Below are 72089 nucleotides of genomic sequence, written 5' to 3'. Positions count from 1 at the left end.
GCTAAGCTGGTGATTTCCTGCCTCCTCACCCCAAGTATATTGGGACTTTCTTGTCCTCTACTCCTTTTGCTTCCTCTTGTTCAACACTGAAAGTGAAGCCCAAGATAGGGGTAGTAAAAAGTCAGCCATGCCCCTTCTTTACCATTACAGACTTCCAGCCTAAAGCAGAGAAGCTGGAGAATAAGCAAAGCTTTAACCCTGAAGTTTAGCATTCAATTTTAGATGACTAGAATGAGACTCTCCTTATAACTAGAAATCTCCAGGGTACTTTTTATTTCTAATTATCCAAAAGCAAAAGTAATGTAATATGCATGAGATTTGATTCATAGAGAAAAAAAATTAATCCTCACATCAGGTCTGAGGAGACAATGCTTTATGTTTGCACACTAGCTGTCCTTGCTGGTTACACAAGCTTGGCTAATGCTTCTGCACTTAGTTAGGAGGTGGAAAGAAATTAGTTTGAACTACCTGGCTAGGACTCCACCATACACCAATTAAGTGCCTTGTTATTTGCCCAAAATCCCTCTCTGCCTTTGATACCCTCCCCACAGTGCAGCAGAATTACCCAGGAATCACCTCAGCTCTCATAGTGGTTTTCTCTGGGAATTTTGAGCTACAAAGTTTTTCTTTAATCATATAATATATAAAGATTAAATCAAGAAGTCAGAGTAATCACATGATACTGTCCAATAGAACTTTCTGGAATGATGAGAATGTTCTATATTCTATGTTTGTGCTTCTCAATTCAGTAGCTACATGTGGCTGGTGAGCACTTGAAGTGTGTCTGGTATAACTGAGAGACTGAATTTTAAATTATATTTAATTTTAATTAATTGAAATTTCAATGGCCACATGTATGCCAGTGCAAAACACTGTATTATCTTGAGATGTAAATAGTCAAAAACAAACCATAAGAGACTTTTTTTAAAAGACTTTTTATTTATTTATTTGACACAGAGAGAGAGAGAGAGAGTGAGAGAGAGCACAAGCAGGGGGAGCGGCAGGCAGAGGGAGAGGGAGAAGCAGGCTCCCCGCTGAGCAGGGAGCCCAATGTGGGGCTCGATGCCAGGACGCTGGGATCATGACCTGAGCCGAAGGCAGTCGCTTAACTGACTGAGCCACCCCAGTGCCCCGAGAGACTCTTAACAATAGAGAACAAACTGAGAGTTGATAGATGGAGGTGGGTGGGGAATGGGCTAGATGGGGGTGGGTGGGCTCTTGTTATCGTGAGCACTGGGTGTTGTATGTAAGTGATGAACCACTGAATTCTATTCCAGAAACCAATATCGCATTGTATGTAACTAAAATTTAAATTAAAAAACCTAGTAGTCTTCAATTATTAACTAAAACCATGTGCCATAACACATACTCAAATAATTAGACATATAGTACAAATTCATAAAATCAGCAATATGATTCCATGCTTTTTTCTCCTTGCCTTCTATATATTTATATATTACTTCTTTTTGGTTGTATTCATCTTATTCTCATATCTTTCTGTAAATACATCATTTTAAAAGTGCACAATTTAAACTGACAAGATGCAGACATTAACTTTGAATTCAAGGTCCACAACTAAGACATTTTCTGTGCATCTATAGTCATTTGGGTGACACTGTCAGTAAAAAGAAAAAAAATAACTAATTGCATTCATAAAAAGCAGTTGTTTCCCCTTAACAAATCATGGACTTTTGTTATATTTGCTGTTAATAAATAGTGTTAGGAGGGCACTGCAGGACATAAGAGCTGGATTTTGGAATTGGGTAGAAAAATGAACATTTGAATTCCAAATCCATAACTTCTGATGTATTGATCTCGGGAAAGTGTGTCTCAATATTTTCCCCTGTAGAATGGGAATAATGATACCAAAATAGAATTTTTCTGAGGATTTTATAAGATAACAAAAAGGGAGTATATTCTTATCAACTAATGTTAATTCCATTCTTTTTATACAGAGTGCTTTGAGGCATAAATGTGTCTTAAAAAGAGACTTGGGGTGCCTGGGTGGCTCAGTCGGTTGAGGGCCCCAACTCTTGATTTCAGCTCAGGTCATGATCTCAGGGTTGTGAGATTGAGTCCGGAGTTGGGCTCCGCGCTGAGCTCAAAGTCGGCTTGAGATGGTCTCTCTCCCTCTGCCCCTCCCTCCCTCTCGTGCTCTCTCTAATATAAATAAATAAAATCTTTTTTTTTTTTTAAAAGAGAGAATACTTCAGAAACCATCATATAAACTGGATTACAAATACCACAAAAAGAAGTTATGATAAGGATCCTAGGTTAGCAGAAAATTACATGAAGATTATAGGCTGAACTAGGGGGTAAGGACTGAGTAGGTGGATAGGTGGAGGATCCTGAAACAGTAACAAGAGTATAAGGAAGGAGGTAAGGAAGAGACACACATATAAAAATGCTATTGCAGGGGCACCTGGGTGGCTCAGTCGGTTGAGCGACTGAATCTTGATCTCAGCCCAGGTCTTGATCTCAGGGTCCTCAGTTCAGGCCCTTCACTGGGCTCCACGCTGGGCATGGATCCTACTTTAAAAAAAAAAAAAAAAGAGTGTTATTTAATAATCATGCCCTTCCAAAACTGGGCAGACTTTTATTATTTTTCTTATCATTAGCAGATAATATCTTCATAGTTATTATGTATTATGTCTTCCCCCCACCTGCCTCCCAAAAGCAATAATGTGGTTTCTTTTCAGAGAGCATCTCCATGGTGATTTTATAACAGCCAAGGATGGGCTGCGAGGTAAACTGGAAGGAGAGCTGTGCCACACCTCTCAGAGACTCCACATTCACCCACTGAATCTGATTAGCATGTGGATCCTGAGAAAAAAGAAAGTGTATTTTGTCGCATGCTGGATTTTTTTTTTTTTTTTTTTTACTTCTCAGAAAATGTCAACAAGGAGCTTCCCAATTATTAACATTCTAACCTAGTGATTCAAAACATGAGGATGCCCTCTGATTCCCCAGAGAGAATTGATTACTTATTCTCTGGGTTCACGTGGCTACATACTGTAGCTCTTAGTAGATTTTAAAGTTGCCAGTTTTTACAAGTCTATTTTCTGTGTAGCCTCTGTGAGTTTAGCCAGCTTCTGTGTAACTGAGCTTAGCAGACAGATTGATGTGGGAGCCCAAGTACAATCCTTAGCTCTAACACGTTGGATTCTAAAACACAGGAAATGAAATAATGGCAGGTATCCTGACAGCAGCTTAATTCTCTTGGAAGTCATGATTCATTTCCTTTTGATCATTTTCATTGATCTTTCATTGATCATTTCATCTCCCATTGATTCTCAATGGGAGAATACTATCCACAAGAGGATAGTATTGTGGATAGTATTCTCTTGTGGATAGTATTGTCCCATTGATAAAACATTGTTTTAGACTACCCTTGCCATATTCTTGCTATTTAATCCCTTAACTGCGGATCTGTTTCTCTAAAATAATTCCTCTGGATTTCTGGGAGGTGGGGGTCACTTTCCTGAATAGGTAAAACACTTCTCACTTTTCCTACCCTGACATAAGTAATGAGTAATTTCTGAAGAGGCCCTGGAACCCTTCCCCAATTCTTTTATCCCTCTACTCTAAACACAAAGGGCGACTTTATGACTAACTGTAACCCAAATGTCTTTACTTAATTTTTTTTAAGAAGTACATGGAGAAGAACATAAATAGCCAAAATCAAAGTGACATTAAAAAAGTATAAATAAAATACATTCCTGTATCCTTGATATCTGGAAGAAGATATCTTGGCGTACAGTAGGCTCTTAATATTAAATAATGAATAAATTATGTAATGAGTAAATATTGTATGATGAGTGAATTAAATGATAAGTAAATGAAAACATTATGGATGCTTCCTATTTTCGTTATCAAGAGAGGTATTATCTTAGGTCAACTTCCCCAGAATCAGATTCTGAGACACAAAGAAATGAACCAGGGAGTTATTAAGAAAGTGGCCCCAAGAGAAACCAAAAAGAGAATGGGGGAAAGCAAGACAGGGAAGGAAAGAAGCCAGTCAAGGGGGGAAATTGATTTGGGGCAATGACTTAACCTCAGCCTGGGCTGGCAGGAAGCTGCAGAGCTAAGTTACACTTCAGTTCCTCCAACGTTTAAGAAAGGAAGCTAAGTTTCGATACTCTAACACCAGGCAGTGGCTAGTGATGGGCAATCCCCAAAGTAGTAGTAAACCCCCAGGACTTGCCAAGAAGCCCAAGGACAGGCTTCTTAAATAAAAGTTCATAGGTGCAAGCCGTTAGAAGCAAAGCACAATGAAACTGGGAGTGGGACTAGTAAAAGGGATCCAGGACATGTGGGTAGGGAACTGGCCGTGCGCGCCACAGGTGGGTCTCACGGGACAGGTGAACCTGAAGAGACTTCTTAGAGAATAGAGATGATAGGAGGATATTGCAAACAAAGGAACAATGTTAGTGAAGGCCTGGGGGTGGAGAATCAAGAGAACTTTGGGAACAGTAATAACCCAGCGCTGCTGAAACATACAACAAACAGGAAGTCACGGTGGACACAGTTTGGAAAGGAGGCTTTGTGCATCCTTACCTGTACTTCTTTCAATGCTATTAGTAGGATGCATTTTGCCCTTTCCCGTCCGTACAGGGGGCCACTTTCTCTTTTACCTTGCCGTTGGAAGTGTGGGACAGCCCCTTCTTTAATTCTCCCAAACACAACTGGAATCTTAGTTGTTTGAAGACTTTGTGTATTAGTTAACTACTTCCTCCTTCATCTCTCCGAATTCACTCCTGTATATTCCCATTGACATATTTCTTTATTACCTGAAAATTTCATCATGTTATTGTCTTTCAGTTGTACTTTTTCCATTAGACTTTGTCCATGCCACTGTAGAGCAGTTACTATGGTGCATTATACATATTTTCCTTTGGGGTCCCTGATCAGTTTCCTGCTTATGAATTTTGCATTGCTTATTCACCTTTGTATTGCTACCCTATATCAGTTTACCCAGCATATAATAAGAGTTCAGTACATTTGTTGATTACATTGATTTTTTTCCAGCCATATTAAAATATGAAGACTCTACCAGATATTTACTATGACATTATTCACTGTGGATTTGAAGGACAGATTTCTGTGGAATTATGAATCAATGTTTCTTATAATGTCAAATAGTTTAGGTGATATTGAAATTTTATTACAAAAGTTTAATGTTACACAACATGTATTCACTAAAGAAAATTAAGACAAAACTCCTAAGACAAAAACAAATTCCTTATAAGTCAATTACAGAAACAATATCCAAATGTGGTTCGTGGTTTGGGTGCTTACATCTGTGTGTATATTTTCCCTGTAGACTCACCTTAATAATACTGCATTTTTCCCTTCTTTTAACACATTTCACCTCTTTTAACACAGAGTAAACTAGGTGTTTTTGAATTGTGTCAACACCCTGTGAAATATTTGAGACAGCTATGTAATATTAGATCACAACAGGTTAATTTTATTACCTTTTTTTTTTTAATAAGGGGGCACCCTTCTTGTAAGAGATACGTTCTTAAAAATCTCAGTGTAAAACTTATTCAATTCAGGACTTATCTTGTTAAAAGATGACATGTGTTTTTTTCAATAGCCAAACTGTGGAAAGAGCCAAGATGTTCGACAGATGAATGGATAAAGAAGATGTGGTACATACAATGGAATATTATGCAGCCATCAAAAGGAATGAAATCTTGCCATTTGCAATGACATGGATAGAACTGGAGAGTGTTATGCTGAGCGAAATAAGTCAATCAGAGAAAGACATGTATCATATGACCTCACTGATCTGAGGAACTCTTAATCTCAGGAAACAAACTGAAGGTTGCTAGAGTGGTGGGGGGTGGGAGGGATGGGGTGGCTGGGTGATAGACATTGGGGAGGGTATGTGCTATGGTGAGCACTGTGAATTGTGTAAGACTGTTGAATCACAGATCTGTATCTCTGAAACAAATAATACATTATATGTTTAAAAAAAAAAAGAAGAAGAAGAAGAAAATAGCAGGAGGGAAAGAATGAAGGGGGCGGAAATCGGAGGGGGAGATGAACCATGAGAGACGATGGACTCTGAAAAACAAACTGAGGGTTCTAGACGGGAGGGCGGTGGGAGGATGGGTTCGCCTGGTGATGGGTATTAAAGAGGGCACGTTCTGCGTGGAGCACTGGGTGTTATACACAAACAATGAATCATGGAAAACTACATCAAAAACTAATGATGTAATATATGGTGATTAACATAACATAATAAAAAAACTAGAAAAAATAAAAATAAAAAGTTAAAGTAAATTAAAATAAAAGAATCTTTAAAAAAAATGACATGTGTTTTTTGTGGACTACTTAAAGTCTAGTCCCCATGAGGCCATAGCAAAAATAACTTATAGTACACTCAGTTTCCTGGATTTTTTATTTTATTTTATTTTATTATTTTATTTGTTTTATTTTATTTATTTTAATTTTATTATTTTTGCCAGCTTTAAAACTATGAAAACTGAAAAAAACCCCACATTTTTTTCAGTTAAAAAATATGAGGTGGTTTACACCTGGGTGGCTCAGTTGGTTAAGCATCGGATTCTTGATTTTTTTGGTTAGGTCATGATCTCAGGGTTGTGAGATTGAGCCCCGCATTGGGCTCTGCACTGAGTGTGGAGCCTGCTTGGGATTCTCTCCCAAAAGGAAACCTCTGGCCCTCCCCACTGTGCTCTCTCTCTGTCTCTCTCTCTTGAAAATAAATAAATAAATCTTAAAAAAAATATGAGGAGTTATTTTCATTTACTAAAATTATGAACATAGAGTGAGATTTAAATACATATATATTCATCTCAACACTTCCAAAGCATATAGTTTAAATTCATATGCTTCACAGAAATTTCTAGTGAAATAACAATTAGATAACACAAAATCGCCAAAATAAGACAAAACTTTCGCATAGAATGACAATAATTATCAGTATAAACATAATACTCTTTTCTAGGCAGTGGAGGTACTATCATTTACTCTGGGTTTGGTGGGGTAGGGGCAAATAACCCCCCCTTCCTAATTTTATGACATTTAGAGGTTTGTTTTTGGAGCTAAAACATCTTTCAAATTTTTGATGGCATTTTTTTTTCTCCACTTAGGTGCCCAGTGTCTTTATAGATTTACCTGTATGTATTTTCAAGAAAAAAGGAGAACTTATTGAGTTTAAATAAAGAAAATGGCTTGTTGTCTTAATTGTGTGTTCTAGGAGGGATAAACACTTGAAACAAATGCAGCGAAACTCCTGAAATAGAATTGTGGGACTCCAGGGCTAGTAGTGGGTGGTGATCGCTTTAGGGGAGGGACTTGCAACCTGATATTATACAAGGTAAAATAGACTTTAAATTTCTTTATTTTTTAAAATTTAGTGTTTATTATTTTTGAAAAATCTTATTTATTTGAGAGAGAAAGAGAGCATGAAAGAGACAGAGAGCATGAGCACCACTGGGGGGAAGGGGGAAAGTAAGGAGGGAATGTGGGGGAGGAAGGGGGAAGGGCAGAGGGAGAGGGAGAAGCAGGCTTCCCGCGGAGCAGGGAGCCCAATGTGGGACTCAATCCCAGGACCCTGGGATCATGACCTGAGCTGAAGGCAGACACTTAACCAACTGAACCACCCAGGCGTCCCATAGACCCTAAATTTCTTAAGGTCTGCCCTATTGTCACTGCCCTGTAAAAAGAGCAGGCAAATAAATCGGCTAACGTGTCCTTATTTCTGATCTCTGAGTTACATTTCATCGTTTGCTTTTTCTTTGCTCTTGGCAAATTTGGGCAGAAGTGATGACAACACTCTAGAAGGGCCAAACAAGTATCCAGCTTTTCATCAAGGCAGATACTTCTGGTTAAACCCTCAAATAATTCATTAATGACAAGTGTAGAGTATTTCTATGAATGATAAATGCCAAATGTGAAACTGGAAAACATAAAGTTAAAAAATGTATCTGGATAATGTATGGGTCTTCTCTTAAGAATTTTAATGGCTAGGGACACCTGGATGGCCCAGTCGGTTAAGCGTCTGCCTTCAGCTCAGGTCATGATCTCAGGGTCCTGGGATCGAGTCCCCAGTTTGGCTCCTTGCTCAGAAGGGAGTCTGCTTCTCCCTCTGCCTGCCGCTCCGCCTGCTTCTGCATGCGCGCTCTCTCTCTCTGACAAATAAATAAATAAAATCTTAAAAAAAAAAAAGAATTTTAAATGGCTAAATTTGCGACAACTTTGCCATCAATAACTGCCTGTAAAATTTTCAGGGTGGACTGATGTTATGTCTTCAGGAATTTCGCAGAAGAAAAGGGAAAGATCAATGTATAAATATCAAAAGGCAGATAGGTGGTGGTCACATATGAAGTGAGGCCACCCTAGATGTGCTTCCTGTCCCCCACCCCATTACTTTCCAAGGTACATCTCTTTATATTCTTTGATAGGCTGGGTTCAGGTATGTAGTGGGACAATTTGCCTTAAAAACTTAAGAGGACTTCCAGGAGATAATGAGATCACTGTAGCATTCCGTTAGGGAACCTTATAAAGATGTGTCTGAGTGGACTAGGTAAGCCTTATCAAGGCCCAGATCTGTGAAATAAAGGTATCCTGGCAGGACACTGAAGCATTAACCACTTTTTTGCATTGTCTTTGCTTATTTCCCTTTCCAAGACTATGGCCAATTATTTTGTGTTACTTTATCTCTGGGGTTTTCACTAAATAAGAAACTCTTAGAAGATAATCTCATGATTGCTGTGATCTCATCATGCATCACAAAGGATTTCTTCTGCTGGGCTTTGCCTCTAATATTGCCCTTTTATTGGAAACACTGGGAAATCATTTTACACTGCCAACAGAACAACTTTTTCCCCCTAAAATGCAAATTAGTAATATTATGCCCTCTTTAAAAACTCTTTAATGGTCCATAATTACATACAGGATAAACCCCAAACTCTAGCAAGTTTCTTCTTAAGAAGGTTCTTCACTACCTTGTGCACTTTCCTATGGACACACTTTGCTAGTTTCCATGAAAACACGAGCAATTTCTCACATGAGCCACACACTCTGTCTCTCCGTGTATGTGTGTATGTGCTAAATCCTCTGTCTAGAATGTCTCTCCATGGCTTGCTTTCTGTCAGCTCTGTATCTCCTTCTTCGTGGTGCACTTCAAACTTTCATGAATCCCCAGATGAAATTAGTTGGCACTGCTTTAAATTCCCATAACTCAGGTACATATCTCTATTACAGAATATCATGTTCCCGCATAAATGTTTGCTTTTATGTCACACCACATGTGGCTGTCAGAATCTCAAAGGCACTACTGGTATGTTTTATTCTATGGTTAACTTTCTAATAGTGAGACTGTTACAAGCCCTTAGTAGATGCCAATGCTATTTTAAATATTTAAAAAATGCAAGCACCTTTTGAGTTACTTAATGCTTATAGTCGGTTTCAGATTTTGCATAGAATTTTGCCTCTGCTTGCAACTAAACATATTCTTAGGGAGTAAATTAGGAGAGTTTAATGCTAGCAAGAAAGAGAACTATTCACTGAATCTACCTTGTGATGTTTCTGAAGTAAGCACTCTTTTTTTTTTTTTAAGATTTTATTTATTTATTTGACAGAGAGAGAGACACAGCGAGAGAGGGAACACAAGCAGGGGAGTGGGAGAGGAAGAACCAGGCTTCCTGCTGAGCAGGGAGCCTGATGTGGGACTCGATCCCAGGACCCTGGGATCATGACCTGAGCTGAAGGCAGACGCTTAACGACTGAGCCACCCAGGGGCCCTTTTTTTTTTTTAAGTTTTTTAAGGATATAATTGACATACAGCACTGTATAAGTTTAAGGTATACAGTATCATGATTTGACTTACATATATTATGAAATGTAAGTTCATATTAAGTTTTCTTAACATCATCTCATATAAATACAAAAAAAAAGGAGAAAAATGTTTTTTTCTCATGATGAAAGCTTTTAGGATTTACTTTCTTAACAACTTTCAAATGCACTATGCAGCAGTGTTAATTATTGTCATCATGGTGTACATTACAGTCCTAGTACTCATTTGTCTTCTAACTGGAAGTTTGTACCTTTTGACTGTCTTCCTCCAATTCCCCTCCCCCATCCCTCAGCTCTGGTACCCACAAATCTAATCTCTTTTTCTATGCTTTTTTTCTTTTCTTTTTTTTTTAGATTCGGCATGTAGGTGAGATTATACACTATTTGTCTTTCTCTAACTTATTTCATTTAGCATGATGCGATGCCCTCAGGGTCATCATTAGACACTGTTCCTTAAATGGAGAAAGATGCACCTTTCCAACCAATAGTGTCTGTTGCTGGGTTCCCACTATTGCACATTCCAGATAATAAAAAGGACCAAAATCAGTCATCATCTAGTGTTCAGATGTGAAAATATGTTAAGGAAACCTAACTCAAAATTGCAGTTAGCAGGGGCACCTGGGTGGCTCAGTGGGTTGGGCGTCGGACTATTGATTTCAAGCCAGGGCATGATCTCAGGATTGTGAGATGGAGCCTTGTGTCAGGCTCTATGCTGGGTGTGGAGCCTGCTTAAGATTCTGTCTCTCCCTCTGTTCCCCCTCCCCTTAAATAAATAAATAAATCTTTTTAAAAAATTGTAGTGGTGGGACACCCAAGTGGTTCAGTCGGTTAAGCGTCTGCCTCCAGCTCAGGTCATGATCCCAGGGTCCAGGGAACCTGTTTCTCCCTCTCCCTCTGCTGCTCCCCTTGCTTGTACTCTCTCTCTGTCAAATAAATTAATAAATAAAATCTTTAAAAAATAAAAATAAATAAATTAATTAATTAAATTAAAAAGGCCCAACTTCCCCCTTTCCTCTAGAAAATGAGGCTGTTCTCCTTTGTTCTCTGGACTTGCCTATGGTTCACCATATTTTGCTTGTGTCGAATTGTATGTAACTCCTCTGCTATTCTTGAATAAACTCAATTTTGCTGGCTGAATTGCTTACCTTTTTCTTTTACAAGGTTGGCAGAGGGTATGGCCAACTTAAGGAGGCACTGACTTGTGTTTTCTTCTTGTTATATTTTCACTCACCTCTTTCTAAAAAGACAGCCTTGTATTGTGTATTTCTTTACTTTGAAGATTTTGGCCAAACCTAAAGAAAATTGATCCCACTTAGTTGACCAAGACTATGCCTTTATGCCTTTAACGTAAGACTTCTCTACATCACAGATAAGAAGCAGTTTCAGATTGGTGATCATGTATGTTAATCCTTATGAAAAGCAACAACAAAAATCTACTTCTCTTTATGCTTTCCCATTACTGATCCTTTGGCTTTTCTTTGCCCCTTGTCATAACACTCCCTCCAAGATGTGACTCTGAAATGGAGCTTACATTTAGAACATCTTTATTAATTAAAACACAGAATATAAATCATACCAGCAGTGGGGCATATCTGGAAGTCAAATGTTTTCTAAGACCTTATTAACACATTGTCATTTGGATGCCTTAAATCTAACATCAATTAGAGGAAATCCAGCATGAGGAGTTTCGAAAACACAAGGTAATTACTATAAATGTTTAAGTTTGTTGAATGAGGAAAAATTTGCATAACACTTCCTTTGAATAAGATGAATTAAGTTTATATTTACACATATACATGTAATCTGACCTGATTTGGTAGAGACAATCATAATCGTTAAATATTTGAATAGCTACTCCTCTGACAAATAAATATATATCTACCTTGAAGCTCACTAAATTGACTTCCCTATGTGAGAATTCTCTAGATTGCCAATTAGCAACTAAAATTTGTAGTATCTACCCTTAGAATTTTCTGTCTGGGGCTCATGTTTGAAATTATGGTTTATTTTCTTTTTCCATGGAATTATAATACTCTGAGAATGATTGTTTTAATCTTATTTATACTTGCCTCTGATTGTAATTCAGTTGCATCTGACTGAGACTATGATTGCTTATTGCTTTGAGATGTCCCCCCAGAACGTCCAAAGTGAAATTTCTGGAGTAACCATTGTGTGTGTATGTGTGCGTGTGCACACGTGCATGTGTGTATCTCTCAAACACACTCTCTAAATTTGGTAAGTTATCTAGATGTCTGAATGTGAAATTTAAATGTGAAATAGTAACAATAACAGAAATATGTATGTACCCCAAAACACAGATACACACAAGGTTTTTAGGATAAATTCAATGAATAAGAATGTTATGTCTATAAGGAATGACAAACAGTTGCTTCGGATTCTCAGGTTGGGTTTTTCCTCAGGCAAAATTGGTGTCACACTTCCAACATATGGTAAATCCCCCTTTTTCTATTCACATACATTCCAGCATACACTTTTTTAAAAGATTTTATTTATTTCAGAGAGAAAGAGAAAGCGGGGCACGCACATGCAAGCATGAGTGGGGGGAGGGGTAGAGGGAGAAGCAGACTCCCCGCTGAGCAGAGAGCCAGAGGCTGGGCTCCATCCTAGGACCCTGGGATCATGACCTGAGCTGAAGGTAGACGCTTAACTGACTGAGCCACCCAGGCACCCCTCCATTGTACATTTTTTTCATCCCGTAAGACAGAGATATATTTCATTATGAAGTATGAAAGTATAATGTTGGGATAAGGCCTCCTCATAGTTACTAATAAAGAGGTCCAAACAAACACTCTTAATTTCAAGATCATTGCTCTAGTCTAAAATGCATCTTGGAGTTCACTTTATGGTAAATATTTTCAAAAGAGCAGTGACTTCCTTTATGAAATCAAGAGAATGAGTCTGGTAATTATCAAAATGAAATATAAAGAAGACATAAGTCCAAGTCTGTGTATTTGTGAATATATTGCAATAATGTTATTAATAGATACTGTGTGCTTTTATTTCAATATATTCATGTATTTAATATACAAAGACATTTTATATACAGTTACTCTTGTCTACATTGAAAAATGATTGAAAAGTACATAGGCAATATATACTATTAAAAAGTAATAGGTAATGGGCGCCTGGGTGGCTCGGTTGGTTAAGCGACTGCCTTCGGCTCGGGTCATGGTCCTGGAGTCCCGGGATCGAGTCCCACATCGGGCTCCCTGCTCAGCGGGGAGTCTCCTTCTCCCTCTGACCCCCTTCCCTCTCGTGCTCTCTCTCTCTCATTCTCTCCCTCTCAAATAAACAAATAAAATCTTAAAAAAAAAAAGTAATAGGTAATAAATGCTCATGAAGGGTCAAAATAAGAAAGAAAAAGATGAAATAAGGTTTCCCATCTTAGTGAAAACATATTCTCAGTTCCAAAGTTAATTTTGAAGTGTAACTTCTGTTTTGTCCTCCCCACCTTTCTTGCTTCACTTTCTTTAAAGTGCAGGTGGTATTTGTAATTTTTAATATTAAAATGTGAAACTTCTGGGAAAAACCTTAACCATTTTGCAAATTTTGACTATCATTTCTTTGCATAACATTCAGTGTTAGGGTAGAGGCTAAAGGGCTTAGAGAAATCTGCCAGGAACTTACTACGAGTCACATAACAAATGAGAACTTGTCCTTCCCTCTGTGGAACCTGCTCTTGATGAGAATTCTACCCATAACCTCAGCAGGCAGATATTTCATGCAGTAGATGGTAAGCAATGGTCATCTGTTTTCTCCCCTCAGACCTCTCTTTGTGTGAAGACCCACAGAGTATGTACCTGCGGTGGGGCTCTGTCAGGGCTAGCAGGCTCACAGTGTTCTCTTCGGAGTTACTGTTACTGAAAATAAGAAGGTGTCTGTAAACTTGTTTTGATTTTGGCATCAAAGTTTTTCTAGCAAGTTATAAAAATTTCCAGAATCTTTTTGCCGGCAGAGGCAGACTTAGTCTTTCAGGCAGAGCGTGACTGGGAATGAATGCACGGTGCTGGGCAAAGTTTGCAGTAAATGCAATCCGTTTGCATAAATAAAGTCCTCCTTTTGTTGTAGCCCTAAGGAAACCACATTTACTCACCTCATCTTTTCAATATTAGTATGTTAAGGTTGTGATTTGTGTGTAGAATTTTCCTTCCTTTCTTTGTAAAGCAGTTACAGTGCAAAGGCTCTAGAGCCTCAAAGCTGGTGTTTGGATCCTAGTTCTTACCAGAAGGATGACCTTGACTAGGTTACTTAAATTCCCTGTGTTTCTCTTTCTTTGTCCATAAATGAGAATGATAATAACAATACTTTGTAAGCTTGTTGTGGGGATTAAATAAATTAATATATTTAAAGTGATTAGTACACAGAAATCCCCAAAATGTGGAGGTGTGAGGAAACCAGAGATAAGGCGTGTGGGGTGGAGGACCACCCTGTCCTAGGCGTGTGGGGTGGGTGTCTCTATGATTATCACCCGTGACCAACAAAGAATAACCAGACCCTAAAAAGGAAGTAAGCCATTGACGGGTTATCAGTAGAGATGTTAAAAGGAATTAAGTTCCCTGGTTAGCTTTCTATAAAAGACCAGCCCTAAAGGCCCTCGTGGGCATCCCTGTCAGAGGGGTTTTTCTGTATCTTCACTTAATAAACTTCTATCACTTAAAAAAAAAAGTGATTGGTACAGCACCTGACACATAGAAAACCTTGGATAAGTCCCTATTGAGACGTAGTATCACGCACACACGCACACACACCCAAAGTTCGAGTTGTGAAGAACATTACTGTGAACAACGAGTGATTCGTGTCAGTCAATTAGCACCTGTACTGGCCCCTCTCCAAAATGATTTCCCTGGGATTAGTAATCTAGAAAGAACTTAAAAAAGGAGATATCACAAGTTCCATATAAAGATACAATAGGGAAAAAAAAGGCAAAGAATTGGGGAAAAATGATGTGCAAATCTTTATCAGCTGCAAGTAACAGAATGCCTAACTAACAGAGACTTAGAAATATCAAACATTTCTCTCTTCTGTCACAAATTCTGAGGAAGGTGGTACTGGCGCGGGTTCAGCAGCTTATCAATGCCATCAAGGGTTTCTTTCATTCTTTCTGCTCTGCCACTCGGTGGGTCAGTATTGTTTGCCTTTTTAGTGACAACTTGCCTTCTGCAGTACCAAATGTTATTTATTCCCAATCATATCTCAATCTTAAACAAAGGAGTCAGCAGAAAAAGAGTTCTTCTCCTGAATCTCCTGAATCTCTCTCTCTCTCTCTCTCTTTTTTTCTACCAAGGAGCAAAATCATTCCAGATGCTGTGCCAGGAGGCATCCCTGTATAGGTCCTTAGTCAGATTTGGTTCTTGTATCTCATTGCTAGATCAAAGTAGTGATCTGTGGTGTGTCCTTCATATATTCTCCTCTATGGCAGAAATATTCATAATTCCAGTGAGTAAGGAAAGGGTGAAGGTATAGGCAGGGAGAGATAGGGGGCCCTTAGCTGGGCTTTGAAACTATTCCTGGAAGGCAGAAGGGGTAAGCCAGAGTGAATAAGAATAGACCAGACCACCCGGCCCTGGATGTTAGAGAGTGTTTTTCTTTGGTGGCTACATTGTAATCACAGAAAATGACCAGACCTCAAAGAAGTAAGTCATTAAGGATGCTATCAATAGTCCTTGCTCGAAGTGGCATAAGAATCTCAAGGCCACAAGTTTCCTGGTCAAGTTCTCGATAGAAGGCTGCCACTAAAATCCCATACTGCCAACCCATTCGGGACCCCTCTAATTCTAGAAAGCTTTATCTTTCCTGCTCTCACCTTCACTTAATAAACTTTAACTTCACTTCACCCTCTTATGTCCCTGAGATTCATTCGTTGACTCTGTGAGTCAACCTTCAATCCTCCCGACCCAGCAATCCTTCAATACCACTTCTAGAAGTGTTGGTGTCTATTGGCTCTCAGATGAATTCAGCTCTAAAAATTTCCCTCAGTATCAGAGAAACTTTTCATCCAAGTTCCCCCTTCTCTGTAAGGGCAGCTTGGTTTCCCATAATGGGTGCTGTGGTGGTATAAAGACCTGGATCCCTAGCCTTAAGATGGGAGAATTCTAAAAGCCCATCGCAGCACCAAAGCTCTCTATGGGCTGAAATTTTTATTGGGATCCGTTGCAGCTCAACTCCTTCCCTGTACAATCCAGATTCTTTTATCCTCCACTGGTGTTTTTCTTTAAAGCTCTCCTTAGTCAAACCCCCTACACACAGATCTCCATCTCAGAGTCTATGTTCTGGGGAACCTGACCCCATGGACACCACCCACTGTCAGAGGGAACTGAGATAATGTGATTGGCTTAACAAGTATGATTCATCCAAAAGCACCCCGAGGCCAGAGCAAAACACAAGTTCCTGTTTTCCTAGTTGCTCTCACTGCCAGGAGTATTCTTCCCTCAGAAAGCTGTGTAGCTAACTCCCTTGCCTCCTTCAAACCTTTGCTCCAATGTCATTGCCTCAATAAGGTTGAACCTAAATCTACCTACTATTCCAGTCCTTCTCTTGCCATCTCCTTGATGTTCTGGATCCTCTCATCCATCTCTACAGTTTTTATTTTCCATAACACTTATCACCTTCCAATTTCTTACATTTTGCTTATCTATGCTGCTGATTTTATGCCTGTACATATGTTGTTTGATTCTATTACATGTATTGTATCTCTCTCCCGTTAAAATGTAAGCTCCACAAGGGTAGCTGTTTCTTACTATTTTCATTCACTGATATAGCCTGACCATCTAGAAGAGGTTTTTGGCACATACAGGCACTCAGGACTGGTGGTCTGAACTAAGGCAGCATGGCAGTGTGGATAAAAGTGGATCAATGAGTCATTCACGTGGTAGGTCAACACAGGTCTGATATCAACAGTAACGAGTAGAATGTGGGAGATGGGACAGGGGAGGTGTTAAAGTTGATACTTAGGTAACTTTTTAGTGATGATATTGTCACACACTGAGATGGGGATCTCAGTAAAAGAACCTGGTTTGGAGGTAAATGTTGGAGATTATTGAGGTACCTGTGGGACATTTAGCTAAAGTATGGTAGACAGTGGGATTCACGGGTTAAGGTGTAGATAGGAAGGCATATATTTGGGAATCATAAAAATATGGACGTAAAATTTTAATTTCACAGGATTTTTAATGTGTATAGTGAGAAGAGAAAAGGACTTGCTAGAATCATGATGAAAAACATGATTTAATGTTTGGGAAAAGAAAGTGGAGCTAAGAAAAGATCAACAATTATCTGACAGTGAGAAGGAAATGTGTACATTATGGGGAGGGAGGAATCAAAACTTTAAGTGATGATGGAAGAAAAATGAAACAATAAAAGGAAAGAGGCTGACACCTAAGAAAAGAGAAATAAGAAAAAAGTTGATAGAATGAGGAGGAGGCCAAAGAGGATGAGAATTCTTTTTTATTTATTTGTTTATTTCAAGATTTTATTTATTTGTTTGACAGAGAGAAAGAGAACACAAGTAGGGAGAACAGCAGAGGGAGAAGCAGATTCCCTGCTGAGCAGGGAGCCTGATGCGGGACTCGATCCCAGGACCCTGAGATCATGACCTGAGCCAAAGGCAGATGCTTAACCAACTGAGCCACCCAGGTGCCTGATGAGATTTCTAGAAGACAGTAAAGGGGATGTTATGGTTAAGTATTTCATGTACTTGTTAAATGTATACATAACTTATTTCAAAAGGCAAAAAAGTGTGATTACTACATAAAAACATGGTAGAGGGAATGGATTATTCCCATTGTCCAAGTACTGTTGTGTAGAGGGCCAAGTGTCATGAGATGCTTTGATAACATGAGCCTCATCTAGATCAGAGCTATACATCCTCCATGAAATAGTCCATGGTGGTCTAGTTTACTAAAGATCCCTTCTTAAATACACACACATACACACAAACCCACACAATCACATCAAAAGTTGGCATTTCCCATTGAGCACTGGAATGGCATTTCCCATTCCTAAACTGGAATGTCCAATATGCTCTATTTTATATTAAAATATGGACCAGGGAAATGATTTTGGTTTTCTGTCCAACATAAACTGGAAAGGGGTTTCAATGCAAAGGGCAAGCAACAGACCTATATTGGTCATCAATAGTCTTTTATTCTTCAGAAGATATTTAGATCTCAGTTCCCCATCACCTCCCATACTCACCAAGAAATTTTACAAATGTAAACATTAAATTCTAGACTTTCTCTGTGCCTTGAAGCATAGCCAGTGGCAGATCTTCCCATCCTGTCCTTGCCTGCTTAGAATTTGAGAAATAATTTTATTATGTCAGCAGACTATTTAATACATGCCAATTAAAATGAGGATTGAGGGGCGCCTGGGTGGCTCAGTCGGTTAGGCGTCTGCTTTTGGCTCAGGTCATGGACCCGGAGTCCCAGGATCAAGCCCCAGGATTGGGCCCCGTGTCAGGCTCCCTGCTCAACAGGGAGTCTGCTTTTCCCTCTGCCCCTCACTGCGCTCGTGCTCTCTCTCTCAAATAAACAAATCAAATCTTTAAATAAATAAATAAAATGAGGATCGAGAATTATTTAGGCAGAAAAAAAGTTTCCCACAAAAAGACACTATTTACCACAAAGCAAAATTCCCTTTATTTGACTTGAAACTTTAGCACAAAATGTACTAGAAGAGTTTTATTTTTCCATCAGTGAAATCCCCAAGTATGTATAGAGCCTAAGGTGTTTTTAAAAAACCACGAGTACTGAAATCATAGCTACACCTCTGATGTGCCTGCCATGTTTTGGTAAAATAAGAGAACTGAGAAGGTATAAAGAAATTCTTAACACAGTGAAATAAACTTTTGGAGCACCAGATGTGGACTGACACCAGCAGTTTATCTATGATGAATCAGTTAATAGACATTTATTAAGAGCCCAGTTGTAATTTAGGCACTATTAACAGTATACACTAGGCAGGGAGACTACAAAAATAAGTAAGTTTAACCATCGTCTATTAAAACACTGTATTTTTAATTTGTTGGGTACTGATGATGGATTCTAGGACACTCTGTTTCCGTTTTTTTTTTTTTTTAACCCCACAACTGGAGAATTTATCTGTGTCTGCTTCTTGCCTGTAGCAGTATCGCAGCAGGGTTAGAAGACTGTATGAAAGTCAGTAGAGAAATTGTTTTCATTTCTATCCTTATTTTCTCCAGTTTCTTCCTGCCTCGGTTTTCTCAATATTATCAGTAGTGTTAAGTTGAGCAAAGGATAGACATTAAATATTGCTTTTCAGGAATAAGTGACAAGATCAGTATAATAAAGTACTTTTTAAAAAGATAAAATACCCTTGGATTACCCTCTCAATCAAGTATGGGAACTCAAAGAATCCACCAATTAATTTTTGACTTTCTAAGTTCTTCTCCCCCATTCTTTGATGATATTTCATGGAGAAGAGTCTGTGTGTTTTGTGTTGTGTGTGTTTCTTTTATTTCCTTGAGCTCATATGAAGTCCTCTCCAACTTAGTCTCTTTCCCTCACGTTCACTGACCCTGGTTTTCTTGTTCTTTCTCTGGATATTGTAGGATTCCTTATTATGTACACCATAATTCTAAAAGCTTAAATTCCGAATTGATGACAATAAATAGCAAATTGCCATCAAAGAAAGTCCTGAGTTTTCTAGGATGAAAATTATGTATAATATACTGAAAGAAAAGAAAACCACAGACTCAGATGAGAAATGAGAGCACTTTATGGGATAATAAAGAAATAAAATCTGATAAGAAGTCATGGCAGATTACAGTATATTCAGTACAGGAGGTGGTTCACAGTTTTCTTCCAGGTTTGATACCGAAGAATGAGTTTGTTCAAAGTAAATAGTTTTCCACCTGGATTTAAAAACATAGTTTAAACAATAAATAACTGTGGGTGTGTATATATAAATAAATATGTAGATATACCTAAGCAAACATACAAATATGCAAACATACACAAACACACGCATACATATATGATATATATGTGGATATTATACATATAGGTACATATGTAGTTAATGACCTATCAAGTTATAAAACAAAGATGAGTGATTTTTAAAAATGAGACATGGATAAAAACCACCTATATAGTTGTAAATTCTTTAGAGTTATTTTAAAGAAATAAAATCTTAATGACTATCAGAATACTCATCTGGTGCACATAGCCATTCAAACCCTGTGACTTAACCACAGACTTCTCTTTGCTTCATCCATTGTATCTTTTTTAGGTTTTCACTTTAGCACCAGATGTGTTTTCAACGGTTTCAATGTTCTCGATATTTGTAATTTTCTTACCTTTTCCTAGATTTATTTGTCTCACTGGGAAACTGAAACACTGTGGATGTTGTAAGAAGCAAGGGCATATTCATCTGGAAAATAAAGGGAAAGTTCACCCTTCTTAAATCTCGAACTTTCTATAGCCAGATTAAGACATAATCTTTCCAATAATGTTACAAGACAGTCAATCACTCACTTCTTGACAGACTTTGACGTTCAACGAGTTAACTAACAGCATTGACCTTCCAGGGAAAATTTTTATGGTCTTTACAACATCTTAGTAATTGTTTTGGAAAACCTAATCTATCATGACTTTCCTATAACATTTCAGAATATTGCCTGCTCCCCTTCTCAAATCAAAGTCCATCAAGGTTGCATGAAATGGTTAAGTCTTGGCATTAACACAACAAAAGTAACAACGGAGAGAGCTTGAGGCATTAACACAACAAAAGTAACAACAGAGAGAGCTTGAGGCTCAGCATGGTTTGTATTTCAAGTTAAAGGGGAGATCTCTCACACTGTAGCAAGAGGATTCCAGGAGTTGAAAAACTCTGGTAAGTGGAAAATGACCCAGTCAGAAGATATATCAGGGAGGAAAAAATATCAGTATATAAAGTAAAACCAGCCATCATTTAGTCTTTGATGATGGAGGATGATTTTGGAAAATTTAGTGGCTCAGGGAGTCTTAGATATAGACATAATGTTCCATAGCTTTAGGGCATGGGCTTTGCTTGCCTACCTTTTTCATAATAATCATAGATCATAACTGGGGCTGGCTGAATGTTGGATACAAAGTTGGTTTGCTCAACAGAGAAAGTAAAATGGCTTGCTGTACCAAAAACCTGGTAAAGATAGAAAGTATAAATATATCAGGTCTGCATCACACAAAGACACAGATTATAAATACATTAGGTATAAATACAAATATAAATTTGCAGGTCTGCAAAAAGAAAACCACAGAGCAAATTATCTCCAGAAGTTCATGATTTACCCAATTAAAGAGATCTAGGGTATCAGGATCTTGTATAATGGCAAGTAATGACAAAATAATGAGTTTGGTGACGTTAAATTATATGAAATTTTAAGTTCCATTGCTTATACTGAGGTGCAAGAAATCTAGTCGAGCATTAGGGTAACGTAGGCATTTATGTGAATGGTAATGATGTACATATAGAAGGGATGACTCTAAAACTCATAGCAGCCTTTGTTGGAGTTCAGGTCAAACTATAAAAGGATTATATGTCTGCTCTGTGGCCATACTATGTTAGATGCTGTGAGGAATGAAAAACAGGGAAATGCTATTTCTGACTTGAGAGTCACCTAGTAAAGTAGCCAAGGCATATATGAGATAAAGTTAGAGTCAACAGGGAGAAGATAGATTGTCAGTGGGACTGAAGAACACTGATCATCTTTAGTGTCCTGTATTTTTTGACAAATCTTCTCATATATACAGTTGACGTTCAAACAATGCAGGGGTTTAGGGCACCAACCCCTGTGCAGTTGAAATCTGCATATAAATTTTGACTTCCCCAAAAGTTAGCTACTAACAGCTTACTGTTGACCAGAAGCCTTACCGATAACATAAACAACACATATTTTGTAGGGTATATGTATTATATCCTGCATTCTTACAATAAAGCAAGCTAAAGAAAATGTTATTAAGAAAAATCATAAGGAAGAGAGAATATATGTCAATCCAGTATTGTACTGCGTTCATTAAAAAAAATCCTGTGTGAGTGGACCCATACAGTTCAAACCTGTGTCGTTCAAGGGTCAACTGGATATATATTCATTTACATGTGAATAAGATACAAGCATCCAATTACCTTCAGAAAAGAAGAGAAAGCCATGGAAGAAAAAACAGTTATTGCTCAACTTACAGTTTCCAAGTAGAAAAGAACGTGGTCATTCTTGACTTCAGTCTTCATCACTTGGCCATTGTTTTCAAGCTTTATAGAAATTGGCAGGGAGGGATGGAGAATAAATATTAAAGAATACCTTCCAGTATTGAATGTTTCATGCTTTTTACTTAACCGATTGCCATGAATCTATAGTATGGATGTTCCCTGTGCCATGGTATTTTTATAAACACAAGTAGGGACTAAATAAAGAAATAAATTATGGACTGTGGGAAAAATGACTGCCAATTGCTACAAATTAAGAACACTGTCTCTCCAGCATTATGGCAAAAATAAACATGAACTCTGAATACATTTGTTTAAAGGAAGAACTGCATGACTTTATTTGGCTAACGAATTATTTTTATCTACACACTATTGCTTTTTCTGTGCTGAAAGTGTAGACCTCTATTATTTACCTCCTCAATGGATGCCATGACTGGAGTAAATCCTGACAGCATTTTTACATCAACGAGGACCATATTGGAGTTATTGCGAATTCCAGTATACCTGAAATTTAAAAACAAACACAAGTTTAGACAACAGTCTAGAAAAGTGACCTATCTTATGGCAAGGATGGTGGATACATAGATACCAACTGGCTATATGTCTGGAGCAAAAGCAAAAAGCTCTTGAAGAGGGAACACTTGAAGAAAGTCACGCTTAAACATCTGAGAATGGGCACAACTAGAGTGTGACAATAGACACATAAGTTGGAATAAAGAGTGAATTATCCGGACCTGGAATCTCCCCAATCTCTTTCAAGCTTGCCTGAGGCCTCAAAGTCCTAGCTTATAAACAAAGCTGATAAATTTATATCACATATACCTATGTTAGCCTTAGATTTGCAAAATACTTAAAGGATATCTTTGTTTAGAAAGCAAGATGTTGGCAGAATCTTAGTGTAGGCATGTCCCCAAGCCATGTAGATTACGTCCCTAACTCTGCACAGCATTGTTGGGACTCAAAGTTGAGAGTTCCATGGTGTATGTAGTTCTTATCTTAGCTCTGATGTTTAAGAGATTTTCATTTGGAAATCCTAAGACAAATCCCCCAAATGAGTTTTATTCAGTGTTTCCCCACATATTAACGAGGGCTAAAACTCTCTGGCACCTATAACTTATATTTTAATTCAAGAGAATTATTTTGTCTACTCCAAAAAATAAAAATCTAAAATTTTACTCTACACAGTTGTAGAATAAGCATCCCTAGTTTTCTGATGCTGGCCCACCTGTGCCTGTCTTTAAGAGGAAAAATAGTATCTCCGTCGTCCAAATCTGACAGTACTTTCATACACACAAAACAATGGAGGTATTGCTGGACGGTGAGGCAGAAGCTTTCAAATTTGTACTTGCCTACAGTATAAATCTTAATTTTGTAAGAACTAAACTGTGACATATACCCAGAGAGCTAGAAAGAGACTATGTTATAGAAATATCATCACCAACATATGAACTCATCGGGGTTACCATCATAATATTGATTTTGCTACTGTTTAAAACAATTATTTTTTTCATCTATTACCCTCTTTCTAACTCAGGAGTTGATATCAAAATGGGACACTTACTTGAGGGCTACCGTCAGATCAAATTTACTCTGGAATGTATCTGAAGAGTTTTTCTTGATTATTTCTAAGGAAAGGGAAAATCCAGATGCTTTTTCAGATAGTAGTATATTATACCTCAGGGTACCCTAGAAAGAATAGCATATCAGAAGACAACCCATTCATTTATCCTGTAGTAAGAACTGAAGGACTTATTTTTTCTTTATTTTCATTATTATTGCACTTTATTTTACATCTTTACCATCAGGGATGAGGTAAAATGTAATTGTTCGGTTTTCAGAAGATGCAAGAATCTTTACATAAACAAATAATCTTGACATGATGGAGATATCAGAATGCTTTCTAACTGTGACATTCTTCAAGAAACTCCTCAGTTATCCAGCTATGCTTAAGAGTAAGTATCTCTTCGTAAAATAACTTGCATTTTCAGCTATTGATTAGAAAATATCAATGAGACAAAGAACAGAGATAATAATGGAAATACACAATGGTAAAATAACACTCCATCTATAACTGAAAGGATAGCCTACCTCTTTAACTGGCAAATACTTGTCTCTGTTTCAGGTAGATTTCTATTACCTGGATAAATGCACAACCTTGTCCTTCCACATCTACTGTGTATTGTCCACGTGCTTTTGTTAGTTCGGACCGCTGGACCAGTAAGCGATTGTCATTGTTAACCTGGAAAATCTCATTGGATTCTTCACTGCTAAAGGTGACAGTGTTTTGATCATCCGAGAAGGTGAACTTCATGTAGTGGGTTATGGCAAGAAGACAGACGGCAGTATCCTGCAAAGAACAGTAGAAGCAAAGATCTAAGCTTGTTACGATGAAATATAAGTCATCATTTGACCATGAACTTTAAGTCAGTCCATAAAAATATTTCTAAGTCAACAGAACACCAAGAAGCAAATCCTAAACAATAGGAAAATACATTTGCTTCTGCAATTGTTGTCATTTAGTCTCCCTCAACAAATCTTAGATTTCAGTAGTCTAAAGGATTTTACAAAGTGTAATCTCTGATGTTGAAAATAGTGCCCAATCTTTCCTAAAAATAGACCTAATGTAATATTGTTTATATAACATTATTATCATATAATAATATTTCCATTATGTCAATTTGCTAAGTATTTTGGCTGCCTTGGATAATGCTTATGCCCATCGATCTTTGAGGAAAGGAGTCAGAATCAGAAAAGGATGTTGGCAGATTCACTAACATATGGTTTTATTCAGAAACTAAGGCTACAGCAAAGAAAGTAAGGAGGGAAGTAAAGATTTCCTTTGTGGGAATGAAACTGCATTTCTTTGAATTTTAATTTTTTTCCTGTTAAGACATAAACCACTATTCTTTTTATACCCATTTCTTCTGTTACTCATTCCTTTCATTTGTGTTTCCCAAAGTACACACCAGAGAAATACAGAGAAATCTTTTTTCTTGGTTGGTTGATACATAGTATCATAGTATCATTGGATATTGGACTTATCATCAAGACTCTATGACAACAGTCTCTTCTAGACCTATATGCTACTTCTGTGTAAGTGGAGGTATAAATAAGTCATAAATTCCTTGAAAAGAGGCTTAGTGTATTCAATTGTGTATAGAGAATTCTTACTACTGTCTGTTACACAAGAATGGCCCAACAAATAGCTGTTGACTAAACAATAGGACACATAATATCAAATATTCTTCATCTCAGGAGGCATTTTCTATGATTACCTTTGCTATCTAGATTATTGAAGAGTAGCATTACACATATTGTTATTAATATCGGGACCACATCAATTACCTGAGTGGAAGAGAAGCCCCCGTGGGAGTTCATCTGTTGGGCAAGCCACTGCACAATCTTAGTCGCATAGGTGAGGTCAGGAGTTTTCTTGGAAAGCACAGCCAACAGCACGTAACAAGTCTTCTCGGTCTCAGCAGAAGGTGCGTGAGGAATAAAGGATGGAGATGCTTCTGTCTTGGGTTTCTTTGCTCTTTCCCAATGTATTACATTATCTGAGGAAAAGGAAGAACTTTCACACAGTCCCTATAAACACCAGGAATTACACATAAGAACAGTGCAAATTCCATTCCTGGCCTATGCTGTGGGCTGGGTGTGTCTCCTCAAATTCACAGATTCAAGTCCTAATCTCCATCCAGTACCTCAGAATGTGAGCTACTATATTTGGAGGTAGGGCCTTTAAAGGGGTGATTCCATTAAAATGAAGCTGTTAGGCTGGGTCTATGACTGTTGTTCCAATAAGAAAAGGAAATTTGGATACACAGAAGGGACACCAGATAGGCAGGCACACAGAGGAAAGCCCATATGAAGACAGAGGGAGAAGACACCCAACTTTAAGCCAAGAAGAAAGACTTTAGAAGAAACCACACTGGTTGACACCTCAATCTTGGACTTCTAGCCTCTGGAACCATGAGAAAATAAATTTCTGTTGTTTAAGCCACCTAGTCGGTGGTATTTAGCTATGGTGGCCCTAGCACACTAATATGGCCTCCCATAGCAACCTCCTAACGTTAAAAATGGTACGTGGTCTATGGCATGGTCATCATGCTTGATTTCCTTTACTTCACTCATTTGGAAGGGAACTAGCAGAAAGGAGAAAGAGGGAAGTAGAAAATATATAATGTTCTTTAAAGATAAAGGGGCCACTGAGAAATTCCTTAAGAGAAATAGAAGCATACTAGTGAAGACAGGGTTCCCATATGATTGCGAAGTAAGTTTCATTGCTTTATTCTCAAGGTCATCCCCATTAGTAAAAGTGAATAATACTTGTTTTGGTAGCAGACTGATCCAGGATCTGGAGTAAGGATTCCACTTGCTTCTCTCTTTCAGCTAATGCAAAAGCATAAGCTAGAATTGCATGGATGTAGCCATTAGTGACACCATCTTCCAGTGCCTCCTCTAGGCAAAAGAGCCCATTTCGTAGAGCAGGAAACTAGTCAAGAGAAGGATAATATATTTTAAAATAATACCTGAGTACTTTATAAGCTTGCTGAATATTTAAACTAATCATTCTTTAAAATGTATATATCCTTGAGTTATATTTTACATACAAACCTATTCATATACACACATGCACTATACTTTATAAATATTGTTGGAATTTATTTTTAATGGTGATATTAGGATTTGGGAAATAAAATGTAAGTAATATGAAAATAGTAGTTTTATATCTCATCAGTTATATTTTAATTAATAATACATATTTCTTCTATGCAGCAAAGCATATGAATGAATTTATTTTTAGAACCAAGGTATTTTACTCTAATGCCTAAAATAGAGGCTTATATTTCTAAGGATGATTTTTGAGATATACTAATGACAGTGAAAATTCCTGCTATCTTAGTTCAGGAATAGATTTTTGAGTCAGATAATCTGAATTTGAGATTGGGGGTAGCCAACGTGAATCATGCTTAAGTTGAAAATGTTTACACACTGAATCGGTTAGACAAACAGAATATTGGGTTATTTATATACATAGAATAGGGGTTCTTAACCTGAAATTCATGGCTGAACTTCAGGAGACATTTCAATACCCGAAATGGTATGAAAAGCTTGTGTATGTGTGCACTTGTGTATTCTCCCTAGAGAAAAACTCAAAAGAGTGCTCATCACCAGTTTCTACAAATCAAAAAAAACTGTGAGCAGCATTCTCTTAAGGGGTGGTAATGAACTAAACGCTCTCTTGATGTTTCATTCAGTCTGAGAATTTCAGATCACTCTGAATCCATAATTGATTTAATGTGCATTTAAGTAACTGGGACTCAAGGACGATGGGAAGCCATACAGTGAAATTGAGTCCAGCTTCAAGGAAGGCTCCAACAACATATGCAGTGAGTAAAATGTCCTCTTCTTCTCCACCCTAAACAGAAAGGGACAATTAATTGGACAGGACAGTAGACCACAAAAAAAAGAGCTATTCTTCTGGGTGCCTAGGTGGCTCAGTCGTTAGGCATCTGCCTTCGGCTCAGGCCATGATCGCAGGCTCCTGGAATTGAGCCCCACATCGGGCTCCCTGCTCCGCGGGAAGCCTGCTTCTCCCTCTCCCACTCCCCCTGCTTGTGTTCCTGCTCTCACTGTCTCTCTCTGTCAAATAAATGAATAAAATCTTAAAAAAAAAAATTAAAAAAAAAGAGCTATTCTTCTGAAATGAAATGAAGTATGAAAGAAACACTAGAACAAATACACTTATTAAAAAAAAAACCTTAAATGTAATTTTAAAATTAAATGGTTAATAACTTTGCTATTTAAGAATCCATCAAGATTCATTATAGTATTGAAATTAAAAAATACCATTAATCTCAAGTATACTAATGACGTATATAATCTATTGATGTGACCTAGTCTTGGGCATGAATTCCAAGCAATTCATATGATTTTATTTTACTCTATTTGTTGTTACTTTGGAAAAGCAAACAAAGAATTTCTATTGCGGTGGGGCAGAAAGCTTCTGTGCAGCTGCCTGAACCTTCCTGGAAAAGTATCCTAATAGCTAACAATAGTCAGGTTTCATAGATTCTTACGGTGTAAAATCAGAAAAGCATTTTTAAGTTACGCAATTGTAAACTGACAGTGCACAAAAATGCCACGGGGAACTTAAGCCTTAAGTAAACCAGCATCCGCACAAGAGATTCTGATTCAGGCAGGAACAAGATACAGGGAAATGAATGAGTACTCTAATGATACTAATGCAAACAGCATTCAGATGGCATTGGAGATCCACTGATCCGGTAAAAACCTCTCATTTTCTCTATTCAAGCAAAAGGTGACCTCTTTCTTCTTTAGAAAATGAAAATCCAAGGAGCTCAGTTTTCAAGGTGCAAATAACTGTAGAAGGAAACCCTAAAGTAAGATGTGGGGATCCATTTAAATTATACCAAGTTCTATCACCATTCCACTGCAGTATAGGTTTTTATTTTTCCTTTGTTTCTTACTCCTTCCCAACTCAACACACACACACACACACACACACACACAGTGTAACAATTTGAAAACAATTTGCATTAAATTGAATTCCACACAGAGTGGTCATTTGTCCAGATTTTGAAGTGGACTAGCTTTACATTCCAAAATCCAAGAATAGGGGTGGTGATTAAGAAGGATGTAGAGGGAGCGCTGAGACTATTTCAGATGATATTAGGGGATGCTAATGCTAAAGTATCAGAGGGATTGTTTTCAAAGGGAAATACAAAAATTAGGAGAATAAAGGACACAGAGGATGGAATGGAGGTGGAGAGCTATATGCAAAGACAGGAAATCAGAAGGGAAAATGCCTAGTGATTTATCTAAATACGGAAAGGGAAAGGGAAGGCGTGGGTACCATCAAGGACATGGTTCATCTCAGTTGCATTCTGACCTACAGCAAACGAGGCCTTTATGATTTGACTTGAGAAGGTATCGGAAGAGTGTTTCACTGAAATGCTGTAAATTATTAGATATTCTTCCTGAACATCCATAAATAGGAATGAATTCCCTAATCAGGGCCCCAACCCTTGACATATTGTCTGGCTCCAAACATTTATGAATGTTTCCTTTCTAGGTTTCTCTTCTCTTCCTTCTCTCCTGTTTTCAGTTTATCCACTGAAGGAGACTAGTTGTATGGAAGAACTAAAGACAGCAAAGCAACCCACAGATTCATGAGGAGTTAAGTCTAGCTAGGGTTAGCATGCATGCAGTGGAATGATGCTGTTGACCAATACACCATGAGCCTATGACTTCAGCAGACTCAGAAAGGGTAATATTCACAGGAAAAATATTCCTGTTCCAGGTTAGTTAGATCAGAGATAGGAAAGGTAAGGCAATGCAAAGGGGCAAGGAAAGCCTCGTTCTGTTCGTCTCTCACCTCCCAGGCATTGTTGAAAAGCTTGCCATCACTTTTAAAGCAGCCATTTATTTTCTGTTTGCTTGAAAGCCAGATTAAGGTCTCTTTTTGAACTTGTTCGTCAATGTAAACATATTCCTTCATTCTCTCTAGTGTCTTAAAAGTAAGAGCACTGAGCCTGTAATGCAAATCACTAGTTAGGCAAAAGTTAGATAAGAAAGAAATGTCATCTACTCCACGGGTTCATCACCATTGTTCCCTTCGGATAATGGATGCATCTAATTTGGCTAATGCTGACCGTACAGAATCTTTATTGATAGTGCATTTTTCCTTTGGGTCAGTAAAATGTTCCGAATATCAGTATGTAAAAAGAAGAGTGGGTCATTTCAGCATGTTTACAAACAAGATTCTTGTTTTATGGTTCACTGGATTATCTATACATGGAGATGGAATGGGTATAATTTGGTGGGGCCTTCTAGGTTTTTTGTTTCTTGTTTTGTTTGTTTGTTTGTTTTTTAGAGAGGGATGGAGAGAGAGAGAGAGAAGGGTGGGGAGGGGCAGAGGGAGAGGGAGAGCCCAGTGCAGGGCTTGATTTCAAGACCCTGAGATCATGACCTGAGCCAAAATCTAGAGTTAGAGGTTTAACCGACTGAGCCACCCAGGCACCCTTCGGGGCTTCTAGTTTTACTTTCCTCTCCCCTGACTATCCACATGGGTCTCTGAGAAGTGTGGACTAGCCTGTGCCATTTTCAGGGGACTATCAGTAAATGATGAGACTTCTAGGCAAATTGACATGGCACTCCAGGTATATGGTCGCATTAGAATTAGAAGAATCAAACACTTTAGCTTCTCTGATTCATCTCTGTAAATTCACTTTGAAACCCATTTTACTTCCAAATCCCACCATACTCAACTCCCTCAGACCGTCCCAAGCCCTCCTCAGATGACTCCTATACTATTTAAAATAAAATTTTCATCTCTTACCACATGCTTCCTTTCTGATTCCTCTGCCGAAACACACTATATGAACCATCATGGTTTTTGAAAGACAACTGCTTTTGATAACCTAAAGTAAAAAATCATAGGAAATTATCTTTTTAATCTAAGAAAATGAGAAGAAAAAGAATGGCATAGTACAAGCCTCGTGTTTGGGTTTTAGACAGACATAAATTACTAGATTGATCATTTCAATTTTAATTTCTGAAACTCAGGGTCTCTATTCATAGTGAGAAAAACTAAGTCCTACTTTATAGGGTTTTAATGACAAGATATTACATGTGATTATGCCCAGCTCAGTAATAGGTACTTAACCAATCGTTTAATACCGTTTCGTTAAGGTTAATTGACTTCTGTGTTATCTTTCTGAAAAGAAAACCTGAAGAAATTGTACCCTTGGGCCTCTCCTTGAGAACATATTTTACAAGATTTATATACCCTTTTTCTACATACAAATCCAATCACTTCATTGCAATGGAACACCATTGAGCAAACAAATATAGAAGTTAATAAGTGAACTACTTATAGCTACTATTAGAGTAGCAACAAATGAAGTAGCTTGGCAAAATATTCAGATTAAAAAAAACCGGGCTCAGAATTTGAAATGTTATTGTTCTAAGTTATGAAGCTAAATGACTACAAAGATACTGAAGTAAAAAATAAAAAAAGAACAGTGAGGACTCAGAGCACCCCAGTTCAGAGTTCAGATCCACTTTCTCTCCACGAGAATACCTCATAATAATAGCTTTATGACATCGTAGTATTAGTAACAATTGATTTTATTTTCTTTGGGCAGAAATTACTTAAGTGGTCTCACCGTTAGACAAGAAAAAGAAAGCCTTAGATTTAACTTCCTCTGTCAACTGTTTAGTAGATTTCAGATAGTCAAGGACATAGGTGTCAGATGCTAGTAGGGCAATAGTCTGCTCTCCACATCCATAGGGCATTTGGAGAAGATTCTCCAGATTTTGCATTGCAAGTCCTAAAATATCCCCTAAAAATCAGAAAAGCAGAAGGTTACTATTGCTGCTAGTTGGCATCTCAGCATTACTAACTGTGGATAAAAGAGGCATGGTGGAAGCAGGAAATATTTAAAATTGCATTTAAAAGGTGGAGACAAGGAAAGTTCTCATGAGGTAATTCTAAAGAGGAGATAGGCATGAAGGATGAAGTTAAAGGAGTTTCTGGTATGAAAAATATTTCTGACAATCTCATTACCAGAGAGAGGGGGAAGTTAGAAAAGTGTGTGTGTGTTTGCTTGTTATTATTATTGTGCATGAGTTTTCCTGTTACTGAGGAAATTCCCACCATCTTTAACAAGCAGAGTTTATTCTCATTCTTCAAAAGGGAATTTAAGGGGTGCCTAGGTGGCTCAGTCAGTTAAGGGTCTGCCTTCGGCTCAGGTCATGATCCCAGGGTCCTAGGATCGAACCCTGCATCGGGCTCCCTGCTCAGCCGGGAGCCTGCTCCTTCCTCCACCTGCTGCTCCCCCTGCTTGTGCTCTCTGTCAAATGAATAAATACAGTCTTTTTTTAAAAAAAGGGAATTTAATATTTCTGATGAACGAACTATATAATAGAAGCCTTTGCTTTCTAAATGCCATTTATCATCCAGCAAAACAAGTGTTTCCTAGGGACATAGATTTGAAAATGGTACTACTGTAAGCCCTTCAGATCCCACGTGGAAACAAGCATACAGGATGACCTTCAACAGCACTTCCCTCCAACTAATACTTTAGAAAAGTCTCTCCATCCTGTTATTTTAAGGATTATTATTTTTTTAAGATAACCTCAATCAAAATTTTCAAAACATCGTGAAAGACAAAATTTAACCAACTTACCCACGACAGTGAAAAAGGCCCTGGCAGATCCTTCTACTACACTGTTTGGCAGGTCCAAAACTACCTGCTTGGAGGCTTTGGTCCCTAGAAAGAAAATATTGATAAAAAAGATAATGTGATAACTTTCTTTTATAAACAATAACAGCAGATGTGTGGGACAAACGTATTAGGAAATAGGTTCCGTTATTTACTTTTATTTTGCAAGTTGCTTGTTAGAAAAGATGAAACTGACATTTCCGATCTAGTTTAGAATAACAGTACTTTCAGAAAATGATATGTATATGTTTGTATTGGATAATGGCCCTTATTTTCCCCTAGTTTAGTGCCTCAACTACTTATGTATGAAAAAAGTGTAAAAAACTACTGACTATGGCATATAAAACAGCACACACAAAAGGAAAAGCTTGGAGACTCCCACTAAAATCAGATCAGCATCACCAAATGGCCACAAAGCAGGTGATTGAGGGGCAGCGATGTAGCTCTCAGATGCTTTATCCCAAGAGTACAAAGGGCATAATCCTGATCTTCCTCCGTCCAATACTGTGCTGCAATCATGACAAGAAGAGCCAAAAATATATAAGATGGGAAAAATGGGGTGAGGCAGACCAATGTCATAGGTAAACTAAAAAAAAAAAATCTCATAAATAAATATACTTTTTATTAGTCAAAATTATACAATGAAGATAAGACATGAAATGAAGTAATCCTCCACTAGGTACTTAAAAGGGAATCACTGAGATGACTCAGTGGCAAAGAAGCCAATGTAGAAGGAGAGGAAATCAACTGATCCTATTGATAATTTTTCTTTGGGACTAATTTGACCACCTAAAAGGTCTTCTTACCTTTTGTACAGATAAAGAAACTTTGAGTCATTTCTTTTTCAATACCTTCAGGCTGTCAAAGAGTAAACAAAAACAAGCACAAAATAATGAGTCTGGGTCACCTTCCACGTAGGAAACATAATCAAGCATTAGCTCATATAGACATGGCTGGCACACGTTTGTCCCTGTGAGATGATCCATTCATCGCCCCCTTCTGTTTAAGTTTGAAAGTCACTGTACATTATTACCAAGACCCACTTTAGAACCTGTGTTCCCATAGTTCAGACAGAGATAACTTTGATGTCATTGTGGGACACTCTCAACTCCTCTGATCCTGTCTAGCATCTCCAAAGGATAAATGAAAGTGTTTTGCTGAGTATGGACAGGCCAAGAGGCAACGTGAGAAATATGCACTGACGAGTGTTAATTCTTTTTGAGGATGATGAGAACGACATGGCAGTGTGGGACAAGAAGTTTTGTCTCGGATTTGAGAGTCAGTTAGGAAGGGAAGAGCAACAGGCCTACAGGAAACGTGAGCAGGAGTTAGCAAGATATCATCAAGCCTGTTTCAAGTGTTAAGTTTTACTATCCTGGGGTCAGGTATTAAAGAAAGGATGAATTTTTTTTCCTCTAAATTTTTATTTACTTATTTATTTTTTTTATTATGTTATGTTAGCCACCATACATTACATCATTAGTTTTTGATGTAGTGTTCCAGGATTCATTTTTATTGCTGTTTTAATTCATATAAAATGATATATCTTGTGTAAAAGTAACTATAGTCAATTAACTAAGACTGTTCAAAAAGAATGTCTTTTCATATTTAACTTATTTCTTATCTGGAAGAGCTTGACAGTTTTGCATGTACATACCTCTACCAACAGACTTTTGACCACAGTATCTTTCCAGTTTAGATTCTGCTGCTCAGGTCCTTCTTTTGGGCAGGCACTACTTTGTCTGGACTCAGCAACTACAGTGATATTCACTTTACCTGGAAAACATTCCCGAATATAAGTTAAATGATGATTGGCCCCTCCTTTAATGGGAAATGATTAGAGTCTGATGAACCACATCTTGAATTGAATGAACTGAATACTATTATAATATTTATGCTTAGACCAAAATAACGTGCTCTTTCTCTTGCCTGAAGATAATTTGGTACGTTCTGTTTTACCTGCACCTGTTTCAAGATTCCTTATATTAAATAAATATTCGTTATCTAAAAAACAAAACAAACAAACAAAAAGCAGAATCATACCTATAAATACAGGGAACAAACTGATGGTTGCCAGAGGGAAGGGGTTGGGGGGGATGGGCAAAATGGGTAAAGGGGAGAGGGAGATACAGGCCCCCAGTTATGGAATAAATGTCCTGGGAATAAAAGGCACAGCATGGGGAATAGAGTCAGTATATTGTAAGAGCCTTGTGTGGTGACAGATGGCAGCTATACTTGCGGGTAGCACAGCATAACCTACAGAGATATTGAATCACTATTTGTACACCTGAAACTAACGTCACATTGTGAGCCAGCTATACTCAGATAAAGTTTTTAAAAATCAACCAAACAAAAAATAAGTGACTCATTTACTTAATTAAAAAGTAAGAAATTTTAAGGAAAAATAATTTGCAAAGCCAACAGAGCCAGTTCCTTGATAACTGCTTATAAAGGTTACATATGCCAATATGGGCACATAACATCAAATAGCCAGGACCCCTAACTTCTCCCAAGTTTGAACGAACAAAAATAGTAAAATATGACATAGTGGAAAGGGCATTGGATTTAAATTAATGCTAGCAAGGAATCCATTTTTTTTTAACTTCTTGTAAATCATAGGTCATGCAATTAAAACTGATCTTCAGTTTCCTTACTTGTAAAAATTAGAAGACTGAAAACTCCCTGTGAATCATAGGTCATGCAATTAAAACTGATCTTCAGTTTCCTTACTTGTAAAAACTAGATGATTGAAAAAGAGATTTCTTGGGGCGCCTGGGTGGCTCAGTTGTTAAGCGTCTGCCTTCAGCTCAGGTCACGATCCCAGGACGCTGGGATCGAGCCCCACATCGGGCTCCCTGATCAGCAGGAAGCCTGCTTCTCCCTCTCCCACTCCCCCTGCGTGTGTTCCCTCTCTCGCTGTCTCTCTCTCTGTCAAATAAATAAATAAAATCTTAAAAAAAAAGATTTCTTTTGTTTAGTATTACTGTATGTCTATATATATATATATAACCAATTTACTATTCTTGTTTTTGCTTGTCACTGTGTTTTGTCTCATTTGTTTCTTTTTAAGAAAGGCTTTGATTTTCGATTCTTAAAACTATGTCCCCCACTTAAGGCCATAAAACTTGCCACAAAAAATGCCATGCAGTGTTCTATCTTAATTGCCAAGGTAAGATTTTTGAAAACATAGTGTAGTCAGAACAATTGAGAAACAAAATCTATCAGGAAAACTAGTTTTAGTCAGACCAACCTCACAGGTGAACTAAAACAATCTCATAAATAAACTCTTTGCTGCCGCAAATAATACAATGAATAGGGGACATGAAATAAAGGAAATTTTAATGACAATTTTTTACATGAGTGATAATGAGTATCATGCATCTACCACACCTAGCTTTTTCTGTGTACTAGACTCTTTTAAACCTTTCCCTTGTATTTTCAACAGGATACTTTCAAATCTATTTTTTTTATATTACAGATAATATATGCATGAAGACAATACTCTACTCAGTGTTTGATCTCCATCCAAGTGTTCAGTATTTTTGGTATCTCATGATATATTTAGTAAATTCGCAAATCCTGGCAATTTGTGATTGAGGAATAATTTTGGGATGGGTGACACCTGTTCATGATGGTAGGTGAAGGAGCAAATTAGAAGTGAAGGAATTGGGCAACATTAATGAAAATATAACTTTCTCTTAGGATATGATATGTGGATTTGATAGATCATGAAAATTGGCATTTATATCGTATTTCAATCACGTTATGCTTTGATACAAATGAATGGTGGTTTTGCTCTACATAAGCATGAGCTACTGGAAATTAGAATATAAAAATAGGATTTTTAACTGAGAATTTTAAAAAAGGAGAGGGAAAAAATTATGTTTGTATAGAAGATGTAAGGAAAATAAATGAAGGCATTAAAAATAGGCTGGTTTTCCCCTTCACCTACTTCACCCATCCCGAGGATTAAAAGTGTACTTACCATGACGAGGCCTGAATAATATATAGAATTGTTGAATCACTATATTGTGCACCTGAAACTAATATAACACTATATGTTAACTGCACTGGAATTAAAAGTAAAAAAAAAAAAGTCAGAACAAAAAAAAAAAACAAAAAAAAAAAGCCTGGCTTTCCATGAGAGATTGGCATACACGTAGCTGCTTACCCAACATCTTAGGTAATAGAGTCCAGACATAAGTTTTCTTTTCTCCAGCTTGGATAACCTCACTGCCATTGTTTTTAGGGGTGCTGATATTTGCCTCAAAATCCTGAGATGCTTCTAGCTGAACAGAAATCTAAAAAAAAAACCCAAAAAACAGTCATGTAATGAGGGTGGCACTCTAAATTATTTGCTGTTACTACTCCTCTTCCCATCTTGAGAAAATGAACTATTTTAAGTTAGCAAAAATTAAAGATACCAAATGACTTTTCACAAGAAGAAAAATAGACTAGAACACACATCATTATGAAATGACATTGTCAAGGCAGTATTTAAATCTTTGCTGTGCATTAAAGCAACTGTCTTTGTCTAAGGAATATGGAAACAGGTCTTAACACTTTATAGTACCATTTGCCCTTGAGAATAAGAAGAATATGGCAATATTCAAGGAAAATATTGAGAGCTCTTTTGGCTTTGTTAGATTTTGTCTCCAGGTCAAAGGGAACAGCTTACCTCTACACATGTGTTCAGGTAGCTGAAGACATTGACAATCAAATCAGATTGTTCATTTCGAACAACTGAAAAGGGCAAGGTCATTTCAACAAAGAAAGGTTGGGAGATTTCCAGAGTAGCTGTTGATGAAATGCCAAATCCAGCATGACCATTCACACAGAAGCCATCTGCCTGCCACTGGGTTATAGTATCAGGGATGCGGAAGGACAGGTTTGCTGAGCCTGAGGAACTAAGGAGAGATCACTGATGAAATGCATTCTTTGTCTAAACAAGGAAATTTAGTCCAGAGCAAGCAAAAAGGTATTAACTGAAGGTTAAAAGTAAGTTAAAAGGTTTAGACAGAGCATTAGATAACAATCTTGAGAGCTAGATTTCTACGAAATTTATCCTTAAAAATCTCACATTTCTTTAAACACTGCATTATTTTTTAAAAATTGAGGCAGCTTACTTCTGTCTGCATGAGATTAATAAATGAGAAACAATGCTATAGAAAAAAAATAAAATAAACTACGTGGTCAGTACATACAAATGAATAGTATAATGTATTTTACAAATATGGCACTGCTTTATATATCCAGGAGTAAAATTTAAGAGATCACAACAAAAAGAAAATAGAAATAAAGACATGTAGGAGAGAAAACTCAAAAACTCACTTGACACTGACGAGGTCCCATATCCACGTCTCTGGAAAGTTTGTTCTTACCGTTTCTCTTATAGCCTGTTCTACATAGTCAAAATTCTCCTTCATGCCTTCACGAGCTAAAAGAAAAGAGAAATGCTTTCTTTGGAGAGAATAAAGGTATGGGCTTCAATGACACACACTTTTAGCCATTTCTTTAACCACACATGCTTTGCTCCCAGGGCTCATTGCCAATAAATGTACATCTCAACCAAGGCATCAGCATTTTGCTGTTCAAATCTCTGCCATTACAAAAAACAACGACAAACAGACAAAAACAATAATCAGGCTACATTGTTCCTCTACAACCAAATTTAGAGAAAGTGATTTTTATTCACTGAATGGAGTTTCTCATTGGACATCCTGGTGTCTGCCATTTCCACTATGCTAATATTACCTTTCCTGATGTTTCTAGTGTCATTAGTATTACTAATCCTAAAGAACACTTTCTTTCACTTGCTTGGCCTCTAGGCTGTATTTGGCATTCTTAATCACGGTGTTCTTAAAACAGTCACTGTTGTTAACCTCTGTGGCACCATATCCTTCTTGTTCTCTTCTCTTTTGCCATTCTCATTTGAGGATGCAATCTCTCCCTCTTTGACTTGTTCCTAAGAGCTCTGTTTTATTCACTTCTTTATTCACTGTCTCCCCATTGACAGCCTCACACATGGCGCCATTACAATATCTGAGCTGATGTCTGCCCCTTTCCTTCCACCTCTGCGTCTTTTGCCTGGACCTCTCTTCTGAACTCCAGACTTATGCATGTCACACCCTTATGCACATATTTCTTTTCAGATGATTTTTAGGCATCTCAAGTGCAACTCTTCCAAAAGTAGACACATTATATCTTCCCCCTGCTTCTCGTCAGTATTTCCTGTCTCCATGAAAGGTACCAAAATCCACTCACACAAATCAGAAACTTGAGTTGTCCTTGATCCCACACTTTCAACCTGCATTTCCTATCCTAACCAACCTGATGAAAACTGCTGGAAAACAGCTCTCAAATCTATCCATGATTCTCTATTTCCACTGCCTTTTTATGGTAGTCCAAGCACCACTGTCTCTCAACTTAATTACTAGCATTTAGAACATTTCATACAAACAGCCCAAATCCCAACCCCCTTTTCCACAGAGCAGGGTTCTCTTTTAAAACACATATTAGATTGTTGGCTGAAAACTTGTCAATAGTGCATTATTCATGAAAATGAATTCCAAACTCTCTAAGTCTTCATGAACTGTCTTCATGAGCTGTCTATCCCTCTTGCTTCGGCTGCCTTTACCTTGGCTCTGGAGCCACGCTTCTGACATTCTGAACTGCTTTTCTTTTCTTAGCTAGTCTTTCAGAGTACTTCCCTCTCTGCTTGGAATGCCCTCTGTCTCTTTTTGTGGTGCATTATTATTCATCTTTCAGGTCTTGGTATAAATGCTCTTTCCTTTAGGGGGATATAGTAGGCCCTTGAGGAATTTATATCTTCTATTCACATTCTTTCCATGTAATGCACTCTCCCAAGGCTTTTGGAATTACCTGTTTCACTGTAATGCTTCCCTGTTAGACTAAAAGTTCTAGGACAGTAGAGATTAGGCCACTGCATTTACAATGTGTGACCAGTGCCTGGCCTCAATAAATGTTTGTTGAGTGAATTAACAAATGCATAACTGAAGAAAGAAGAGATGAAAATGAATGACTTTGGGTTTCAGTATATTCTATTTAAAGATACTAAAAAGTTGAAATGTTTCTGATAAAGCTTACTGAATATGGTGTCATCGAATAGCAGAAAAGTGGGGAGCTTCAACCTCTTGACTAGGACTCCAAAGTGGTTTCAAACTCGACTTTATAGGGCCTCTTGACTACTCACCAAGTCCACCCCTGTATAAAGTTGTCAGGCCTTTCATTTTTCTCGAGTAGTTTCTGGTGCTCATCTTCAGGATCAGACCCACTTCTATTGATGGACTAATTCAACGTTATGTAGAAGGATTTAAGAGTGCTATTCAAGTATTTTCAGACCTGGAATTCAGCTTTGATTTTAGTTCTGTTTTGCTGATCTTGTTTCATTTTGCTTCTCTGACTAAATTTCTGTTTTGAAAATCTGCCTAGTTACCCCATTCATCTAAGACTGTGGCTGATTTTTGTGCTTATAGCCTTTCCAATAGAAAATGGACTAATATTGGAACATGCTTCTCTGATACCAGCTTTTTGGCTATCTTGGAGTTAAAATACCCTTTGCCTTGAACTGTATATATTATGGTTTATACATAATAAAGGTATAAGGGCCCCATCAGGACACCTCATTCTCCTGTATCACACTCACTTATAACGACTGTCCTCCCACATCCTTCATCGCTACACCTTGCCTGCTTCCTATGCTCTTCTGATATTGTGGTCTACCCAGTAAAAATAAATTTCCTTTCATAGCTGAAGCTAAATCTTTCCTTTAACAAAAACCAAACCAAAACAAAAACCATTTCTGGTCTGACTTATCCTGCTTTATTCACTTGCAAGATTTCTAGATGTAGCCAAAAACATGCTACAATTCACACCTAAATCCCAATTTTTATAGTTTTATCCCAAATACACCCAATTCCATGAATTCTTTTCGCCATCTCTTGGACACAAAATTCTAGGTTACCCACGTGCAGTTCCAGATGGGGCATAACTGTATGCCAGTGCATATTCTTCTGAGGCTGGATACAATGGCCTAGGGACTGGCAGCCTTAGCTCCATTGAACATACTTCTGGTTTCCGGTAATGAAGATTGGTAAAGACTTTCAGACCCATAGCCTTCAAAGAAACAAACAGCAAAAGAAAGTTGCGCATTTCATTCATGCAAGAGCCAAAAAGGCCTATCAACTATATTATAATCATAAGTAGATGATATATACAGGTTTCCTCTGCTAGCAAGGGTCTGGGATTTTAGAAGTCAAGTCACCTCTATTTGATGTATGGAAAGTCTTTAATCTGGAACAAAAATAATAAGCAGTATGATTTATCTAGCATTTATTTGCTAGGATTTGGCTAAGTATTTTAAATCATTCCTCATTTAATTCAAAGGGAAAAATACTTACGAGATAAGCACTATCATCACCTTAATTAACACCAAACACACACACACACACACACACACACACACACACACAATGCAGTCAGTCTTTTGGAGAGTTGGGACTGAAGCTAAAGTCTGTCTAATTATATGCCTCTTTTCTTCTATACGTCTGACCTCAATTATAAAGATCCTTTTGTGGAGGCCTCGGCATATCTAATTGATAGCCTCGGTATAGATGGAGGCTGGACTATATTTTAGCCTCTTGATTTGATGATTTCTGCATAACATTTATTGCAGTAAATTGAAAACTGTCTCATTACTTCAAACGTGAGATTTTTATAACTTCACTGCCACTTGTTTATTTTTTAAAAAAGAGAGAAAAATCAACAAAATTAATATCTCCTTTTTATAAGACAATTTCTGAGTGATCTTTAAACAAATTACGGACACCAATCTCCAAGAATAGGAAGAAAAGTACACAGTTAATAAAACACAGATATGCATTATGAATACTAAAGTTAAAATTGAGATGAAATAATTTTTAAAATCTTAAGTGATCTTACCCTGAGAATATCATAGATGTCTCCATCCCCATAGGGGCTTACAGGTATGTAAAATAAACCATTGTAAAACATATCCCTTTGAGGAATGCAAGGGTCAAGCTTGCCATCATCAAGGTTGAGCCCATGATGGAAATAACCATAGAGTTCTATATTTGGAAGCAGGTTGTACACCTATGAGAAAAATCACATGGTTCCCAATGATAAGCATTCCTTTTATTTTTACAAAATTGGCAAGTTTTGTGCCATTATATATATATATTTTCTTTCTTTCTCTTTTTTTTTTTTTTTACAAACCATTGTGTCGAGGGCTGACTTTCAATAGATCGCAGCGAGGGAGCTGCTCTGCTACCTACGAAACCCCCATCCAGAAGCAGGTGTCTACAATGGTTTAGCAGCAGGTTCCCCACGAACGTGCGTTGCATGACGGGCAAGGGGGCGGCCCCCTTTCCAGCCATGCCCGTTTCCTGGGAGGAGGGGCTCTCCGCACTGGACCCCAGTCCTGTCGCGGGACACGTCACGCCAGGCGGGGCACGCCCGGTGGCCCGCTGGTGGGGATGGCGAGAGACCGGCTATCCGAGGCCAACCGAGGCTTCGTGGCGCTGCCATATCGTTCCGCCTGGGTGGGATTCTGACTTAGAGGCGGTCAGTCATAATCCCACAGATGGAGTTTTGTGCCATTATAATTTGTTCTTTTCTTTAAGAGCATTGCCCTCACATAGGAGACCTGAATAGCCATTTTCCCAAAGACATCCAGAAGGCTAACACACATGAAAAGATGCTCAACAGTACTCATCATCAGGGAAACACTAACCAGACCATGATGAGATACCACCTCACACCTGTCAGAATGGCTAAAATTAACAACACAGGACACAATAGATATTGGTGAGGATGCGGAAAAAGGGGAACCTTCTTGCACTGTTGGTGGGAATGCAAACCGGTTTAGCCACTCTGAAAAACAATATGGAGTTTCCTTGAAAAGTTGAAAATAGAACTACCTTATGATCCAGCAATTGCACTACTATAGGTATTTACCCAAAGGATACAAAAATACAGATTCAAAGGGGTACATGCACCCGGATGTTTATAGCAGCATTATCAACAATAGCCAAACTATGGAAAGAGCCCAGATGCCCACTAACTGATGAATGGATAAAGAAATGTGGTGTATATATATATATACACAATGGAATATTACTCAACCATCACAAAGAATGAAATCTTGCCATTCACAAAGGTGTGGATGGATCTAGAGGGTATTATGCTAAGCGAAACAAGTCAGAGAAAGACAAATACCATATGATTTCACTCATATGTGGAATTTAAGAAATGAAACAGATGAACATATGGGGGGAAGAGAGAGAGGGAGGCAAATCATAAGAGACTCTTAAAGATAGAGAACAAACAGAGTTGATGGAGGGAGGTGGGTGGGTGATGGGCTAGATGGGTAATGGGTATTAAGGAGGGCACTTGTCCTGTTGAGCACTGGGTGTTGTATGTAAATGATGAATCACTGAATTCTACTCCTGAAACAAACATTGCACTCTATGTTAACTAACTAGAATTTAAATAAAAATTTGAAGGAAAAAAAAAAGAGCCATGATATTTAATCTAACACCTTTGAGTCAATTCATCCTTTCCCAGAAGAGGGAAACTTCAATTTTGTTTGAGATGGTCAATGTCATGTTCATAAAATTTTTCAGGTTTGGTTCAGGACTTAGGATAGCATGTGCGCAAGAGACGCCTGAAGATCTATGGATTATTCCGAGGCCTAATTTACACAAGATCCATTGCAATTATAATGCTAGAACCCCCAACTGACTGGTAGCTGTCTGATTTTAATCTTCTTACATATCTTCCCAAAGCAAATATAAAATCAAAGAGAAATAATAATATGCATGATTGTGTCTTTAACATTACTGGGATATAGATAATACCATACCTTCAAATTACTGGTTAGTAAAGAAATAAACACCATATTCCAACACAGCTCTGTACTGCTGCTGAAAATCTGAGGGTATGCAAAGTTGGAGAGGAAAGGTTTAAGGGAGTAGGACAAAAAAGAGACTGGATGGAGAAATGAGAGGAGATACACACCAAATCAACTCCAGATAAAGAAAGTACTACATTCAGTGTCAAAATATGAGTCATAGCTCTTAGATGCAATATATGATACAAGGAAGGGGATTGAAATGAATGGGCCTGGAAGTGGCAGCTCCCAAAAGCATGTTTGATGGGTAATAGTCAGATTATTAGAGCAGGTGTGATGCTCCTTGGAAAGGGAAATAAAAATATGCCCATCTCCACTCCTATTTCCATCATTAACAACTTTTTTTTTTTAAAGAAATTGCATTTCATTAAAATAACAGTAAAAGGCGCTCTACCCAGGAACACTGTCCACAAAAATATTAAGAACTGGAGATAATTAATTCCATACAAAACCAGTATAAGATAAAATAGAAAATACAAATCAGAACATTTTAGCTAATGCAACTTAACTGCTAAAGTAACTAACTAACTGAATATATAAATAAATAAACAGAAAAGCCATCCCAAAACACTTCATATAAATCAAATAATCTTAAACATTCATTTGGGGTATTAAAATAGCACCATGAATTAGAAATTCAATAAAGAAAGGATGGAAGAATGGAAATGAACAAAACCTAGGAAGAAATAAAATGATAATTTATTAAAGTCAGAAAAAGTCAAAATAATATCAGAAATAAACTCCATAAGGAGCTCAAGAAAAAACAAACTGAAAGAAAACTTTAAAAAGCAGCATAAAAATAAAGAAAAAATGACTAAAAATGAGAGAAAAATAAATTAGAATGAGTCATAGGCAAAACAGTTGAACTGGAAAGCCAGCAAAGAAGATCCAGTATATTTATAGAGTTTTTCTAGAAGGAGGAAAATGGAAAAACTAATATTTAAATTTATAATCCAAGACAAATTTTAGAAATAAAAGATGAATTTACACAATGCATGGGTCTACTGAATACCTGGTGAAACTTCTCCCAAACAATAGATTCTGAGAGATTTTACTAGAATAGTTTTACTAAAGCTGTTAGACTTCAAGTATTAAAAAAAAAAAAAAGAAAGAAAGAAAAGCCCTCAAGGCCTTCAGGCCAAAAAAAAAAAAAAAAATTCAAATACTTTTTAAGGGCAAATGAATTAGACATGTCAGAATTCTTGAAAGCAATATTCAAAGTAAGGTAATAGCGGAACATCATTGTCACGAAACTTAAAGAAAGGGGAAACAAGGATTTAAGATATAGATAACTTGTCCTTCCCACAAAAAAGCTTTAGTGAAACAATTGTGAATATGCGAAAATCAGGGAATTCTATACCCATATGACTTTCTGAGGAGTCTAGTATAAAAAAGCTTTCTACAACCAAAAGGTGACTGAGGAAGTGGGCAGAACTTTGTGGATATGAAGAGAAAAGTAGAATGTAAATGTAGTACGTTTTGACAAAGAAGTAAAGATTCAAATTTAAAATGAGAGAAAAGGGAAAAATACAATAAAATTATGGACTGTGGTGTAGGTAACAGGAAGGAGTCAAAGGATACTACTTAAATATGGCTAGATTTAATTATGAGGCAAGAAAAAAGTGAGATTAGAGTATTATGAAAGATATAAATACAATCACTAAAATAAAAATTAAGCCTCAGCTCAATACAAGAAGAAATTTGAAAACGTAGCAAAGAAAAACTCAAAAAGCTAAAGAAATAAAGTAAATTTAAATAATGCACAGTAATGATAACAAAAACATTATGATAGAGTTGATATCTAACATATCACTCATATCAATACAAGTGAATGGACTTAATTCTCCTTAAAAATGGCTTTTTAAAAAAAGCAAAATCCAGCACTATATAGAAAAAACCCCATAAGATACAATATTTCAGAATATTAAAACTAAAGGCCAGGTAAGTGAAATTAATAAGAAAGCAGAGGTTATAATTATCTTGATATCAGAAAAAGTAGAATTAGGGCCAAAAGGCATCAAATAAGATAGAGAAGAGCACTTTCCAAGGCAACCCTTCCATTGTGTAATAAAGGTATAAGAGTTATGAATATCTGTGCCCCAGATAATAGAGCAGCCACTTACACAAAGCAGAAACAACAAAAGATGCAAGGAGAAGCAGACAGAAACACTCTTAATAGGGTAGTTTAACACACTACTCTCAGTACGAGACAGGTCAAGTGTATACAAAAATAAAAACGGAATCTTGCCATTTGCAATGATGTGGATGGAGCGAGAGAGTATTATACTAAGTCAGAGAAAGACATACCATATGATTTCACTCATATGTGGAATTTAAGAAGGGAAAAAGAGAGTGAGAGACAAACCAAGAAACAAACTCTTAACTATAGAGAACAAACTGATGGTTACCAGGGGGAGGTGGGGGATGGGTTAAATAATGATGGGGATTAAGGAGTGCACTTGTGATTAAGCACTGGGTGTTGTATGGAAGTGTTGAATCACTATATCGTATACTTGAAACTAATATTGCACTATATGTTAACTAGCTGGAATTTAAATAAAAACTTGGAAAAAAGTCAGATCTTATGGATATAAAACAAACTGATAAAAGAGACTACATCTTCTGAACTCAAGTGAAGCATTCTCAAAATCTGTTCATATATTTGGGCACACAAAAAAATATCAGTAGTCTCCATAAAATAGAAAGATTACTGATCATGAGGCAATATAACTTGAAATTTAAAAAAATCCCCAAATAGGGAGGCCTGTCTACATATAAATTCTAGAATGTTCCACTAAGTCAAGTTTTCAGTGAAAGGCTAAGTACAAATATTATAGAGTTTCTGAAAAATGAAGAAGTTAACTGCTACAGATCAGAATCTAAGGGATACTTTAAAAATAGAGACCAAAGAAAAATTCATAGGCCTTAACACTTAAACCAATAAAAATAAATAAATGAAAATTACATAAACTACTAAATAAAAAAGCTAAAAATAGCACCAACAAAAAGAGCAATAGTAAAGAAGTAATAAAAAGTAATAAAAGCAAAAATTAATGTAGTACAATACTCCAAAAAACCCCATTACATCAAATTAATCAACCAAAATCTGAGTTTGAAAAAATCAACAAAATAGATAAACCACTCACTAGCAAATTAATAAGGAGAAAAAAAGGAAGAAAGTAAAAATATACAAAATAAAAGTTACACATAAGGAGGAAAAAATTAAGGAAAAGAGGACATTGGATGAAACCTGAACATAGCTGGCAGATTAGATCCAAAGTATTGAATCAATGTTTAATATCCTAAATTTGATAACTGTATTATAATTATGCAGGAGAATATCCTTGCTCTTTGGAAATGAACACTGATATATTAAGGAATAGTACAGCATGAAGTATTCAACCCACTCTCAAATGGTTTAGGAAAAAAATGGGAATGCTATGTACATATATGTGAGGCATATGTGTTTGTGGTGGGGGGGAGACAGAATGAGAAAGAGAAAATAAATGTGGCAAAATGCTAAAAACTGGTGAATGTGGGTAAAGAGTATGTGAGAGTTCTCTGTATAATTCTTACATTTTAAAAAATTATTTAGGGCTCCATGGTCAGCAAGGAGTCTGCCTGAGATTCTGTCCTCTCCCTCTGCCCCCCCTCAAAATAAAATCAATAAATAAAATCTTTTTTAAAAAAGGGGGACAATTGCATGGTTCATTTGGTTAAGTTTCTGGCTCTAAGTTTCCGCTCAGGTTATGATCTCAGGGTTGGGAGATTGAGCCCTGTGTCGGGTTCCGCTCAGTGCAGTCTCTTTGAGATTCTCTCTCCCTCTCCCTCTGCCCCTTCTCCCCCCGCAGCTCTCTCTCTCTTTCTCTCTAAAATAAAATAAATAAAATCTTTAAAATTATTTAAAACTAAAAATTAAACTAACATAATATTAAAAGTACTACAATGAATAATATGAATTGGAATACACTCATTTATATAACATTGCTTGATTTACACTATTAATATGGCTATAGATAATAAACAAGGGCAACCTCTTTTGGCTTTGATATCATATTCAGATTCACTTGAATCTTCTGGTCTGGTGAAGCGCTTCTGAAATTTTCTACTGGAGGACCCTTAATGGTTTTTCTAAGACCTTGCTACCTCCAGTTGTAGGAAGAATGAGCAGAAACTATTTACTCTGATTCCGTGAAACTCTTAGAAAAAAAGTGCATATATATTTTCCACATTTATAGATAAGTTTCTCCTTTATTTGTTGATACTTTTCTAACTGCCTCTGAAATCAGTTAGAAGCTTCTTAGCACCAATAAGAAATTTATATGTATTTAACTTTTACACCGGGAAAAAATATACAGTTTTATGTCATGGTTAATCATTATTAGCATATTGTTATTAATTAATTTTTATAGTTTATATTTAAAACTAGCTGTACTATAGAATGTTAAAAGCAGAAAACAAAATTGCATTTTTCAGGGAGATCTCATTTATAACATATATATGCCTTCAGAAAAGAGATTTAAAAATTGCATCACAAATGTTCATTTCTGCACAATAAGAGTCCATTTTGTGAAATAAAAAAATATGTCTAAGTGTCAAGATAATGAATGATTTTGAGGATTTCCTTCTTTATGTCTTTGTGTATTTTGCACATTTTCTACACTACACAGGTGCTGTGGTCTGAATGTGTCTTACCAAAATATACGTGCTGAAATCCTAATGCCCAGTGATGGAATTAGGGAGGTGGAGCCTTTGGGAGGTGATTGGGTCATGAGGGTGGAGAAAGTAGAGAATGAGATTCATGCCCTTATAAAAGATGTCCCTTCCACCAGGTGAGAATACAAGAAGTCCGCAAACCAGAAGAAGGACCTCACCCTACCATGCTGGCTCCCTGAGCTCAGAATTTCAACCTCCAGAACTGTGAGAAATATTTTTGTTGTTTATAAGCTGCCTAATTTGGGGTGTTTTGTTGTAGCAGCTCAAATAGATTAAAGCAATTGGTATAATTTTAATAAGAAAAATTTTAAATTATTAAATTTGTTGTGAATAGGATCATACCTCTCAATATTTATATGTTCTTATGCTAAAAAATAAAGGGAAAATATCCAACAGTTATTAATGAAAACAATTTTGCTGTCAAACTCGAGACTTGCTGGTCTGGAAATGCTTATGAAAATATAAGCTCTGTTAATAGATAACAACTTTAGATACTGTATCCAAACATATCCTTCAACCAGAGATTTAACTTTAGGTTTCAAGAAAAATGAAGTATGTAACCCATGAAGGAACAAAGGAAGAAAATATTTGATATTCTCAGCATGTTTCATCTCAAATAAAAATATCAGCTGAGGGCGCCTGGGTGGCTCAGTCGTTAAGCGTCTGCCTTCAGCTCAGGTCATGATCCCAGGGTCCCGGGATGGAGTCCCATATGGGGCTCCTTGCTCAGCAGGGAGCCTGCTTCTCCCTCTGTCCCTCACCCTGCTCTCGTGTTCTCTCTCACTCTCAAATAAATTTAAAAAAATCTTTAAAAAAACAAAACAAACAAACAAACAAAACATAAGCTGAAGGGAAGGAATCCGGATGAAAATGAAAAAATCAGAGAGCTTACACTTTCAGCTGACAGCTTGTGTTCTGATTTCAGCAGAAGAACACTTTTATCCACAGCCCGGAGTGCACAGAATGAGTCAGGGGCTGCTTGCAGGTAGAGACTGGTGCTGGAGCCGGGTAACCCCCGCTCCTTAGAGAACTTTATGCTAACCTAAAGTGGAAGAAGAAAAGGAGAGTAAGATAATTTTAAAAATAAGTTGAATAAATACATTTGAATACATTCAAAATAATTTGAATGAACACCATCTTTTCCAAATAAATGTTTATGGATTTCTTTTTTTTAATTTAAAAGATCTTATTTATTTATTCATGAGAGACAGAGAGAGAGAGAGAGAGAGAGAGAGAGAGAGAGAGAGAGAGAGGCAGAGGGAGAAACAGGGTCCCTGAGGAGCAGGGAGCCCAATGCGGGACTCGATCCCAGGACCCCAGGATCATGACCTGAGCCAAAGGCAGATGCTTAACCATCTGAGCCACCCAGGCGCCCTGTTTATAAATTTCTGTACCTGTGTTTCTCCTGCCTGTTCTCACCCTTAACTCTCCCTACAAGGACATCTTCACCATCCTTCTATCATATCAGGATTGGCACTGCTACCAAAAGTTACGCATTCTGCTTGGCGATTCCCCCATCCCTAATAATTTAGTTATACCAACATTTACTCTGAGATCACCATGTAAAGGTGATAGTAATTACATTAGAAGACAACAGGGAGAAAACTGCTCACTGCTCTCTCGCAAAGCAGGCAAGAAACAGAAGCATCACCTTGTTTTTAAAGCACTTGTCAACCTGGAATCTGGCACTGTCAGCCACAATTTCCCCGCTGGGGTGAAGGGTGTAGACCAGCATGACAGCCACGGGAGCCAGATCAGCACTGACGTTCATCGGAAATGAGAAACTGCCATTCCAGGCTGTGTAAATAGGAGATGGCATTAACTGATACAGTGCCCGAAGTTTCCTGGCTCACTGGCTACACTTAGCTAAAAGAGAATGGTTTATGGAAAGGAAGAGCAAATTGGGCTTTATTTTAAAGGCAAATCAATTAAATAATGGGAACTATGTACACAAATAAAAAAGACTGCATCATTTAGGCACTGACAATATTTGGGTTTTGGACATCACTTTTCTATAACGCGCTTGATAACCTGGCGATAATAGAAATAAGGAGAAATCTTTCTTTGAAATAGTTGGAAGGATATCCTGAGCCATACTACTGCTTTGCAGCCACTGGCCATTAACATTAAGTGCTCTTCCTAACCTCCTGACTCTATCCCTATAACATTTCCTTAAAAGGAAAGAAAAATGAAGGCAGAGTCCATAGTAAAAAATGAATGCATTGTGTATGCCTTTGTTTCTGATTTCCTTCTGCCCACTGAGGAAGATAGCTGCTTTCACCATCACCTGTGCAGAACAAAGAAAACAAAATGTGTAACATCATACTATTTCACAGATATTAAAAATGGATAATGAATGGTCTAATGAGAATTCTATTCCAAAGAGACGGTAGCTTCTAAGAACAAGTATAAAAAGTAGACTCTACACAATTTGGAAAAGAACACAGAAACTATGATTAATTGAAAGCCTACTATGTGCTAGAAACTGGGTGAATAATATGCAGTGTACTGTGCAAGGGGGTATACAAAGCTCTGAATTACTTAGATGGTCCGGCTTCGAATAAGCCAAGTCATTTCACTTCTTCACCACTGTTTCCTTATTTATGAGATGGAGATATCAGTTGGGCAGAAAAGTCTAGCTTTTCACTTGCCTTATAAGGACAGAATGGATAAATACGGGGACAGAACCAAAAGAGTGAATTCCTTTTACCGCTTATCAAAATGAGCTTTGCACCTTACTCTCTGGTATCTGCTTAATGTACTCTCCCGAAGGGTCATGAATCCTTGATATGAGTTATAATAGAGTGCTTAAAATAGTAGACTCTGAATAGTAAGTTTTTCAACCTTAGGGAAATTGAAATTGCCTTGGATCTTTTTTATGTGTCTATTTGCCTATGTTTATGTGTTCATTTACTAGTTTCTGTTTGTTCTTAATAGATCCAATAGTATTCCCAACAAAGTGAGAAGGTTGGCTCACTCAGATACCGTGGCATGATTGACATACCCCTTCCAAGCTGCACTGTGCTAAGCAGACAATTAGACAAGACCCAAGGATCCATCAACTGAGGCTTACCAAATAAAAGAAGTTGATATTTGAATCATCCCTATATGCTTCCCCATTTAGGGAGTAATGCACGGTAACAGTCTTCTGTTGATTGCATCTAAGCTGCTTTGGCTCAGGAACAATCTTCAGGAAGCTATTGGTTCGGGAGTAAAAGCGCGAAACTGAGAAATAAGCATCCACATACTCAGGTGTTAGCCAGCTGGAAGGATAGCAGTTCAAAGGTCGAATATATGTGGCCTGATAAGAAAAGGAAAACTTGATAAGTTTTCCTGATAAGATAAATTTTCCTGATAAGAAAACCTGATAAGAAAAGAAAAATTCAAAGGATCTTAGAGCTATAAAGACCCTTAAAGACAGGGATTATTCCAGAATGGAAGGCTTCTTATCACTTCAAAGTAGAGAGGAATCTTAGCTTGTGGCTGATGTTTCAAATACCAAGTTATTGGAAGTAAAATAGTAACACTTCCCTCTCTTTTGTATACAAAACATGACCATAATTGTATGTATATTTTGTTAGGCCTATGCTAATTTATTTTTACTTTGTAATTGAAGTCAGAGAATAGCCTTAACCCTGTGTCTTTCAGCTATATTTGTACACGGACAAAGTGTTTAACTCCAAAACTCTATTTAAGAAGCAGAAAAATAGACATCATAGTATCTCCCCTATCTATGCATCAAATGATCAAAGGGGAAAAAAAAGGCCAAATTATCTTCATGAACTATCTCTAGTTTCTCAGAGGAAAATATTGGTTGGTAGAGACTTTATAACAATTGTACCAGGCTATTATCTCATCCTCTTGAATAAGTATTCTCATGTATTATTTAATGAACAAACAAACATATAAAATACTCTAAATTTTAAAACCTTGTTAAGATATATTCTTTTTTTCTTTTTAAGATTTATTTATTTATTTTTAGAGAGTGGGGAGATGCAGAGGTACAGGGACAGAGTGTCTAGCAGACTTCACACTGAGCGTGGAGCCCAAAGGGGGCTCCATCTCACGACCCTGAGATCATGACCTCAGCCAAAATCAAGAGACGGATGCTTAACTGACTGGGCCACCCAGGTGCCCCTAAAATATATTCTTAATACAAATGATCTTTTAAGAGATTCCTTATGTTCAAAACCCTAACACTCAAATACTTTGTGGGGATCTCGTCTACTCTTTGATGTCTTACTTTCAGGTTGAACTCTTGATCGAATATATCTGAAGTGTCAATAGAGAACGGAGCTTCCCCATTCTCATCTGTGGTGTAGTTTCCTATAATTCTGTTATTGAGCTCCAATTGCAATAACTTGTTCACCATCGGCACATTATCAGGACCGGAAAATTTAAGCTGTGCACAGAAGAAAAAAAATAGCATTAAGTTTTAAAACCCAAAACGTCACATTTCTACAGAGAAAGATTTTTTCGATTCCTAAGTGTGATTATTTATTTGTAATTTTATGAAATTCCTATAGACAGAAAAATGTTCTATTAAATAGATACATAAAATGGAAACAGCTATAATTTTATCTATTGCTTTTCCCCTGGGAATTTTTCTCATCTATCAGATGCAGTAAGGCTACAAATGTGTTATGAAAGTAGGAAAAACGTGTCCAGAAATTTTCAAAGAGCAATCCATGATCCCAGAAAATGAAATGAGAACATGTATTTTTAAGTCAGACCTACAGTTCCAAAATAAGAAATTCCTCTTCTATAGAAAGGATCCACGTTCTCAAAGCTCACACTCCCAAGCAATTGAGTGATAAAAGTAGAAGCTCTTTCACTGATCTGCACACCTGAAAGAAATGAAAAATAGTATAAGGGAGGATGCATTGTTTGATCAAGACCCTCGAAAGAAAAAAGAGCTTAGAGGACATGCGCAAACTTCTGGTTCACAGAATTACATTCTTGTTCTACATTCAAAGGGAGGTGTGGATGCTTTGGAGCATGCTCCAGAAGACTCCATATCTATGTGGTTATAATATACATCAAACTGAACAATGTAATTAATATGAAAGTATTTGAATCAGAGGCAGGAGAAAATGCTTTTAATTTCCTTCCTCTGACCATTCTACTCAGTTCTGGCTTGTAACTCCTTTTTTGACACAGAATTTCATAGCCATCTCTAGAATAAGGCTTTCACTTCTTTTATACCTTTCCTTAGCCTACCAGATAACTATGCTTTTAGACTTTTGCCAGATAAAAAAAAATCTGAAAGCAAAGTAAATGGAAATGCACTGTGGTATCAGCAAAGCATGTGATAAGCAGAGGTAAATGCATCGAGCTAAGTTACAATATGAATGTGACAAACATCCATAATGAATGCCATGACACAATTGATCAAGTACATTTATATAAAGCACTTTAATATAATATTATCCCAATCATTTTGAGGTAACAAGAAATAATTAGTAATTGAATCTGGTTTTCTCCACCCAAAATTAAATTTCACTTACTTTTTTTTCTTTTCCATTCTTGTAACAGTTATTTATTGAGCACTTACTATGTGCATCTTGTAAATGTCTCATCAATGTTTTACACTTGCAAATGTCTCCATTTGTATCAAATTAGAGGTTGACAAACTTCCTCTGTGAAGAGGATCTCACAGTTACTATTCTAAGCCTGTGCACCACAAGGTGCACAGCTATTCAAACTTATAATTGTAGCTCTTGAGCAAAGTAAACAAATGTGGCCCTGTTCCAATAAACTTCACATCAGTAAGCATGGAGCTGGATGTGACATTCTAGATATTGTGATCTGTTGTATTAAATCAGAGATTAAACCCTGCCAATTGGTTATCGACTGATTTACACAAAGTTAAAGAGAGATCCATAATTTATTAGCTTAGCTCTACTACTTCAGAAGAAGGATCCTTGTTCTGATTGATGCAGGCACAGAAGCAGATATAAACACTTGGTATTTACATAATTAGTTTATTTTACATATTATGAGGAAAATCTTTTTCAAAAGCAACCTTCAAATTGACCTATTGACAACCGTACTCCGCTTGACTATGTTTAACAACGAATGATCTCTATTTGGTGAATATTGATAACTCGATAAACTTCTCCCCAGTAAGCTGTGTATATCCCCAGGTTGCCCATAAAGTGCGATCATTACCTGTCCCAAATTCTGTAACTGTTACAGTGGTATGAAAGGACATGAAAAATTCCGAACGGTAGAGTTGGAAGACTTTTGTATTTACAATTTGAGTGATACAACCGTTTCTCAACTGAAAAATGAAAAGAAGGCATAATGAAAAGATTAGGAATTCAAAAGTCTTAAAAGGATGTAGAGTTTTAGCACAGATTTCTAACTGCCCCCCACCACCCCATGGCTTCATCCCACAAACTTGTTGAAATGGCCAAGAATTGCAAAAGAAGGGGTGGGAGTTCATTAGCAATTAAAGCAAGTTAAGGAGGTAATGTATTTTTTTACAGATTTCAGGGATACTCTACTGAAAACAACATAGATACAAATAGATATTTGTATTTGGATACAACATAGATACAACATAGAACAAAATAAAGGATGAGTCTGGAACTGAATGAAATTTTAAGAATTAGAGATTAAAATCATCTTGAGTCTTCAAGTGCATAACACCAAAACACATTTTAAGATAAACTGTTTATTTAAAATAAGGAAAAATCTATAGATAATCTTTCATGAATGACACCAAGAATCAGAGAAATACAGATTTAATTATATTTTAAAATAAACAGTGTCTATTAATTCTAAATTTAAAATGTTAGAGGGATAGATCAATTCATTTGATTCTCAAAACTACCATATGAGCTAGACCTCCATTATATGGATGAATAAACTGAAATACAGGTAGGTTATATAATCTGCCCAAGGTCACACAGAAAGTGGTAGCTAGGCATTCTGATCCCAGAATATGCCCTCCTCTGAACTCTCAGCTATAATATTAACAACAACAAAAACAGATAATTTTACTTCATCTATTTATAATACGGATGAAAAAGAAATATAAAATGTAATCAGAAGATTCTTAAGTGCCTTGAAACTAAGAGAAAAACATTTTTCAGTAATCCCTGAGTCAAAGAGATAAGAATCTTAACATTAATACCAAGGGAAAAAGTGCTTTGCATGAAAATCTATGGTATTAAGCTACTGTTAAAGGAAAAAGTAAAACACAGTGCGTGTGTGTGTGTGTGTGTGTGTGTGTGTTTTCCGAAGGTTTTTACATTTATTTGAGAGAGAGAGAGAAGGAGAGAGTGCGAGAGAGCACGAGCAGAGGGGAGGGGCAGAGGGAGAGGGAGACGCACACTCCCCACTGAGGAGGGAGCCATCCCAGGACCCTGGGATCACGACCCTGAGCCGAAATCAAGAGTCGAGGCTTAACCACCTGAGCCACCCAGGAGCCCCACAGAGTGTGTTTTTAACAAAAAGAAACAACTAACTTCTTTTAAACCCAACTAAATAAAATTTTAGGGTAAAGAATGAATATGTTGAAAATAAAAATAAATGATTTAAGAACACAAAAGTAATATCAGAAAGAAAATAATAAAACAAAATCAGAGAAAGTCAGAGAAAGGCCAATAAAATAGATGAAACTTTTATGAGCATGATTTAGAATAAAGAAGGAGAGCAAACTTGTAAAAGATTAGGTGCTAACACAACTGAATATCCATTTGGAAGAAAACAAAATGTCTTATTTTAGAATATAATAAAAAACTATTTTATGTTGATTAGAAAAATGTTTAAAATCTTAAAATGCTTAAATAGCTGTCTGTTCAACACAGTGGTAGGTGAGACCTTTTTCTGAGGCTGAGAACTTATAAACTTTAGGAACTTTGATATCTCAAAAATAACACAATCAAAGTCAGTATTTAAATAACAGACTTGAAAAAATTTGCTTAGAGGATGGAGGGTAATATTCATAATAAAAGAAAATTTCAATTTCACATGAACAGGAAAAACAGATAATTAAAAGTTCTTAAAAGAACAAATGCAAACTGATAACAAAAATATGAAAATATGCTCAAACTCATGAGTAATGCAAATTAAAACAATGAATTTCTATCAAAATGGCAACATTTTAAAAACTGCTATATGTATATTACTGACAGTAATTTGGGAAAAATAGTGTTCTCACATGTTGCTGACAGGAATCTGAATGCTTAAAACATTTTGGACAATAATATGCTAAAATTTTTAAAAAATTAAAATTGGATGTATATAAAATTCTATCATCTATCTATCTATCTATCTATCTATCTATCATCTATCTACTTTGACTCATGGAACCCACTCCAAGGAATCTATATCAAATAAGTAAAACTACTCATATATAAGGATAGTTTTAGCAGATTATTTATTGCTCTATTTTCACAATGGGGGAAAAAGGCATTAGCTAAGAGAACGTCTATCACTTGGTAAAACAGTTAACTAAATGTATGTTATAATCATACCATGGAAAAATGCACTGCTGATGTGGAAAAATTCCACCCTGCCTTTCCTCACCTGCAATTCCTATCTAAAAGATTTCTGCTTGTCTTGATCAAATAGTGATATTTACCTAAAGAATGTTCATCAATTTGGTGAGTAACTTCAGGACAATGAGACTTAAATTATAAACTGAAGTGTATACAAATTTCATGTTCAAAGTCCAAAGTTGCTCCTCAAAGAAATGGGCAGAATTGTTTACTTAGGTGAAGATGCTGCAGATGGGGAAAGGAAATGGTGGCTTCAAAAATAACCTCAAATCTAAAGTAATACAAGTAGATACTCTGAATTGCAGGTGTTTACAAGTGAACTTTTTTCAAAAGGACAATTCTAGGTTGCATGGTGTGTACAATCAGGGATTCATTTATTTAACAGATGACTAATGATTTCACACAGAAAGATTAGAGAGGTCAGTAGACAGTATATAAAACAAGAAAACCAATAAGATTTTTCAAATTTAACAAATCTATGAATCCATAGGTGGGTGACAATTTACATGGCCTGGAGAATAAGAGACTATTGGTAGATGTATTTGCTCTTCCTTCTTTTTTTTTTTTTTTACAAAGAAGGAATTTTTTTCTTTTTTTTTTTTTTTAGATTTTATTTATTTATTTGACACACAGAGAGAGAGAGAGAGAGAGAGAGAGCACGAGCAGGGGGAGCGGCAGGCAGAGGGAGAAGCAGGCTTCCTGCATGAGGAGGGAGCCCGACGTGGGGCTCGATTCCAGGACCCTGGGACCATGGCCTGAGCTGAAGGCAGCGGTTTAACCAACTGAGCCACCCAGGCGCCCCTTGCTCTTCCTTCTTCACCTCATCTAGCTGAAACCTCCATTATCCACAAACAGTGTTGCTAAGTCCCTTTTATAAATGGAATTGTAGAGGTTGAGCACAGTCCTCCCCAAACGTGCCACTTTGGCATATTGATTATGTTATATAAAAGTTACTTAAGAAACAACCAGTGCGAGGACACTCAGACCCTCCTTGGTCCCCATGAAAGCAGGAAACAAATCTCCCATATGAAAGGCACTCTCGCTGCACTAAAAAGTAAATAGACATCCTTACCACTAGAGGGAGGGATTTCAAAGCTGAGAAGGCTGTGGAAATAAACCTTGTTACTTTTTTCCTATCTACTTACTACCTCAGCCCAAATTCCGATTAGAATTCCCTACTAATTAAAGCTCCTAAACATCTGTTTTCTTTATCCTGTCAATTCCTCACAAATTTATTGTCTCTTTGTTTAAAAAGTATAAAAACTACCTGCCTTGGTCATTTTGTTAGCTCTGTTTCAATATGGGGCCTCCATGTGCCCCTAATAAAACTCTCTTTTTTTTCTCCTGTCAACCTCCTTCATGTAAATTTAATTCTTAGTCCAGTGGAAGACCATGAAGGGTAGAGGGAGAATTTTTCCTTCTCTACAGAATGAAATGAACAAGAACTTTTTTTTTTGAGTAAAGATGATGATCCTTACCTGTGCAATAAATTGTTCACATATTTCATGGTTGTTGTTCTCACAATTCCCAGAGGAAAGAAATTCTCTACACACCCGGATTTGGGCTTTCCCTTGCACAGGCTGGCCATACGTGTACCTGGTAGGAGAAAGTGTACATAATTATAGATGAAAAATATCATGGGAATATTCTATGGGCTTCTTCAGAAATTATATATGAAATCTGTAATCTATGACTACTCCAATGACCAAATTCAATTGGGAATCCTCATCTACTGGTTCTATCTTCCCCACAGAATTTGGGTTAAGTTAGGCACATGATCTGTTTGAGGATTCAACTGCTTTTCAAAAAATCAAACTCAGGGGGCACCTGCCTGGCTCAGTTGGTAGAGCATGTGACTCCTGTTCTCAGGGTCCTGAGTTTAAACCCCATGTTGGGCCCAGAGCTCACTTTAAAAAAGAGAAAGAAAGAACGGAAAAAAAAAAAAATTCAAGCTAATGTAGAATCTAAAATCTCAGTAAATAGAATTTAATGATTAAATTGAGTTTTTACAATTATATTTTAGTCTGATAGAAAAATTATAAAAATTGCACTTTTTTTCTTTAGCAGAAAACATATAGGCATATAAGTAACACATGGATTATTCAGGATCTTAGAAAACTTCTAGATCGATACTTTAAACAATTCTCATTGTGCATCCAATAAATGTAGAAGTTATGGAGATTGGCATAAACTAGATAAACTTTGATGAAAGGTATAATGTCTTAGGGGTGGGGTTAAATAAATATCTCATTTTCTCCTAAAACACACAAAAAAACTACAACACAAATTTTTTTAAAGTTTCAGAAAGGCAAATATGAATATAATGACATTTATCAATTATAACATTTTTTTCCTAATTGTTGGACACTAGTATATACCCGATGTTTATGTAGATTACCTCATTTATTTTTTTAAGTGATTCTGAGATGTAGGTGTATTATCTCATTGTACAGATTAATATAATTGAGATGAAGCAACTCACTTCTCCACATTGTAAGATATGGAATTAAAATTCAAACTTAGATCTTCCTCACTTCCCATAGTCCATGCTCTTCACATTCCACTAATTGGTTTTTCTCTATTTAAAAATTCTCAATGCTTCTGAGACTCAACCCAAATCACTACAATCATCTGTGATCTCTAAATATCAATCACATGCAAAATAGAGGCAAGACTAAGATCAGGTCACAAATGTTATACTTGCACATATCTTGTTAGTTCTTACTGTCTTTTGCTTACAAAATAAAACTCTTATGGTAGTATTATCTATGTAGTATTAACATGCCCATGAAATACGTAGCTCAAATTTTCATACAGATCAGAAAGAATAAAAAATTCTGAATAGATTTGTGATTTGAAAAGCTTTTGGTGGATACCAATGCAGTTTATTTTAAAATGCCTTTGCCTGTAGGTAAGTTTTCTTCCCTTCTAAAAGCTTAATTCATCTTGGAGGTTGTTGGCTAAAATAATCTGATTTGCTGTTACTTTCTCTAGTTGTCCCAAGTTAAGTCTGGGGAATACTAAAGAAACAATGCACAGAGGGACGCCTGGGTTGCTTAGTCGGTGAAACGTCAGCCTTCGGCTGGGGTCATGATCCCAGGATCCTGGGATCAAGTCCCACATCCGGCTCCTTGCTCGGCGGGGAGCCTGCTTCTCCCTCTGCCTGCCACTCCCCCTGCTTGTACTGTCACTCTCTCTCTCTCTCTCTCTAGCAAATAAACAAAATCTTAAAAAAAAAAAAGACTTAAAAAAAAAAAAGAAACAATGCACAGACACAGCACATACAGCCTGAAGTAGGCAACTCATTCACTCCTGTTCACTCCTGGACATACTGATTTCATTTCTTCTGTTCCTGCAGCCGGCCCAGAAATAACCTTGTAGCCAGCAGAGCTTCTGTCTCAACCACCTGGTCCTGTTGCAGGATATCATTATTGCTGATACTGACATACTACTTAATGTCAAATCTAAGTGGAATGTAATATTAAAGACGTGTCAAGAAATCCCAATTCTGTATCAATATTTAGCTTAGCACGTCTCTTACAAAGGCGATACTTGATAAATATTTTGGCTCTCCTGATATGTGTGTTGTACTCTTTTAGCATAACACTGGGCAGATGAATTATAGGTGTTAATCCCATTGACAATTCTGGCTCCGGGTAGGGTTTTACCAGTAAAACTAGTTTAGGATCCTGGAGTTTTTGAAGCTTATATTGATTATGCCCTTATTTTTAACACACATAATCTCCATCTCTCATATATTACATTCATAAAATTCTGGCATATGTCAGCTACTCTTCCCTGAAACAAAAAAATATTGTTATGATTTCCCTAGAGTCCAAAGGACATTGTAAAAAGTGTCAGCCTTTTACCCAATATGTCTTTAAAATACTTTGAATATTCTCAAAAATACTTTGAAATACTAAAAAAAAAATTTAAATACTTTGAAAATGCTCAAAAGGAAGTAATTTCATGTCATCAATTAAATAAACAGTTTAAACAAATATGTTAAGTATTAAATTTTTAATTGTTTATATAAATTATAACAGAGGTCTTGGTTAGGAGAGTACCTCTGAAGCCAAATAACATTGGTCTAAATCCAATGCTACGTCTGCCATCCAAAAGCTCCATTAATGTTGATAAATTATTTCAATTCTCTGTGTCTTGTTATCCTTCTTTCTAAAATAGAGATGATAGTAGCTCTTATCTCATACCATTGTGGTAAGAATATAATGAATGCAATGCTCAATGCAGTAACTGGCATTCAGTAAATATTAACTATATTAATTATTATTAGAAATTTGAGAAAAGGCGTCACACTTTTAAAAATATAAAAGACAGGGGCGCCTGGGTGGCTCAGTTGGTTAAACCGCTGCCTTCAGCTCAGGTCATGATCTCAGGATCCGGGGATCAAGCCCCACATCAGGCTCCCTGCTCATGCAGGAAGCCTGCTTCTCCCTCTGCCTGCCGCTCCCCCTGCTTGTGCTCTTTCTCTCTCTCTCTCTGTGTCAAATAAATAAATAAAATCTTTAAAAAATATATTTAAAAAAGAAAAATAAATAAAAATAAAAACATAAAAGACATTAGAGGGGCGCCTGGGTGGCTCAGTTGGTTAAGCGGCTGCCTTCAGCTCAGGTCATGATCCCAGAGTTCTGGGATGGAGCCCCACGTCGGGCTCCCTGCTCAGTGGAGAGCCTGCTTCTCCCTCTCCCTCTGCCTGTCTCTCTGCTTACTTGTGCTCTCTCTCTCTCTCTCTCTGTCAAATAAATAAATAGAATCTTAAAAGAAAGATATTAGAAATAATTTCTCAAAAAGAAAATGAAAATTTCTCAAATCATATGAATTTTTTTCACATTAAGAGGATTCAAATTAATCCTAATTAAGTTGATAAAATGTCTTTTTCCCCACTATGACACATTCAAGAGTTTCTTTTCTTTCTTTTTTTTTTTTTTAAATGAAAACACCGATGATGGTACTGATTCAATGAGGCAGGCACTTCTGTATCAGCTGTTGGAATTTATGCTGACACAATGTATTTAATGAGTAATAAGGCAATCAAAACCTGAAAGAGCGGTCGCCTGGGTGGCTCAGTCCTTGTGTCTGCCTTTGGCTCAGGTCGTGATCCCAGGGTCTTGGGATCTAGCCCCACATGGGGCTCCCTGCTCGGTGGGAAGCCTGTTTCTCCCCCTCCCACTCCCCCTGCTTGTGTTCCCTCTCTCACTCTGTCTCTCTCTGTCAGATAAATGAATAAAATCTTTAAAAAAACAAAACAAAACCTGAAAGAGCATTATACATTTTGTCTTAATAATTCCAATACTGGACATCTTTCTTAAGTAATTAATTTTTAATTCAGAAGCTACTTCTTATACACTTATACACAAAGGCATATACTATAATAGTATTTCTTACTAGGAAAACAAAATCAAATAACCTATATGTTATATAATAAAAGAAAAGTTAATTTGGTATGGCCATATAGAGATATACTCACGTAGCAAGCAGTTGGAATTCATGAAAGAGTGGTTGAATATGAAGACATGTTTTCTTAATTACGGTGGGTAAAAAAGTATGATTGCAGTTGTGCAAAATATTCACAAAAGATTAGAAGGAAATAAATCACAACGTAAATGGCAATTGTTAGAATTAATTACATGTAATTTCTTATATTTTTCTTTATCTTTTCCAAATATTTTACAATGAGAATTCATTACTCCTCTAATAATCTTAACGTAAGCATATAGGTAATTGAAGTTACATGGCTAATTTTATTTCTTATTCTTTCCGAGCTTTGTAATTGACCTGTGAAGTCATATCTCCTGAATACTTACTTAGCACATACATTCACTTGGAATTCATCATCCGAAATAGTTACTGTTTGTGGTGCACTGACCTTAACTTCAAACCTGGGCAACACTGGAAATACAAAGAAATAGACTTCAGTCCCTATAATCACTGGTGAGAAAAACTTATCGCAATCACGTAACTAAGTATGCCTCTGTGCACAACGTTGTCCTGTGTATGCATCTATATACACCACGTTTCAATTGCCCCAAATTCTGTGTAAGTGATAGTGTCTTTCTCTTTTCTACTCTCAGAACTTCACATTTTATTTATTATAGTTTTACATCACGTAGAAGATTGTCTGGATCTAGAAGATGAGATATTTTGCAGGTAGAAGAGTCAGGGGTTAGAATTAGGCTATGGGACAAGGAGTGAAGAACAAAAAAAGAGAGATGATAAAGCAGAAAACCCCAAGAAAGGAAAATGGCAGAAAACTAAATCAAGCCTCATCGACTTTTGCCTAAATCTAACATAAAAAAAAATTTTTTTGAGTCCTTTGAGGCCTACATTTATACAGAACAACCATAAGTAGTATTTAGTTACCGTATCTATCAACAGTAAATTGGTGTGTCAATGTCTTTCCTGATTTTATTCTCACAAAAATAGAGTAAATTCCAAACATTGGTTCTGAAATCAGCTGGAATGAGAGTTGGGTTATATTTTGAAAAGAGGTCACATTTTGCCATTGAAAAATTCCATTGTTTTGAGGATCCTAGAAATAAAGAAGAAGTAAAATCAGAGGTCACAAAGAGTGTTAGTCTTTCCTTCTTTATTTTGGGTATTTTCTGTACTTACTGTAAGTAAAGAAAATTACTGTTTTATTGAACTAATACCTCACACTGTAAAAATAACATGACTTTCTCAGGTACTCAAATTCAATTAATATTAATATTCAATGAATATAGTACATTTCTGGGAAACACCCCCTAAAATAAGAACAATAACCTGTAATGAATGCTTTGGATTTTTGTCTTTCTGAACCAGAGCTGCATAGTTTAAAAAATGTAAAACTCAGTGTGTCTGCTCCACAAAGTAGTGCTTTCCAAAGTTGAGTGGACCCACACCAATAGAAGCATAAGGAGGTATTTATCCTAACAGATACTTATACAGATTGTCCCTGGTGTTTTATTTGGTAAGCAAATTGGTCATGAATTTTCACACTGCATGCAAGAGCTGTTCAGTGGAAGTTCTATAATAAGAATGGACTGATAATGCCACCCTTTCAACTTTACTTGCTTTTAGTATATTGCAGCTTATGTGAGCCTGGTTCCGTAAGTTTATTGATATCATCCAGTTCTGATTAAAGAACTCCTGATAAAAAGATTTCTACAAAGAAACAAAAATATTATTTACTACTCACTTAATTTTAATTTTTTTCCCTTTCTTCTATGATAAAGTCTAGAAAACTAAATTAATTTTCCAGGCTTCCTTTCAGTAAGGACTGCCCATGTGACTAAGTGTTGGCCAACTGCATTGGGAAATTATTTCTAAAAGAATCAGATGTAGCTGGCATTGAGAATAAAACAATGCACAGAGGATGGCAGGGAGGTTAAGTAGAAGCCTGGATCCTTGGTAATACTATGCTGTTACCGCCCCCATCCCTGAGCACCTACACTTAAGCGTAGCAGTTTGTGAAAACAATAAACCTTTTACTCATTGAAGCCAATGTTAGTTAAGCTCTCTGTTGCTCTCAATGAAACACGACACTAGCTGAATTAGGATGTGAAGATAATACTATTTATGGATTACTAATGACGTAGAAAACATGAAAATGGCCAACTTGATATTTATCCTACTAGAAGGTTGAGCTATTTGCCATCCATATAACAAAGTAAAAAAAAATTCAAATTATAAAGAAGGCTATCTGAACTAGGCATATACATACACGTTCATTAATGAAGATCTCAGTGTATTAACATTTAGACTGACCTAATAATAATGGCACATATTGCATGTAGAAATTAAAATGCATATGTTGGAGTTGATCGATACAAACGATTTACTGACAGACATAACATTTGAAATGAGTTTGAAAGCCACACTACTGCAATAGAGATTTAAAAGCAAAGTGTCCATTTTGTAATGATATCACCTAATTTATTTCAAATCTTTAGATGTTTATGTTTTCTATTTCCTTAAAACAAGATGTGGTTAAATTAAGATTGAGAAGGGCCAGTAGCCCAAACTAAGCAATTTTAAATATAAAGCTCCCTTAGAAGGAGCCCAATCTTTTATTTTCCACGAAAACTCATTATTGCACTTGCCACACAGGACCTACACTAAACGTGGCAGCCCTTTATTTACATCTTCATCCGATGCCTTACATTGTGTATGGCGATAAAGGTTTTTCTTCCACTTATTTCAGTTATCTTAATTTCTAACACATGTAATGAAAACTAGACACATATCATTATTTATCTGAATATTTAAAAAATGAGTGCTTTCAGAAAATAGTTAATCTTGAGAAATTGTGATAAAGTGATCGCTTACCTGAAGTGTGATCAATGGATACTGAAAAGAAAAAAAGAACCTGCAGGTTAATATTGTAATAGTGCCTTTTTTTGGTCAGATATTGCATTATTAAGATTATCTGACTTAGTGTTGAAACAGTCTTAACTCTCCCAGAAGACGAAATTTTTATAGCTAAGCATGCCAAGAAAACCTCAAACACGAAGGAGATCCTGAACCTCATCAGGGAAGTCAAAAGCAGGTTCCATGCAACCCATTATTCCCCCTTATATGATGAGAAGACCTAAAGAAGTATAATTAACTCACTCTAAAGGGAAGTTTTCAATTTGGGGGTCAGCTTTGAAACTATGCCTGTATAGTACTCCATGTCAGAACTGATTTCCGTACTTATAGAAAGCTTCCTTGATGACACTTTATACAGCAATGGATTTGTTTAATTTGCTTTGATTTAATTGTACCATTAGAAATTACTGAACTCACCAAATCCTCAACAGGTCTGAACTTGGTATCCAGTGTCACAATGCGAATTTGAACTACAAGAGAAGAGGAAGAGGGGACAATATTTTTTTCTTGTTATTCCTCTCCCAGGTATGATTGCTTGTAAATAGATATAGAAATTAACTGTCTTGCTATTACAGAATGCTGTACTCCCTTCTCCCCTAGCTCTCACTTGACCCTTTGAAATTTGGGTTCTATTTGGAAAGATCTCTTATTACACATTTATAATTCCTCTGTTGCCCATTGCTCTGTTATTACCAAAGCTGACAGTAGCGGCTGCCACCACCAGAAACTTCTACACTAAAGACCCACAGGGGTATCTTAAAAATTGGTGCCGGAATTAATCATAGAAAGACAAGTGTGAAATATGTATAGTAGGAGTTACACTTCTCCTACAATTGCCCTGGAAAAATATATTAATGTTAGCAAACATTAAATTAATTTTAGTAGAATTCCAGAAAGACCATTTTAACTACCTTTGTATACATAGCTGTCATCATAGCTTTTAACAAGTTGAGAGAACGCAGCAAAACATCTCACTATATGAATTGTTTTAATTATTTTAAATAAATCATACAAATATATAATATTAGAAGAAAATATATAGATGCTGTCATCCAATCCCCTAAATTTATAAATGAGAAAACTGAAAATCTCAAAGAGTTAAATTTACTTGGCAAAACCCAATAATTTATCAACAGAGCCAAAACAACGACCACATCCTTCAGAATCCTAGTTTGGTGTTCTTTCTGCTACCTTTTACTTAACACAATAATAAAGAAAATTAGAAGGACTCTGCTCTGCTTAGGTTATCAGATTTGTGATTATTTCTACTGGTATGAATAATAATAATAATAATAATAATATCATTTGCAGAGTCTTTCCTGGGTGCTAGGTACTATTTTACATTGACTATCTTATTTTATTCTTATAGTATTTCTGCAAGTGAGTCATTTTTAGTATCTCTATTCTACAGAAGAAAAAAAAATGAGTCTAAACAGAGGTTTAATTAGCTTGCCCATTTGGTAAATTATGGGGCAACAAGTGAAACCAAATAATGGTTTGCTCGTAGTCATTGTATTGTGGATGTCTGTCACTAGAATTTTTAAACCGTGAAAGTGGCATGCACGAGTTTAAGAAGCCAAGCATTCAATTTTTTTTATTATGTTATGTTAATCACCATACATTACATCATTAGTTTTTGATATAGTGTTCCATGATTCATTGTTTGCATATAACACCCAGTGCTCCACACAGAACGTGCCCTCCCTAATACCCATCACCAGGCTAACCCATCCCCCCACCCCCTCCCCTCTAGAACCCTCAGTCCGTTTCTTGGAGTCCATAGTCTCTCATGGTTTGTCTCTCTCTCCGATTTCACCCCCTTCATTTCTCCCTTCCTACTATCTTCTTCTTCTTTTTTTTTTTTTTAACATATAATGTATTATTTGTTTCAGAGGTACAGGCCTGAGATTCAACAGTCTTACACAATTGTGTAAGAAGCCAAGCATTCAATTAATGGAGTTGGAGGGCACTATTTCCTAACTGATCTGGACAACCAGTAGAAATTCTAGAAATCCACGATCCTGTAACATTTTATTTTATTTTATTTTTATTTTTAAAGATTTTTATTTATTTATTTGACAGAGAGATAGCACAAGTAGGCAGAGCGACAGGCAGAGGGAGAGGGAGAAACAGACTCCCTGTGGAGCAGGGAGCCCGATGCGGGGCTCAATCCCAGGACCCTGAGATCATGACCTGAGCCGAAGGCAGATGCTTAACCAACTGAGCCTCCCAGGATCCCGTAACATTTTTAAACTTAAGACTGACATTCACGTGTTTGGATTGCTTTAAATTTGAAGACTGTGTTCCTGAGGCCAGTGATACAAAGGAAACATGCACATTGACTTACTATTCTCTCCAGGTTTGTAGATGGGTTTATCTGTCTGCATAAAAGTTACCGTCTCCTCCGAAGTGAGTGCTACAGATCTCCTCTCGAAGATTCTAAGTGTCTCTCCCTTAGCCAACAATGTGACAAAAGCCAACTGCTCAGAGGACTTCTGAGAAACCTGTTTATGTTAAAGAGCAGAGAATGGGAAAACAGTTTTTAGACACTAAGCTGGTAAACAATGTCTTGATTTGGTTTCTTAAGCTGAGAACCTCCAGAGAGCACATTGTTTCTTAACAGGAGGTGTGGAGACCACTTTTTACAATTCCTTTATTGAGCATGAGGACAGTTTCTAATAAACTTATTTTTCTGTCTTCTAGCCTTCTATTTTCTTTCTTCCTCGCCCTGAGTCCCAGTCTTGCTTCTCTTTACCTGGATTCTCTTTCCTCATATTGTTAAATGGTTCTATTTAAGAAGCAGTGATTGCATTTTAGTATAACTCCCTGTGAAAGAAAAATGGCAATATTTCACAAGTTTTGTGTCATGGGTTCCTCTCAGGAATTCTTTAGTTCTACTCCCTAGCTTCCACAACTCATCCCAAATCAAGATTTGTTATCTTTCTTAAAATGATTTTTATGCAATAATTCCTTCCCCCCAACAGAAGCTCTGAAAGGGCAAATCCAGTGCCTCACCTGGAAATCTGCACAAGCATAGAAGTTATCTTCTTCCACAGACTGGTCAAAAATTGTGGTATTGTACCCATCATATTCTAAGACGACACTCAAGGATATGGATTCATTAAGGTTTGAAAGGTGGAGACAAGCCTTTTCTGCAGAATGACTCTGCATCACGGAGGAGACCCATAGGATGTACTTTCTATGCAAAGAAAGTGATCAACACTTTAAACAAGTGTAGCAGAAATGCAGCACATGCATAAGAAAAATTTTAGCTTACTGAAATATTTCTAAAACATTTTTCATTGCATTACAATAATCTTGAGTATGCAGAGAGTTATCTTAAGAAAAATATGTCCATTCCCTTCATACCCTTGTTTAAAATTCATAAGGCAAACCAGCACTCAGTCTCAGAAGTTGAAATGGTGAAATACAATCAAATTTTAACACAGAATGCATTTAATAAGGTCACTTTGCTAGTACTATAGTAAGAATAAAGGGTATAACATTTCCTTACGGTTCTGAGGCCGCAGAAACAACAAAATGAAGCCAAAAGGTGCTCAGAAAAATGATGGGCACCATTTTATCCCAGTGTCTGAACAATAAAGACTTAAAGGTAAATACTCAATCTCCCTCTTTCTTAGTATATGTTAGCTGCCCCAACTAGCCACTTTCTTTTCTTCCTTCTACTCTGCCTCGCTCTGTACCTCTTTGCTTTTATAGTAACCCACAATGCAGGATCAGCTACTTTTTGGAACAAGTCACAGAGGACCCACCAATCACATTTAGATGACGTCTCCCATTACTTGGAGGGGTGGGGTGCAGGGGAGGGGTGGTCGTGGTGGTGCTTGTCATTTTGCATACAACTTCCTTCTCAAGTTCACTGAATGCTGCTCTCTGTTTTTGGAATCAGCAGCACAGGTTGGGCAGGAAGAAAGAGAAAACAAAGAAAGCAGTTGTGTGACACGTGGGAGTTCATTAGTTTAATTTAGCATTTCCCTCCCAGGGCTGATCCCAGTATCAAAAGCAGTAATAGACAGGAATTTGCACTTGGAAGAAAAATACCTCTCCGAAGAGCTGTTATCATCCCAACTGCCAAAAGGTAAATTTTTCAAGCTGCTGAGAAAAGTAGTATATCTGATGTTGTCAAAACACAGATGCAAATAGATATCTCAATATAGGCTCATCTTACAGGTAATTGAGACTGTGGTTATTTTTTTATAAATTCCTAATACAGAATACAACATTTAAAATGTTGATATGTGGTCAACATTTACTATGGTTTTCTTAGTAAGATTTTCTTTACAATGTTCAATATCCTTTTCTACCCTAAATGTAATAAGAAAAAAAATTAAAGAAAAGGTAATAAATATATGTGTGTGTACACACCTACTGATCACTTCTAGGCTCCCGCCCCCCCAAAAAAGGCTTTATCATAATTTTGATTCCAAAACATTTCTAAAAGGAAAACGAGCCATGCCAAAGAAACTCATGATCTCGACTGTGTCTCTAGTGTGTTAATTTTCCCACGTGTCTTCTGTTCTTTCTTTTATTTTAATTTTTTTAAGATTTTATTTGACAGAGAGAGCACAAGCAGGGCGAAGGGGAGGGGTAGAGGCAGAGGGAGAAGCAGGCTCCCCACTGAGCAGGGAGCCCAGTGCAGGACTCGATCCCTGGACCCTGGGATCATAATCTGAGCTGAAAGCAGATGCTTAACCGACTGAGCCACCCAGGTGCCCTTTTCTTTCTTTCTTTTTTATAACATATTTTCTATTTCAAGTATTGATGGAGTTAGAACATGTGGTTTGAAGAATGTTACATTGTGTCAAGAAGAGAGAACTGGTTTCAGTCTTTATTTCTGAAAGAAATAGGCTGGCAGGCAACAGGGCAAAGGCAAATACAAAGTGAAAAACCATAGCAATTATACAGATGAGGAGCTGTGATGAGGTAGTAAGAGGCCTCAGGAATGTGAGAGCAAGGGTTCCTTGGAGACCACACTTCATATTCCACTGCCGAAGTGTGTTCACGAAGTCTCTGACCATGTTGCTCTCTCAGTGCAATTCCTCATTTCTATGTAGGACTTTTGTTTTTGTCTGCCTTTTCTCTATTCCTGCATAAGAAGCCAAATCTCTTGAATTCTCTGCTTCAGCGTTAATCCTCAATTGTCCACCTGTCCTGCCAGTTTTATGATTTAATTTCTTTTTCCCTGGAAACTCAAACTGTTCATCTCTGTTTTTGACCAACATCCTAACCTCTGATAGCCCCTCAAGCTTATTATTAGAGCAATCTCTCCACTCCACTCCCCAGACTCATAAGATAAATCACTAGCTTCCTGAACAATTGAAGCTCACCAGCTTTCACTCACCAGTTCAAGGCAGACAGCGCCACAAGGCAGATTGTTTATAGATCAAAGCAACTAATTCTTTATTCCCAAGGCTGATAAATCCAAAGGATTGAAACTTCTCTAAAATATTTGCATTTTTCCAAGTGTAGAACTTTCATGCTGATTAAAGACTCTGTTTATCTTAACTTTAATCAAGGCAATTTACTGCTAACAAAAATGTGTGTACCCAATTGTCTTAATTCATCTTCGGGACTAACATGTTTTTATGATATCGCTTTCCCCAAATATAATTTTATCTGATTAGCGTGGTCTTCAGGTTAATGGGCTCTTGTCCCAGAGACTTCAGGTATTAATCCAAACTTACCTATTGAGTACTTGCGATGTATAGGCAATAGTTCTAGGTTCTAGAGATCAAAAGATGGGTAAGACTCAATTCTCTAAAGCAGTTTACCTTCTAGTAGAGAAGGGAATGAAGGGAGGAAGGGAAGATAGAAGAAGAGAAGGAAGAAAGAAAAGACAGGAAAGGAAGAGAGGGAAAGGGGGAAGGACATAGGAGAAGGGAGGAGGGAGAGAGCATGAAGGAAGGGAGGAACTACAGACGAGAGAGGATTATTTCCTGAGTACTCTACATGTAGCAGGCAGTATACTAGCGGCTGATAGTGGCAGTAGCTCATTGAATCCTCAGAAAATACAATTTTAAATGTATTACTTACTCTCCTTTTACGAGATAAGAAAATACAGTACCAGAAGAAGTCATTAATTTTCAGAGTCTCTCAGTAAGTCTGGGAAGAAGTTCTTTTAACAATCATACATTGAATGAGATCAAAGGGTTATGTTCATATGTAAGAATATGAAAGGACATGGATTAATATATTATGTTCTAAATTCTCAGGTTTCTGCTGAGCAAAGGCATATGCAATGGAAAATAGATATTACATCATCATTTGACAGATTCAATACTGTTTAAGTTATTGGTATTTACTGCTAAGGGAATAGCTCTATTCACTTCATTCAGTATGTATTTATTAAGTACCTTCTACACTGTTTAACTTATTGGTATTTACTGCTAAGGGAATAGCTCTATTCACTTCACTCAGTACGTATTTATTAAGTACCTACTATCTGCCAGAATTGTGGTAGATGGTAGGAATGAAGAGGCGAATGTAAGTTTTGGAGTTATCATTCCATTAGGAAGGGCAGAGGCTCAATAACTAATAATTCATTACAATCATGGTAAGTATCACAGAAGAGAACAATAGGGCACCATGGGAATGTATGTTGGGGAGTACTTAGTATTAAACCAGATCCTGGTGATAAACAGATGAGTGAGCCCACTTCTTTTCCTAGACTAGTTCACTGTCCACTCTGCAGGATATGTAAGCACAAAATGCAGTGCCATGTGATAGAAAGACTACTGTATATTGAAACCATGAACAATGCTCAATGGAATCACATTAAAACAATAAATTGGAAAGTTGGAAAATAATTTAATAAGAAGGATTTGAGTTGGAAATATTACGATTATGAATTTTCCAGGTATAGTAGAAATTAAAGAAACTATTACTGATGTAACAAATTTAAAAAAGTTTTTTTTTAATTCAAGTATAATTACTATACAGTGTTTTATTAGTTTCGGGTGTATAATATAATGATTCAACAATTCTATCCATTACTCAGTACTCATCATGATAAGTGTACTTTTAATCCTTCACCTATTTCACCCATCCCTTCACCCACCTCCTCTCTGGCAAGCACGTTTGTTCTCTATACTTAAGATTCTGGTTTTTTGTTTGTGTCTTTTTTTTTTCTTTGTTCATTTGTTTTGTTTCTTAAATTCCACATATGAGTGAAATCATATGGTATTTGTCTTTCTCTGACTGACTTATTGCACTTAGCAT

At 36.8% G+C, this 72089-nt stretch overlaps 1 protein-coding gene and 1 long non-coding RNA gene across 2 annotated transcripts; one reads left to right on the top strand and one right to left on the bottom strand.

Annotated features, from left to right (window-relative positions):
- The first annotated feature begins 13465 nt into the window (after positions 1-13465).
- Positions 13466-24277, top strand: LOC113921359. Its single transcript, XR_003519653.1, has 4 exons — positions 13466-13582; positions 20478-20700; positions 23856-24002; positions 24173-24277. It is a non-coding gene; the product is annotated as an uncharacterized LOC113921359 (long non-coding RNA).
- On the bottom strand, positions 19568-68519 carry LOC113921357 (ovostatin homolog 2-like). The gene is given in 36 exon segments (XM_027591829.2): positions 19568-19720; positions 20165-20238; positions 20886-20988; positions 22027-22095; positions 22464-22554; positions 23612-23736; positions 24188-24397; positions 25396-25607; positions 26380-26545; positions 27398-27472; positions 29453-29609; positions 30416-30497; positions 31245-31421; positions 32268-32351; positions 33110-33161; positions 33961-34079; positions 36475-36604; positions 36982-37210; positions 37635-37740; positions 40292-40439; positions 41265-41435; positions 48863-49012; positions 49622-49785; positions 49788-49826; positions 51034-51271; positions 52214-52372; positions 52708-52817; positions 54142-54253; positions 57959-58076; positions 62306-62390; positions 62862-63030; positions 64809-64829; positions 65268-65320; positions 67198-67354; positions 67866-68049; positions 68365-68519. Coding segments are annotated over 35 exon segments (4383 nt in total). The 5' UTR covers positions 68430-68519; the 3' UTR covers positions 19568-19720; positions 20165-20185.
- Between the last annotated feature and the right edge of the window lie 3570 nt (positions 68520-72089).

The sequence above is a fragment of the Zalophus californianus genome, chromosome 9 (genome assembly GCF_009762305.2).
Source record: "Zalophus californianus isolate mZalCal1 chromosome 9, mZalCal1.pri.v2, whole genome shotgun sequence".
NCBI lineage: Eukaryota > Metazoa > Chordata > Mammalia > Carnivora > Otariidae > Zalophus > Zalophus californianus.
The sequence above is the reverse complement of the archived record's forward strand: the minus strand, read 5'-3'. Positions and strand labels throughout refer to the sequence as shown.